Source organism: Amphibalanus amphitrite, unplaced genomic scaffold (assembly GCF_019059575.1).
Source record: "Amphibalanus amphitrite isolate SeventyFive unplaced genomic scaffold, NRLGWU_Aamphi_draft 001911F_arrow, whole genome shotgun sequence".
NCBI lineage: Eukaryota > Metazoa > Arthropoda > Thecostraca > Balanomorpha > Balanidae > Amphibalanus > Amphibalanus amphitrite.
In genome coordinates, this window is record NW_024883404.1 from 1 (window position 1) to 71,525 (window position 71,525).

The following is a 71,525-nucleotide window of genomic DNA, read 5'->3' on the forward strand; positions in this document are numbered from 1 at the left end:
ATACGTCATATGACATTAGGCTCCGCCCACGACTGCGGCATTGACCCGTGCCCATCAGCGACCTCTGTACAAACGACACCCCTGCCATCTGTAAAGGACTATGAATTTCGCTGACGTTTCACGTGCTATGAATCAATTGCAGCAGACCGTCAAGTAAATGTTAGGCTCTTGTTGACTCTTGTAGGTATATGGGACCAAGAGGACCATCCCTCCTCAATCTACTACTCACACATGCTTCGGAAAAACGTTAACGATTCCTAACAAATACGATTTTCGATGTAGGATATCTGTTTGGTGAAATACGAGCGAGCCTTATGATGTGAAGAGAAGGCAATTAGCTAATTATTGCGCTGGTCGATGGGTGCATAGCGATGTACAAATCAGGAGCTACTTCATGACATCCGACATCCCATTATCGCATTATCTGCAACGCCATAGGCTTTAAATACAGGTGAATATTTTCTAACCTTATGTCAGTTATCCTGCCAGGTGGTGGGGGGCATTTTTTTTGCCCCCCTTGGGCATTTTTTCAATATATCTCGAGACCCGCTGCGCCGATCGTCACCAAACTTTCAGTACCCTCCCGGGAGCAGCTAGCGCACATGGTGACTAAAAAATGTTTCCAAAGGCTATGATAGGTTGGCCGCTAATGACGAGTGGCGTCATTTTTGCCATTTTCGACCCAAAACAAGGTTTCGCGGGAAGAGCTGTTAGGCCTACAGCTTTAGAGATACAGAAAAATGTTTCAGACATAAAAGGTGTGGAATCAAAAGGGCTACAAAACTGCTTTTTCGGTTTTTAGAATTTTATGGATTTTGACCCCCAAAAATAAAAAGATAGATTTTTTGAATATAATAGCCGAAAAATCCAAAAAGTTTTTTGAATTTCGAAAAACCGGAATATATGTGATAGTCCCCACCGCCTTCTATCTACATACCAAATTTGAGGTCGATACCTCTTTTTTGGCCAAGTTATAGCGAAAAAAAAACTGTTCAAAATTGATGACGTCAAATTTTCAAACTCAATTTTTTTTTGCAATTCTAGACCTCGTAGCGCAAAACAAAGACCACCATTAGACTCCCCGTGACGAGCTGCATCGAATCGATACCAATTTTATGCAAAAATATCAACTTTGAAATTTGACCTTTTTGACCTGACCTTGACCTGACCTCCACCAGAAAGTGACCTAAACCGTACCTGATGGTCTAATAACCAACACCATTGAGTTGGAAATGAAAAAAAAAAACTGGCCATAAAACATGCATCGCATAACCTTAGTAAAGTTGGGCTCATGTGGTGACCCTTGATGACATTTGGTGACCTGACCTGTGACCTGACCTGGTATGACCAGTGACCTCTAATAGCAACATATGTACTAGACAACTGACGCCTTATCGCTGATTTTCGACAAAATGCGTTTTACTCGGTGTTATAGCGCTTTCCCTAGAAGCCCCGTGAACGGTGAAACATTTTATCTTTGACCTGACCTGTGACGTCATTGGTGGCCCCGAGGTCAATGAAATTTGGTTTCCTTCGACAAATTTGACAGGGCTATCGAACGCCGTTTGAATTTTCCGGATCCGTCCAGTAGTTTCGGAGATACGGGGGGGGGCAAAAAAATGCCCCCCCCCCCACCGCGCGGAAGGTGGCTGGTAGGCCCACCGCCTGCCGGGTTATATGCCATCTGCCCGTCATTTGCAGCTTATAAAAAATAAAACAAATATCAGCGAACATATCAGCATTGTACAAGCAATGCGCATTGAGCATTGAGCTCCTCAGTCATCATGTCGCTCTTTGGGCACTGTCAGACAAGACGTTACGCACAACTCCGCCGGCTTTCGGCACCGCTCGACCGTCCCCGCTCCCCGCCACAGCGCGAGTGACCGCGCGCCGGCCCGAAACCGCCGCAGGCCAAGACCACAGAGGCGGGGCTTCGCTCTGACGTCATAACGTATCACAGACTGACTGGTGATAGCCTCTACACGCCGGGTGAAAATCTTGCTCGAAATTTAACATTACGAGTCAATGAGAAGTGCCTGAAATATTGAAATGGCGACAAAATATCTAAATTGTAAAAGTTTCGGCAGGTCTTGAAACGGCCATGTCCTGAGCTTGGTTGAAATTATTCTATGCATTTAAAAATAATCGCAAAAAAATTAGGGTCTCAAGAGGTCTGGCGTTGACAGTAGCATCTTTCAATGCTGAGTTAATGACGGCGCAATAGGGTTGGGACCTATCTGCATGCTCTGTATGTTTTGGTAAAATAAAAAAGCTCAGAATTTTTAATGATTTAATTTAAAATCACTTTGTTAAAAAAATGCCTAGTTAGTTCAGAAATTAATTATTTGTGGCTGAAAACAACTTGCTTCTGATTGGTCGGGCTAATCATGACGTCACATGTAGGTATATAACTGTCTGTATATTTGGCGCAGTTGAGACATACATTTTCTATGTATTTTCCTATGGTAAATCGGAGTGATTGGTCGTGTTTCCAGTGTCTCTTTATTTTGCGCTGGTATTGCGTGGCTAAGAAGTTTTATCAAGAATGGCATATACTAAAATATTCCTTTAATAATGGAGCTTCAATATCTGTGAGTTTTATTGGCAAGCGAAAACTGATTTCGCTGTTATTTTATCTGGAAATTACTCATTTTTGTAGGTCAATATTCAAAATATTTTACGGGAACAAGTTGGCACTTTTCTTGATTTTTGCACTCAAATCGCGTGCGATTCAACTGTATTGGAACTTACAAAGAATCTTGGTGATTAATTAACTGCGTTGTTATGGCACTGTTTGCAAAGCATGGATAATGAAACTCTGCCAAAGACTTAGCTACATAGCAATGCCTCAAGTAATACGCAGGAGGGACAGAATTCAGAGTCCGATCGAGAAGAATCGGTGCAAATGCTACGAAGACCAGGCAGCTCTGATACAATAGCTAGTCGTCTCACTACTCTCACTCCATTAGACCAGCTGATTCCTGACAGCGCCGACTCGGATGCAAAGATGGAGCTCATCTTCCAAGCCAGAAACCAGTTCTTTGATGGAAGATGTGATGCTGCCTCTGTCTCTGCTTTGTTGGCCACTTTGGACGGGGCGGAGCTCCGCTCCTTGCGTGAGCGGTTATTCGCCTGTCATCCAGAAATAGTTCCTTCGTTTGCTGGCCGTTCCCTGATTAGGTGCAATACGGGGAGCTGTAATCAGGGAAGTAACTTTCCATATGAAAGGGGTGCAGGTGCACCCCCGTCCCCCATCCACTAGAAGTGCACCCACATAGGCTAAGCGGCGCCCCACACGCCGCCCCACACGATTAGCTCGAGCAGATGGCGAGGGTGATTTCTCGGCTACATTCCATCTCGGCGTCGTGATGCTTGTGGGCTTGGAAAGCGTCCAGTCGTATTTAGGGTAGTGTAGGGGTAGGGTTGAGTTCAATAAGGTCCTTACATTTGAAAGTTAGTTGAACAACCCGCAATCAGCACAACATACCACAAGTTAAAACTACCAAACTCCGCCCAACTAATATTAATAAACATTACAGCCAAACTAATGGCCTAAATAAAAATATATCTCAAATCCTAACAGTTATCGCGGGTGATGGCGCCATGAGTTGCTATTATCCAAAACAGGTGCAAATAAACATGTTTGTATGTCCTATGTATGTTTGTTTTAAAAACGTTGCAGCGGCGCTGGGAACTGCAGTCTTAGATCTGGGTATGTTTGGCATCTGCAACTCTTCATATACACATTAACCCTATTTCGGACGGGGAGACCTTTCAGGATTTTCTTGTACCTACAATTGCCAAACGCCGCGAGACATTCAGCTCATATTTGGTGACTTTTCCTAAATGCTCATTGCGCACATCTCAGCAAAAAAAAAAATTGCTGGGTCAGGTCAGGTCAGGTAACCAGAGCGGGTTTGTTGACCCCACCTCAGAAAAGTTTGCAAACACGTCAGAGCTTGAGTTTTTTCACGAAGTTATTTCCTCTCATCAAGTCTTCAAAACAGTACCTGCAGTATGTGTCGTTTGTATATCTCAGAATGTTTGATCTGTGACCTGAGGTTACGTCAGAGTCGTGACCTTTACATTGCAAGCCTATGGAAAAGTATTGAAATGCGACCTGCACCTCGAGTAAACGAGTCAAAACCACCCAATTCTTTAAGAATTATGACAAATTATCTTATCTGTAATGGTCCAGGTGCCATTTACTGACAGGGACACCGGAGAGGGTTATCTGAGCCGAGATCATGTGAGGTGATATCTACCATACATCAATGCTCACAATACTTACAATATTGACAATGCTTTTGCTTACAACACGTACAATACTTACGATGAGACCAGCAAGCACTCTGCCGTTACAGTTCTAACTTCTGTTTCGAAAAACGACGTTACACACATTCGCTGCCAGCATAACATGTATTGTTTGACAGTAACAAAATACAATTGACATCTGAACCCCAAACGGACCGCCATCCACTCAAATTTTATAATCCTGACCGGTCAGGGGGCGAATGGAGGTCATTTCCTGGGCATTACACTCAGCCCTTGCACAAAATATCTCACCTCACAGTGATCATTACAACAATAGCACCGACTTGATAGTGGATTTCAAAGTACTTGCATCAGCTCTTCCTGCTACGCCTCACAGGGTAATGTTGTTCGGGACATGAACGAAGATCGTTTTCGGAGTTTCATAAGTGCTACTGCAACAGCCTGGCACAAAACAGGACTTGTACGCTGTTCTCTGCACTTTGCCCTTCAGTATATCACAAAAGAATTGTTTAGAATCCATCTTAAGCTTCTTTCACAGTCTCCCTTGCCACCGTAGGGCGTAGATAGATTGCTGTTGCTGGTAAGTTAAGGCACGGTAGATAGAAATTACCTCGGTTCTCAACGCCTTAAGTTATTTTCATAAAAAAAGAACAAATAAATGATCAATTAGATGACAGGAATGGAAACATTTTAATCGTAAAGTAGTTCAAATATTGGAATGAGCTTTTGCTTTTCAGCATCCTCCGATTCATCATCTTTATCATTTGAAAATTCGAGGTACATAAAATGTTTATCACGCGCTCATGTTAAGTGGGAATATAGTACACGGCAGACACATCAATTTTTGACACTGAACATTTCATCCGTAAATGTTTTAGCATAATTTAAAGTTAAAAACAGCGCGAATGGCAGAGTGAAGCAAACAACATCTTTCACCCATTGATATAACATGTAATCTGTGGTGCGCCAGATGCGCCATTATTTGTCAACCGCAGAAGGTGACATGTGACGTAACAGCATCAAGAGCATCTTTTTTCAAGAACTTTTCAAAACAAGTTTCCTATCTTTCTTCCCCCATTTCTCTCAGCTTATTGATTTTATGAGGCAATGGTATGCACCATAAATTCTGTGAAAATAGTTTGATCATTTTCATGCATTCTTAAAAAATCGAGTTCCCAACCCCATTCTTCGAGATAATCGATGTAATCATATGCAAGGCCTGGAGTGCATGATTTTTGTGTTACCTGCTACGGTGTCATTCCACTCGACCTCTATCCATCCTTTAATTTCTTTTTACCTCTTTTCCATCAGCCCGTGCCAGTGTCGGCGCCACTGGTTGAGCCGCCGCCCGCCGCCAGCACCCAGCCGGCTAAACCACCGCAGCAGTAAGTTCAGTTGTGGGGGCACACTGAGTAGCCTCGTAATTGCCCGATGGCACAGTTGACATCCGTTATCTTCGCGAGCTGATTCTGACGTTAGATTGGATGGCATATGTTAAATGAAAGTACAAACATTGATCGCTGTTTTCGTAGTTTGTCTTGTCACAGTAATGTTTTTAATCACCAACAGCTATCTAAATTCACATCCTCCGGACGCGAATATTCAACAGGTGCTAGTGACCACCGCTGTCTTTTTATTCGTGATCAATTCCACGATGCACTTAGTTGCATTCCACCTTTTGCTCAGTTGAATCACATGTTTGTTCGCAGTCTGGGTGGAGCGGACAGATTGGGTAGAATCCAGCTAACCCTGAAATACAACCAGGCCCGCTGCGCACTGGCCGTCGTCGTGCATAAAGTCACGTAAGTCGTGGGGGTGAGGTCTGAACTTTTTTTTTCAGAACGTCGTATGCTTTATCGTCATATGCTATAGACAACGGCACTGTTAGCACTAGTGTTTAACGCTTGAATACCTGTTAACCTGAAAGTTCGAAAATTTGTCGATGGACGTATGTATCAGGCTAAAGGTTCATTGCGATCGTAAATTGCTTCTTTCACTCTGCCGCCATCGCGAGCTACATCAAGTTACGACGATTGATAAGTTTCGCGTCTAAGGACTTCCAAACATTACCGAAACATGATTCGTCCTTTCTCAATTCTGCAGGAACCTGCCTATGCAGGGTGACGACATCCCTGACCCGTACGTCAAAACGTACTTGCTGCCAGATAGATCGGAGAAGAACAAACGCAAAACTCAGGTGAGTAATTCATGAAATGTGTCACCTGGGCATTTCAGGGTGCGGCTTTCGACTCTATCGTCAAGACCCTGATGGTTTCCAAACTGTGGCATAGCGAGCTTCCATCGCTTCCACAGAAGCATTCAAGTTTCAGCACATTAAAGATTAAAAAGAAATTTATCAGGTTGTAATTGGGATGACAACAGGAACATATCCCATCGATTGCTGCTGATCAAATGGAAATAGGGTCTTTCTCCAGTTTGTCGTGGCATAACTTGCCTTCTCGTGCTTACTGAAATTTATCGATTTGATTCATGTCTGAATATGATTCGGTCTTTTTTCGTGACCTCGCCTGTTTCAGAAATTCAAGGACAACTGCAATCCCGTGTATGAGGAGACCCTGGAGTATGAGGGAAAACTGCACGAGCTCCTGCGCACCCTGGAGGTGCAGGTTGTCAGCAAGAAGACGTTCGCCCCCAACCAGATCCTTGGCATGGTGAGATTAAACGACCGCCGACTTTTACAACACGATGTGCGTCACAAGACGAGAAATCGTAACAGTAAATCGGGTTCCATGAGATCACTGCCGTTTTATCCGCATTTGTATGCGCATAGTACGTGAGATTAAAACGGTGGATGAATGTTCACTGCCGACGCGAATATTCGCCCTTATCTTCTTGTCGGCCGTCTTTTGGATAATGCGTTTGGATTTTTTGCATGCCTCACTGACGCTTTCTAAATCCATGTGCGTACTCTGATGACAGCATTCTTGTCGCGGAACTTGTAACCAATTGATAAAATCGTTTATCTGCAAAATCTGCGGCCTTTTATCGCATTGATCAACTGAATTTTCAGAAACATATTGACCTGAAGTCCTTCGACCTGGAAAACGGGATGACTCTCTGGTTTGACCTGGAGCCTGAAGACAGGTTCGACGAGTAAGTTTACCGATTATATGTAACAGCATCGGGCATGAGTTTCATTTAGATGGGGATGTTGTGTGCTAGCATAAATATATGCTTGACTGTCATGTATGCTGCAGTACATATGTCGCAAGTACCTGATTTCGCGCGTTTGTATCCACTTTTCTATTATCGTTACTTTCCTTCTAAGTTCATGTTCAGTTGAACGATAAGCGAACCATTTCAAGCCTCGTGTCTCCGTGCTCCCCAGATCGGAGGCCAAGCCGTCCACCCCTGCCTACGACCCGTACAGTCGTCCCCCGGCGGCCGCCGCTCCGCCAACGGTCGCGGAGCAGCCCCAACAGAAACCACTGACGCCCCAGGTGAGACGAACAGAGCGGCCCCAACAGGAACCACTGACGCCCCAGGTGAGACGAACAGAGCGGCCCCAATAGGAACCACTGACGTCCCAGGTGAGACGAGCCACTCTTAATAGATGACTTATGGATGTCATGGAGGGTCATGTCCTGCCACCACGCAGTCATTATCTCTGATGTTAGTAATGTTAGGACGGAGTTTGTTATATCGTTTAGAGCTGTGTCATGGGCTGGGTTCAGACATTAAACAAACGCACCCCATAACACTGCTAACGCAGCTCAGCTCCATAGGTTAACGCCACCTCTCCCTCTATGAATGTCTCTGACACCGTTCTGCCCACATGCCGTCCCTCAGGAGAGTGCGGTGCAGAGCCTGATCCAGGACCTGCTGCCGGAGGATGTTCCCGTGCGTGAGGATCCCCCGGGACAGGCTGCTGCGCCGAGCCAGCCACCGCCGCAGTAAGTGACACAGCGTGTCTGGGGCTACACCTGAGCTCTGTTCGCACCCCGTTTATTTATCAGCAGGCTGCGACCGTGCTGCTGCTTCTTGGCTCCTCATTGGTCGAATTCAAGTGGTCTATTTGTTAGACCAATGAGAGGCCAAGCCACGCAGGAATAACTTCCTTATATGGGGAAAGCCGACAGCACGCTGATATAAAAACAGCGACCGAACAGGGCCCTGGTTACTGGTTACTCACGGCCACCTCTGTTCGATCTTATTGCCTTTCTGTGCGAGATAATGAGTTTTTTCTTCTCAGATGTCCAGTTGTTTAGTAAATAAATAATTATTGGCTTCTACACGACGATCAGAATATTTTGATACATCATACGTAAATAATGATGCTGCTGACCCCATATTGTTACCTGATATGTCCATCACTATGTCCATCTTTTTAGTCTGTGTGACGTGCTCATCTGAGTATGTTGCATCTACTGTCTATCATGTGTCATCCATCTACAGTGACGTTTCCATCACCTATCACATGTGTCTCGTCCTCAGCCCGGCCGGCGCGGACCGTCTGGGCAGAATTGAGCTCACCCTCCGCTACAGTCACATGAAGGACGCACTAGAGGTCACCGTGCACAGAGTCGCGTGAGTGCCTATATATGATGGAAGCAGACACGAGTATTGCCTCTGTGTGTGTGTGCTACAACTATACCTTAAAGTGTCGGATTTCAGAAAATCTAACATACTTTAGACCGTACAGGCGACCTATGTGTGATTTGTTAACGGTGACTGAATAGACGGCCGGGGGACGACGTGGTGAAGTGTTCGGAAATGCGCCCGTGATCAGTGGCCAGTTTGTGTTTCTAACATATACCCATTTACCCACTTCTCCAGGAATCTGCCCGTGCAGGGTGACGACATCCCTGATCCTTACGTCAAGACCTATCTGTTACCGGATAAATCGGAGAGCAACAAACGAAAAACGGAGGTAAAGTTTAACCATGGACATTGGACAATGGAAATTGAATACGAAGCACAATAAATTGCATCCAATGAGTGTTGTTCAATTGTTCCAAATTTAGCCTTTAGTCATGGACATTGAGGCATTATTTTTTAATTAATATGCTTAATTGATAGCATGTGTAACGATTTGTCGCTTTCGTTTAGCATCACAGTCGAATGGCACAGTGATTTTGTTCTCAGTGGTCAGAAACTGATAGAGCTGAACTGACCCAGTGAATATATTCATTGACGTTTTTTTCCACTTCACAGAAATTCAAGGACGAGTGTAATCCCGTTTACGAAGAGACGTTCGAATACAAGGGGAAACAGAGTGATGTCGGCAGTCGCACTCTCGAGGTTCAGGTGGTCAGCAAGAAAACATTCGGCTGGAACCCAGTCCTCGGCATGGTAAGGCGACTTTTGTGCACGAAGTCATCATTAATATTCACTTGTTCAGTGTATTGCACATTAATTTCGCAGTTCGTTTGCTGGCGAGCAATATTATGCATCCAGCAGTTATAGCAGGACGTTGTTATTAATTGATAAATCGTGCAAAGCTAGACGGTAGACAATGGTGCAGAAGTGGGGCGTTAAATGACATTTGCATAACAGCTCTTCGACATGCCGCTCGGCGCTCATTCGAAATAGTGAATGCATGAGTATCATTATGAGTAGCTAGCAACCGGTCGTTTGCGACATCAAATGATTTATTATTCAAGTCACGATAAATGAGTTGAATTATATGTTGTTACAGTCCCTTATTCGGGAACCGTAACAGTAATAGGAGCGAAGCCGCGTTTACTGCCACACTGCTAACCAGGCGGTGGCAGCAGTTAATACCCAAGAAGATGCAGCAACTACTTTTGTATGCTTATTATTGTAGGATTTTAATACTCTCTGCTGTAATTGTCCTCCTTTCTCCCCCAGAAACACATTGACCTGCGCGGAGTGAACCTGGAGGCGGGAACCACCGATTGGTTCGACCTGGAGCCAGAGGAGCGGTTCGACTCGTAAGCGACACGCTCCTCTCCGAGCTGCAGTTCTTTAACCACCGACTGAATTCCCTTATTCACCGCCGTCGGCAGGCGGGGAGAACCGCGCCCTGTTCGGCTGATTAGTGCTTTATCTGTCCGTCACAAGCGTGTAGGCTGTGCTGTGGACTGAGGAGTCTGGTCCCTCACTATCTTGGTTGGACGTTGGTTTTTTAACTCTGCTGCTTTTCTCCTGGTTGGCTTGTGTGCGCGCGATGTGACTTTTGTTGGTTCTGTTGTCAGAGTAATGTCAAAGGTCGCAGAAACAGAGGTCGATCTGTTTTGCTCCCTTTGCTTTGAAGGCAGGGGTCAGCTGAGCAGCAGCCCAGATATCCCTTCTTGGGTCCCTAACGGTCCTGTTTCTCTCATGGTGGCAGTTTTCTGGATACGACTGATACACATCAGGGTGATAATTCTGGCTGTCCGTACCGAGTCACTGGTTGTTAGTTGTTACTGAATAATGCTGTCTGTGATCCTGGTTGTTGCAAACGATGTTACGAAGCAATATCATGTGCTTGGACAGTAATTTAACCGATGCATCATATACATGCAATGCATTCTGTTGGCTATTGCTATTGCTGTTGCCCTGGGATGTTTGCTCCTCTTACGATGATGGAGTTTGTCTCACTTCTCTTGAATCTACTTACCTTATCAGTGACATAATGGCATTCGCGTTGCCATAGTTATGGTCTATACTAGTCTGAGATGGAGCGGCACGTCGTTGCTACCGCTCTGCTATGTGGTGTGTTCGGACTGAATGGTGGACAGATCTGTATGGAAGAGGCCAACCAGACTCTCTGCTTGGGTTTGCTGTCAACTAATAGACTTGTAATGTTCCTTGCTTTGTCATAATATATTTAGCCTTGTCAATATTTGTTTAGCTCGATTCATTTGAGGGGGTCTTAGCAGCATTAAAAGGTAGTGTTTGTTCACCATAGTTTCCTTGAGTCTGCCTGACTACATCGGGCATGAGGCTAGCATGCATCACGTCTGTGTATATTGAGCTGGTCATATATCAGCCGTGTGCCCTCCACCGCACCTGTGAGGGTTCCATAGACGGACTGTGGTGACCGTGATACAATCAGCAGTGACGACTGACGCGATATGACAGGCGCTGACAGGGATCTGATAATACACAGACGCTGATGCTACTCCGTACAGGCACCATGGGCCGCCCGTCGTGACCCCGCAGTTGTGTTAGAGCAGTGGTGCTTCACAGAGTATCGATATTTCGTACTATCCCCGCTTATGTTTGGTTAATTTGAGCGAGATAAACGGCTTAAAATATTTGATCAGTCATATATTGACATCTGATAACGAACATAACAACCTTCGTAAATGCTGCCTTGCATGGGAGTAGTGAACCAGTTCAATTAAACCTATTTCAAAGAGGCAGCCTGCTTCATCTGAAGAGTCTTTGCTATTACCTTCTCGAATGACGAACGATTTAAATGAAATACAAGCGTGCATCGATAGGATAATATCTCTTCATAATATCTGCCCACTTTAAAAATTGTGACTATAAACTCAGTACCCAAAGACGGCTCTGATCTCTGCGGCGATCAATACTAAAGCGACTTTATAAATAGTTATTTTTTTGCGTTATAGACATGCATATCAGCACAAGAACGAAGTAGGTAGTGTTAGCAACTGTTTTTTTATAGGCAAGGCACAGTTGATGACACACTGAGTATAGAATAATAGAACATGCCTTCCGACTAGTATCCAGGCACTATATATTATAATATTGTCACATATATCTTGAATCTGGATACACACGCCTGTTGCCCAATGCTTCCTTTACAGACGCCCAGACCACGGGCCCAGAATATAAATGGCACCTGTTACAAACTATACGAAATAAAATATACGACTGTAAAGACATAGTGTTCATGCAAGACGCCACTTGCAACGTAAACGTTGAGAGGCAACACATTTTGCCTATGTTAGGGTATTGCCCATACCCTTTTGGGTGAGATGAGCCCTTACACCGAAAAAAAAAACAATAAATTCAACAATGGCACTTTTCCGGTGCCTTGACCTTTTTATACGGAACGAGCTGCCTTAATTAACATCAGATTAAAGAAAGCCGGTTTGGATAATCATTTGTGTCACACCCGGGAACGGTCGTCTTTCCATCTCTGCTGTTCTCGCGGTCCAGTAGACCACTGTTGCTTAGCTGACGGTGGTCCCCGTGGCCAGGGCGTGGCGCTGCTTGTTCTCCAGACTTCTCAGGGCCCTCTGTTTCCTCCGCGCTTCCAGCTTGGCCTGTGTGCAGGACGGTCAGCGGTCAGGTCAAAGGTTTTGTAACAAATACACGCAAAGCTTGTCCTCTATGCATCGCGCGCAGAGGTCGGATCGCGAGTTAGGTCAGAGGTCAGATCAAAGCCAGGAAAGTTGATCACCATGATGTAGGTACTTCTCGGTACTGAGCTTATCTTATAAAACGTGATTAATTTTCAGGAAAAATTTTCGACGGTAAATTCTCACACCCCAATAAGTATGTATAAGGTAATCATGCGGCACAGATATTCAAAAATTATTCATGAGTAGGTGTTCCTGAGTGTGAGCTTTAAATGTGCCTTGCCTATATTTCACATTATTCGGAACCCTGCACCTCTGGCGACTGACCTGAAGATCTCCCCGTGTTCTGGCGGCCTGTCGGTCCTGCTCACGCAGGAACACGCTCATCTCCGTCTCGTGCTTCTCCCTCATGTTGTCAAGCTCCTCTGTGAACAGAACAGCCAGGCATCTGTCTTACGACTCGTAAAGGATGCTTCCTTAATCTTTGCATATGGGGCTTCGCATAAGCGTAGGAACCATAGGTGCAGTGAGTGCAGCTGCATCCACTATCATTTCCCAGTTATAGGTGCAGGCAATGCACCGGCACAATTACCTGGAACAAAAAACCCTTTTCGCATCAACACTAGGTACCTCGAACCTCCCATTAATCCCATGCGCAGTGCGACGAATTCAGGATATTTTGTACTCTACTCCAATACCCATACGAGTAGGTATTTTGAAGCATTTGATACTCTGGTGGTCTTCAATATTTGTATTTGTGCTCAGGTGGAAGAAACCGGAGCGAGCACATGTGATGGAACACTATACCGGTGAACCACTCTTAAGTTTTAACCCGATACCTTCAAAAATGGCCAAGCTGGCTTCTTTTACATCCGGTGCCGCTCCCTAACCCTCCCCCCTCGCTTCCCGCGGCTATGCAGCTGGATTTCTAAACCCATGCACCCACAATAGTCCAGCCGTTCCTACGCGACGCCCATGGGGCGTCGAACAAGTTAATTAGTATGCATTGAAAACGGGTTTCTTATTTTATGCTAACGGATAGTGGTCATCACTCGTAACGGTAATGCCACCAATAAGCGACCTCACAAAGCTGTGTTCTGCGTCGTATTACCAGCGATTTATGCCGTGGTAACTGTTCTCTGTTCCGCGACTTGCGCAGTCATCACAGCTTTTCCGCATCCGTCTCCGACAGACTTGGATAGGACAGGGATGTGAGATCATCTGTATCTTCTTAGATGTAACGCCTAACGGTGCTAACGTCAAAGCGCACCGTTCCGGGTGGGGCGCCTTATCCCACCATCCTCCATCCTGCACACATCGCTTTTTACGAATAGATCCAACGACACTCAGCAAAGAGAAAATCTAATGTGGCATTACTTATGTCGAATCAAGTTCATGCTATTCAAGTATCAGTCCTATCTCAAGACGGAGCGATTCATAAGGCGACAGAATAATGTCCAAGTCGTAATTATCATCGATAGTCGATACCTTCTGTTTGTCTACGTATAATACGAGTATCCAGATCATCAGTACCGTGATTTGTCTTTGGTAAGGCGACAGGAAGATTTTTACTGTTCCTGATATGCACCATAATCGTCCAGACATTTTTGCAGAAAACAGGGTTTGGTTTTTATGAAGCATTGATTCTTGGTCTGGCATTAAAGGAACGGTTACAAACTTGCGTTTCAAAAGTTGAATTGTGCCTTGGTATCATATGCATGCATGTTCGATTCGCCGTTTAGGAATGAACCGTGAAACCTGGTCAAACCAACTGCCTATCGATGCCATCAAAGCTAACGCCTCTTGTTTTGCATTGTTCTGGGTTTTGCTCTATATACGAATTCAGAGGTGTAAATGAGGCGCCGTGTTAGGTTCAATATTTGCGAGGACGCGTCGAATCAAAAACTTAGTTACTGAAATATGTGGTTATTGATTAAAATTTAGTGATTTCTACTGATGAAACACTCACGTTTAAACTCCTCGTAGGACTTGCCGAATATTTCCTCGCTGGTTGGCATTTGACCGATGTCGATGTCGTCCAGGCCCATGTACTCGTCATTCTGCAAACGATAAAAGCAGCAATCGTCAGATTTAGGACACCGAACTAATCATGGAGGTAGTTAATATGAATAGTTTAGGTAGGAAGACATCGTTTTATCCTCTTGTATGGCTGTCACGTTCTCACACCTAAAACACGCACACAAATGATCTGTGCAGGAAATAGGAATCATTTTAGTGCAATGCGTAAAAACTTAGAATGTGCGTATTAGGGGTTAAGAAACGGCAAAAATATATTTGATTTGTTACATCATTATTCTGTTATCTCCACTGTGACGCCAGCAGTAGTATGGAGATCAGCCCAAGAGCCGTCTGGATAGCTGCGCTCTCGATAAATGTCAGCCCGACGCCCACACCCGTGGCTGGCATGCATGGCACGCATGGCTGCCGGCACCGTTTGAGCACAAAGGGTCAGTCGTCAAGGCCTCGTGTACTAAGAGCACGCATGCTTAGAGAGGCTCTTACACGCATGCCACGGTAATCTAAATCCGTTACTATCCTCGTGGAGGTCGCGTCCTCCACTATGCAGACTTTATGCACGAATGATTCTGATTCTGTTAAGTGACATGTTGTCTTTTAGGGGTGACATCATGATTCATTTTCATCGCTGGAGTTTATCTTCTTTTGTGCGTGGAATGGGCGATCACGTTTTATTTTGTTTCATTGGACAAGCACATGTGTTAGATAGATCATCTCGCTTATGACCTTGATCCGCCACGGCGTGCAGCCATATTCATATGTCATGTAGGATACTGAATATACTGTACTAGCTTGTAACGGCAATGCACGTCGCTGGTTTTCTATGATGTATGGCGCTTAACATTCCTCTAACGCTCAGACAGGTAGCATTCAAGCTCAATAAAAATTGCATGACAGCTTAGCTTAGGTATATCACTTTCGATTGTACTCATATGTAGATAATATATCTCTAGCAATCCCATAATCGTTCTTTTTGCCCGTTTGTCAATAAATGCTTGAAAAGGCAACATTTCGCACTATCTTCGCCTCAGTAAATTTATACTGCCAACGATGGGCGAAAAGGCGCCACTTTAAAACATTTCAAATGATATTTGTTGAACAAGAGTATGCATCACCGCCCTATGGGCGAGGCAGGCCGAGGCATGAAGTGCAATGCGGTGACATTCGACGATCGATGCACCATTCACGAAGGGCAATAATGCACTTCAACAACCGGTGGCGCATTCTGAGGCCTACATGACCCAAGAGACTTCGTTTGCAGCGTTTGAAGGCCCTGGGTGTAGTGGTGCTAGCTGTGGCCGTTACTTTTGCGAATTGACGTATGTGACAACCCTAATGGCCGTCTCAATTCCCTCAAGTGGCGCTGTTCAACACGTTCAGTGTATCGCTCAGGACGTTCAGCGTGCTTACCAGCTGCTCGAGGTCCTTGTCGCTGACGTCGGTGATGCTGTTCAGGTCGACGGCAATGTGCTGCTCGTCGGGGGTCTTGTCCTCTTCGATCTCGATCTCGACGTCGTCACCCCAGATCTCGTGCACCTGGGAAGAGGGAGGTGAACGGACGGTCACATCGGTAGGAGTTACAATTCACGGGAGCCGTCGAGACAGCTTCCTGGATTTGCCTAGCGACATGGCTTTGAACGTGAGCTTATTCAGTAAACGTTTCAATCAAAAGCTAATAATGACGTGATTGGTCCCTTTATTGGCTTTATTTTTTAAGCATGTGCGCTCATTGGTGCAACACATTTTTTAATCTTCTTTCTTGACCACAAATTGTTTCCGTCTCTGACTCTGGACACTGCGTCTAATTGATACTTATTTATCCAAACACGTTCAATGTTCCTAGGTGACGTCCGCGGGGAAAAGGAAAATCATTAGTATTGATGCCCGTTTAATAGCGCGCGTGTCTAATTGTCAGCGGGTCCTGCTGCCGGCCGGCTTGTTCATTTGCGACTGCCGACCGGTATTTGTAGCACGGTCGTTCATGTTTGATGGCGTGGCAAAACGATGGCCGTGGGGCGGCAAGGTCGGGTGCGGCGGCGCACTTCACTGTCGGCCTCTTTGTGCACAGCTGTGCACGGCTGCGCACGCGACACGGGCCGCCCTCGTGGTCCATGCATGGCGGTGATTAACGTGCGTACAACGTGTGTCGAATAAAGTTAGCATGAGTTACACTTACACTTTTTAACTCGTCTTAAATTGCTTGGTTTGTAATATCGAAAGAAATTTACTTTTCAAAGTTCGTCCTCCTTGGTTACTTTTGATGAACGCCACTACCCAATAGGTGTAGATGCCCAGTTTGGATTGAATGCTACGAGCATGATGCAGCTGCTTGGCGTAATAACATATTCATCTGAGTAAGATTTAAATTGAGCCATATTTTCTTTCTAGCAGCTTGTATTATGCACTGCTGTATTAGTCGTCCCCTAAATAATGAGTAAAAGCCGTGCTCACAACGGTTTTCTGACACACATTTGGTCAAATTTGATGCGATTTGGTCAAATTAGCTTCAAAGTTGACTTTGAGTAGTTTTCAGCTTGGGATGTACTGGTTGTTTATATACCTTATTTATCAAATTATTAGATATTGTTTTCATTTAAAACATTGAAATAGCTTCGTGGTATGACAATATTTGCTGTAAAAGAGAGTTGGTTAGATTTAGTCAAGTTTGGTGCATTCGCCACACAGCCCGTCGTGAAAACGGCCAATATTGTCTATCCTCAGGCCGTTCTCACGTTGTCGCTGAACGCCTTTATTGTAAATGTCGTGCTGCGTGCTATCGCGCGGAGCATTGTGTCGCAGTTCGATGCTATTTACGCATATTCAATGCATACGCGCCACTACGCAATACATATCCGCCTTCGTCATCGACTGTGTCACATTATGGGCATGCCAAGGGTATATTTTTGGTTACAAAGCTGGGCATAAGCCGCGATAAATGGTAATCCAACTATCACACTGTGGAATTCAACGTGAACTAAACAATAACACTAAGCACCTTTTTCATTCAGAGAATCTCACATAGGTAGGTAATTCTCAGAATATTGAATGACCAACAGCCCTTGACCCAGTTCTACGCGTCATGTTGATGTATGTAGGTATGTGCAAAAGCCACGTGTGAGTGAACATGTTTGATGTGTATCAACACGCTAAAATCACCCTCATCTGAAAAAGGAGAGCAATTAGCGCTCCTCTGAGACATTTATAATTGTCGTGTGTGTGTGAAAGAAAGTGAAAGGAGGAAACAGACCTTATCTGCGTGCAAAATGCGTGCGACGAGAACTTAGTTTGCTCAACTTTGATGCAAGTGACATATGTCACGTTTGCCCGGATACCTACATTCAGACTTAACTACGCACAGAATCGACCACTTTTTGTGCTTTTCATTCACCTGTATCTGCCTCTTCTATTATCAACAGAGCGCGGCGTATCCATGGAATTTCCATGTTTTCCTAATTCGGCCACCCAGCAATAACATCACCGCAATCCATGTGATTTGCTCAGCTTTTCACGGTTTATGCACTGCGACCATCCCAGCACCGCTCGGTGTTTGCAGCGCCGCGTGACGTACCTTCTGCTTGATGAGACGGATGCGCTCCTCCTTCAGAGCCTGGGTGGTCAGGCGCACCCGCCGGTTGATGGCGTTCAGGTCCTGCATGATGGTGGTGTTGAGCACCTGGAGATAAAACACAGATGAAGCTCCTAACCGGAACGGTAGCTAGTCTCCGTCTCTCGCTGAACTTATGGGAAGCGAGCATAACTAGTTCGCCATAAACGACAGAGACGGAACGAGCCTGACGAAACGTCTGATGGTGGTAAGACGATCGGATGGAATCGTTCCGCCGCTCGGCAGGCGGTGGACGGGTGTCATTTGTAGAGGATCAAACTAGCGGCAGTCGAGGTAAGCAGGATGGGGCAATAGCCAGTTACGTGGAAAGCATGAATGGCTGTGCTGCTTGGCAAAGTTTTAAGAACAGGATGAACGAGAAGAATCCTGGTTGGCGCTCAGTGGGTGAGCTGTGAGTCCCAGCTGATCGGCTCTTTTGATGACCATCGCGTCCTAGTCTGTGCCACAGAGCGGATGACGGCCCGCCCCCATCACGGAGCTCCTCGGATCACGGGGAGCTAACCGGGGTGGAGCCGGTGGGTCGTGACGCGCCTTCACGGCTCGCCGAGATAAGGGCCAAACAGTGAGGCAGCCACAGGACTAATTAGGATCTAATTTTATCTGGGAATAATACGGCGTGTTTTCTGTCAGACTGCTAAAGGAAAAACCATGCGAGCAGTGCCGCATGAGCATCCCGGTTTTTATCGTCTTGTGGAGTCAAGCCGGCGAATTTCTTGTGAGTGCACGGCTACACTAAGGCAGGGCGTTGCAGAAGGTGTGCCCCATTATTTATAGTGTTAGCCCGCCGGCACGACATGCGGTAAAACAGTGGACACTGCCACGGTACATTGCGGTCTGCAGCTGCTTTGCATTTTTCAGCGGTTCCATTAATTGTTATCGATTGATGTCCGGAACGGAGCCGTGGAGGTCACCTCATAGAGGATGGACAAGTACGGAAAGGTGTGCTGCCGAATAGTAAAAATGTAGTGCGTATTAAGTTAACCCGCGCACCGACGGGGGGGGGGCGGATATCCGCCCCCCCTGAGGTTTTTCGCGGATAGCGCGCCGCGAAATTTGGTACGACTATTCTCTCATCAATTTTACACATGGTGTGCAAGTTTGAACCTCCTAACTTTTAAGGTCAGCCGTCAGGTCACCAGGTCACTTTGAATGACCCAACCTCAAGTCACTTTTTTGCAACTTTGTCACCGTGCCAGAGCTACAGTAGATGTTGGAGGCCTTTGAAAGTCGCAGGATGTTATTAGGTCATTAGTAGCTACAATTTGTATATCTCGGAATTTTGATGTCGGTGACCTAAGGTCAGGTCAATTTCGCGACCTCCCCATTATAAGTCAATGGGGGAAAAATCAACTCCCTGTTTTTACCACTAAAACGGGTCGGAATGGCCCCATATACCATACATGACTCCATATACGATCAACCTTCACTACCTTGAGGTCTGTTTTGCTGTTGGGCAGCTGTAAGGTCATGTGACGTCATCAAAGGTCACCAGCGGTTTTTTGCCAATAACTCCGTACAGGAACAAGATACAGCCGCGCGGATGGTCTCATTGTGTTCAGCTCGTCAAGACGCATCGAATGATATACATGATGACCTCGAGGTCACGTGACCTGAGGTCAACCTTTGACCTTGACCTTTCGAGGTCAACATATATATCATTCGATGCGGATTGACGAGAGGATCACGATGATCCCCTTAGTTTGTTCCTATCTTGACTAATTCAAAAGTTATTCGAGAAAAACTCTCTCCATATCTAGCGCCGCCATTTTGATTTTTTCGACCCCTGTGACGTCATCTTTGACCTGACCTGAAAATGACCTTAGTAAAAAATTGTAGACCTTGTCCGTGCGTATCCGACGCCGTTTACCGCTTGTCGCTATCTTGCTTCGTTGAGATCCCCCCCCCCCCCGCCGGTGAGAAGTTGGCGCAGACCCCCGCCGGTGCGCGGGTTAAATTACACGCAGTTTGAAAAAAAGAAACAAAGTAATTTTCAGACATCAACATGTCAACAAGTGATTTTCTTTTATTAATTACATATGCCTTAAGTAAAAAAGTGAAGATAATTGAGTGGACTCTACCTGGGTTAAGTGAAAAAAAATGAAGCCATTTTTATTATTTTAAGCCGGCGAAATTTACGTGAATTACCAGAACACCCACATGATTGAAATATAAAAAAAAACAGTCGTACCTGTTCGAACCAGCGCAGCAGTGAGGAGGCCTTGTCGTGGTTCTGCTGCAGCTGTTTTTTGGCCTCCTCCGGGTCGTCGCTCTGGGGCGCCTCGAACACCCGCTCGATCTCCTGTGCACGGGAGTCCATGTGGTCACAGCACCGCGTGGTCACTATACTTAATTAGATCATAAGTAGTACATCATAAGTCACTACATAATTACATAGATAGCCGGTCCCGTAGCTCAGTTGTTAGAGCGTTGGACTCCGCGTAGTGAGAGCACGCGTTCCCGGTTATAACAGTCCTGGTTCGAAGCGCGACAGGCGTTTGACATTTATGGGCCTCCTGACAGGTATGGTTGCGGTTGGTGGCAGGCCGTAGCCAGGCGAAGTCAGTGAGGGGACCGGCCGTGCGCGGCTATGTGCGCACGTTGAACTTTGGACTCTAAATTCTGCCATAGAACTGGAATTGCGCGATCAGAGCTGGTAGAGGGCAGGGTCACCGCAACAAGCTTCGCTTAGCGGTGGCTCTGTCCTTGTGAATCCTTCCTATCAAAAGGTTCGGACTAAATTTATAAAAAAAAGTTGAAGTTAAGGTCACCGATGTCATCGAGGGTGCTGTTGAAATTAATCGTTGCGATACCTGTTTGATGTTTTCGTCAGTCATGATGGAGTTGAAAGCCGATTTATTACTTATCATAACTAATACTGTCGTCAAAATGTCAGGATAACTCCATTCATAACAGCAGGCATTATTTCATTAATATTCATTATCAATCTGCTTTGATGATTATAGTGTCAACTGTCTATATTTCTACAGGTCTAAGCCATTGGCTATCAGTGCACTGTTAACAGATGGCGGTCTCTTTGAAAGGGCTGAGACTATAGAACCAAGCTCTGACGTACTCCTCCTCCCTAAGACTTGGTCCATCTTCTGTCACGTGTCGGATGGAGGGCGGAGCCCCGCTCAGTGTGGCACCCACCCCCATCCTGTTCCCTCACCACTCCACCGTCCTTTGCCACACCCACCCGACATGGGGCATTATCGAGAAACACAGCTGGGCAGTGTTAGTAGGCGGCGAGACGCTTGCAGCCATACCGGCAGAGACGTCCACAGCTGAACTATAGCTCTGACGCCAACACATGGACTTGAGACAGACCCATAAAGCTAAGACACACGTTGACATCTGGATCAGCGTGACGCGTATGAGTTGGACTGAATGAGGTGCCAACAGCTGAACCAGCTGAGACGGACGCCTACTCAGATAGAGACGCCCGCAGCTGAGACACCCACGCCCCACAGTCGCGTTGGCTGGACTTTTTCACACGCTAAAAGCTCGCCAGCCGGGCGGTCTCCACCGCCGTCACCGTTCACAAAGGAGCCATGTCGAACGAAACGGCTCAATACCGAGCGGTCGTGGCGTGCCGTGCCGCCGGCCGTACAATGGCGCTGGAAATGGCGAGGGTTTGGACACAGTGCAAGGGCGGGCGAGACGTCATGGTTTTGGAAGAGGCGGGTGACATTGTAAGACTAAATAAAATGACGACAGTGGATTGGTAAGGTATAGTGGAACATGGAGCGGTCTAAGCGTTTGCTTACCTAACAACCTCTTTCAGGCGCCCATGCATCCTTCTAACATATTATATACATTATGTAAGGTGCTGCTGACATGGCCACTCTACCCAGCCTAACAGCTCAATAATCAGGGAAACAGAGTGGCCAATAAAAAGTCACCTGAGGTAACAGCTGAGCGGTTCTTTGTCAGCAGTATCCAGTATCCACGCCTCAGCCAGTGGGTACCCGGTACTCACCCTGTTGATGTCAGCAGGATCCACGCCTCAGTCAATACTCACCCTGTGGATGTCAGCAGGATCCACGCTTCAGTCGGTACTCACCGTGTTGATGTCAACAAGATCCACGCCTCAGTCGGTGCTCACCCTGTTGATGTCAGCAGGATTCACGCCGTCGGCACGCGTCATGTCAAAGGCCCCGGGGTTGGCTGCCAGCAGACTCTTCCGCGCCGAGGCCGGCATCGTGTAGCGTATCTCGAGCTCGCTGTAAGAACGCATGCGTTTACTTGGTAGGGCTGTGCTTGGAGGCTTGTGGCACGCTAGTTAGTAGTGTTGTTTGCCTGATGATAATCGACTGATAAACGAATCGCTCAGGAATGATTGACATTTTTAATTTCTCTTACACGTATATCTAACCTAGAAAATATTCTAAGCAAGTCTCGATAAAAGCTAGGCACCTTTCAACCATTGATAGATATTGCTATAATGAGGATAACGATAAGCTCGCTCCACCTCTGAAGCCATCTCTGAAGCCTACGAGCATGCTGCGCATCTTCGCAAACATAGTACCGGTGCCCGTCTTTACATTTTAAAGCAAAACACCTCCTCAACGTGACAATGAATGGCTAAAGCTCCGTTTTTAAGGTGTGCCCTCTAGCCCGATTCTGACAGCCTCGAATAAACACACTACGACCGATTAGAAGATACCAGAGCGGTCTGGAGTTTATGCATGTTATAGGGGCTAATCGCCACCACCTGCTGACATTTAACGACTGCAGGGCGTTTAGCGAAAAACGACAGAGTGCCACGGGACCGAGGCGCATAGCACAATGGATTTGTGGCGTTCTCAGGCTTTGCGGGCCACGGTTTGTTTCTTATCTGTCATCTTAGGATTGGCGTAGCGGTGCCTTGCTCTCTTATCATTCGCGAGAGGAACGCAAGCTGATTCGGGTGATACGGGCGCAAAGCCGGCGCCGCACTATCTCGTTCAATTCTATGCGTGCGCAGTTCAGTGTCGGGATGCAATGTCTGAACGGGTCCGGTGTTTTATGCCCGATAGAGACCATTTATCAGGTGCGGTAAATGTGACACTCTGAGGGGAGGGGGCGTCTGTCCGTCCTGCCGTTGGTTAATCCGGTGCACACGCCCCATCTCGACTGGGCCCGGCCGCGGCTTTCCTCTGGCCGGCTTAGCTCTCCCCGGCGCGGCTGTCGGTGCCGGGCAGCGAATGACGAGTCAGGCGCGTCACTCACACTCACACTCACACCACTTACATTGTGGGGATGTCGGGCAGGTCCTGCCACTTCTGAACGGCCACCGCCAGCTGACGGCAGGCGTACTCCATCATCATCTGGGCCTGGCGCCACTGAAATCGAACAGACCCGTCAGCGCCCGTATTTCAGCCTGACACTACTGAAATCGAACAGACCCGTCAGCGCCGTATTTCAGCCTGACACTACTGAAATAGAACAGACCCGTCAGCGCCGTATTTCAGCCTGACACTACTGAAATCGAACAGAGCCGTCAGCGTCGTATTTCAGCCTGACACTACTGAAATAGAACAGACCCGTCAGCGCCGTATTTCAGCCTGACACTACTGAAATAGAGCAGACCCCGTCAGCACCCGTATTTCAGCCTGACGCCACTGAAATCGAACAGACCCGTCAGCGTCCGTATCTGCGTCTGACATTACTGAAATCGAACAGACCCGTCAGCGCCGAGCTGGAACAACTACAGAGGCGGTAGCGATGTCTCTGGTATGGTGTGTGGTGGACTGTCAACCTTGACCACAAGCCCAAAGAAAAGGACGAGGAACATTTTTTTTTTTTGACAGATGGGCTATTATGCATTCATACCGTGTGCATTCATAGACCATGAGAGCCTTTTGCTCATATACTTAAATACGCCCTTATATATACGCCCCTAAGTAAATAAAACTCATTAGTGCAGCAGCGTCGGCTTGAACATATTCTCAGCAGATTTGATGCATGGCAGGCTAAAGTAAGTACTAATTCCACCACCCACCACCCATTATCGGATAAGCGTACGTCACACCTCCCTTCTCAGCCCACATAAACTGCCCAAATTTGGCACCGAAGTCACCCGCAACACGACGGAGCCTCTAATGAATGACAGACAGAGCGGTGTCGCTCGCAGATGTGTCCCCTCCCCCCGCAGTGAGGTGTTGGCGACGAGTACCTCAGAGCAGGCGGCTGGCGGAGCGCGGCGCTCAGTATATCTCCCCATCTGGAGCCCGTCGTGCGAGGCGCTGACGTCTCGCCGCTCGGGCATGTCGCGGAATTTGGCTCTGAAATCCCCACAGTCATCTGCTCTTTGGCTGCCCGCATCGTGTGCTCTGGGGCGGAAAGTCTGGGGTTGGCGCGGGAGGAACATGCAGAGAAAGTGGGCGCAGTGGCTGACCTTGAAGTTGGCCTCCATGATGCGCGCCCGCTGAGCCTCCAGCATGTCCAGCTCCTGCTCCAGTTCACTCTCGCGCCGGCTGCCGTAGCCGCCGCCGAAGATCTTGGCTGAAAATGAGCCGGGTCGACACTGAAACAGCTGCCTTGGCCAGGATTTGGGCTGTTGACAGGCACAAGGTCCTGGATTTCCATGGCGATAAGATGATAGCAACCGTACTTAAGTGCTACACTCCCCAACAGTTACATAACACAGTCACATAGTGTAGGTATGTATCAGACGTCTGCGCAAAAACATACGTGGTGCACTCCAGAAGTTTTGAGACTTTTTCAGTAGAGACAGTTGTCTGTTTCAGAGAAGCATGAAACTTGTATGACTCTCAAAATGGAACCTCCCGAGTCCAATGCACCTGCTTTAGCGCTCCTGTCACTGCCTGAAGGCCTGCTGATAGACCTTCAAAGTGAAGGTGCCCAGGGCCTCTGTCACAGCCTCACTCATCTCCTCCACATCCTACGAAAGACGGCCCCTGAGCTTCCCTCTCAGTCTGGGGAACATCCAGAAGCCACGGGGGCCAGATCAGGACTGTGGGAAGGGTTACGGACGGTTTTGACGCACATCTGTGTCAGATAGTTCGTCTCCATGGTGGACTTGTGGGTGTGTGCGCTGCCCTGGTGCAGGAGCCCCTGGTCACAGTTGAAGAGTTCCGACCTCTTGCAGCGAAATATCTTTCTCAACTCCCTCAGAACCTTCACGAATCATTCCTTGTTGACCATCTGGCCATAGGGGACCCAGGTTATGAAGTTTTTGCCTTTTTGCTCTAAGTAAGGGATTAATTTGAGCTTCCCAGTGGACCTGCGCTGTCTGTCTTCATTGGGTCTGAAGGAGTCAGTGTGTTTTCATTGGACCTTCTGTCTCTTGGTCTCCTGATGTTAAAAATACATCCAGCTTTCGTCTCAAGTCACTTGAGAGTCAATTTGCTATGTTTCTCGGACATTTTTGCCAAGCTAATCTCCAAATTTTATTGCACAGCGACCCTCCAAGTTGTCTTCACATGAACAACCTGACTGTGCTCTACACTGGCCACTGTGACAAGCCGCATGCGACTTGCCATGTTCAGGGTGACACCGTTGCCGTCTTTTGCAACGTAGAAAAACAAAATTACGCAAGTACGTTTATAACAACTGTGGTAAGGACTTGTGAGAACAACAAGTATCTAGCACTGTTCATGTGGATTTTACGAGGCCAGTCTCAAAACTTCTGGAGTGGACAGGATTCTCACCAACCTATTATGTGTTTCATCAGCCAGGGAACATGCCTGGTGAAAGAGCTATTTACGGCTCAAAGGGAAATAAGAAACCATCTTCTTTGCATGGCCTCATCTAAAAAAGGACCGCCAGTGACCGGTTTTGTTAGCCTGCTTCCTGACTCTCAGATAGACTAGTCGTGACATACTTATGCCGTGCTTTGCTTCGTTTTGTTGGGGGATAAATTGATAAATCCTAGAACAGGTCATTGGCAATATCTGATTTGTGATCTGGCCGTGGTCCGACCTTGTTTTGACCACAGAGCTTTGGTCGCCCAGTTCACATCCTGGCAGCCTCATACCCCACGTTCCTTTGCATTGACAGGAACAGGAAACGTTACAGTTTTAGCATAGCGGTGTCTCGGAGCGTGACTGCCGGACACCTTCGGGCCTGATCATGGATTAACAGTGGATTTTCCGCCGTCGTTCGCGCCGAGATGGACCGTATAAGACCACATGATAGCCGTATTAGGCTGCATACGTGACCATCTCTGTCGCAGGTCTGTGTCACTTGCAGTTAGACGACAGTTTTTAAAATGTTTATAAATGATCATCTCCAGGAGGGACGCTAAAATTTCCTTCATTTGATACTGTCTCGTTGTCTGCGCAACGAGACAGACAATACGAGTCAGTTTGTAGGTAATTCGCCTATGGATGATCCGCTCGAGATAAGATGATCAGAACGATGCAATGATTGATATTTCTCGCTGATCTCTGCCGGTTTACTGCATGGGCTCTCACCTCCGCGACCGTCCGTTTAGCACGGTGTAAGGCGCGCTCGGCGTGCTACCCTCGTGCTACCCTCGTGTTCGCCATTACAGTCTCCCAGCATGTGTGGATGTATGCCGGCACAGTATCACTGACTGCGACTTTGTGCACTGCGACCGGCATGGGCTGTATCACCGTGCAGTTCTTATTAGGCAGACAGATGAGTTTTAGTGTTTCCAATACTGCCACTGAAGTGAGATACTGACAATATATTGTAGTCTGATATGAAAATTAAAAAGTTTAGCGCAATATTTGCAATGAAACCGATAACCATCGAAATATTTTCATGTAGTTCGTCATGCCCTAGTTTCTAAGTCAGCACATCAGTAGCTTCTCCCTCCAAGCAAAACTGCTCTTTTGCCACTTATGTTATAGACGAATGTCATATTCTTTACTTGTGTATTCCACTTTGACTGGTAACGCTTCACCATGGAATCTATGCTACCTCGCGACGATAAAATACGCTCGTGACATTTATGCCGAAGTTGAGGCTTTGATGACACTCAACTAGTTTGAAGCCTGGATATTGAACTCTAAAGGAAATCTGCAATGCTTGCGGACCAGCCTTTAGTAGGGGAGAGTGGGGTAAGATGCCCAGGGTTTTACAATCTCATATATTATTCGAAAATGACGATCGGAGAGCAAAAACTTGGAGTTTCAACGGAAGCCGACATCATTTTTCTCCAAAAAATAACACACTTTCGTGCCTGAAATATGATAGCTTTTATGCTATTAAGCATTTTCCTGAAGAAGTGAAAGGGGGCATCTTACCCCACAGGGTGGGAAAGACGCCCCCTGGCGTTGGGGAAGATGCCCCCCTGCACTATAAGTGACATAAATGGGCACGTGAATCGCCTGAACGAATCAGTAGTCCCTTCGAGCCTGCAATAGACACTAAACGTCATCGTAAGGGCCCTCAAAAGTAGTCGTAAGGGGCTTCAAAGGTCATCGCCAGGGCCATCATAGTTCAGCGCGGCCACACAAGCCTCCGTGGTGGCGTTCGGAGACCGCTGTGGGGCTCTTACAGGTCTCAATGATGCTTGAGGGCCCTCGAGCCTGCATCGTGGGGACCTCAGATGCCAGCGCGGCCCGTGGAGCCAACATGGGAGCCCTCAAAGGATGTCGTGAGGGGCCTTGGAGCCAATAATGGGGCCCACAGAGGCCGTCGTGAGGGCTCTCAGAGTCAGATGCCGCCCAAAAAGTCGCTGTGTGTGCCGAGAGACCGGCATGGGGAGCACCCGACCGTACTGGACTCTCAATAGTCCCAGATCGGCTTTTGTCTCTCATAACAAGTATGTAATAAATGATTTGACGGGTTCCTTGAAGGCCAGCCTACGGATTTAGGGGGGCTTCTTTCCCCATCAGGGCAGGGGGCATCTTACCCCAAGGTACCGAATTAACATTAAATCAGTACAATTTGTTAGCCATAAAACTATACCCTGAAGCAAACTGTTTGGGACACAGTACACGCATGTTAATGTATCACGACCATAGCAAGAGACATAAAAATTATTTACCTTCTTTGATATTTACAATGTTTTGACACCAAAATATTTTTCGAAAGAAGCAAATAAAAAACATGCAATCACCAGCCAGCCGTTGCCCAACTGAGCTTCGCAAATTTTTGTGCAGTTACCAAGGCAGTCTTCCACTTCACGCTAAGAACATTAATTTCCAGGTTCGATTCTTTGTTTTGCCGCTAGAGGGGGTGGGGCGTCTTTCCCACCCTGGGCATCTTACCCCACTCTCCCCTACCTGAAGTGCAAACCGTGCACCGTCCGTATCCTTTGGTTGGTACGGAATTATCGTTAGATCAGGGTGCGCCAAATTTAACGAAGCATTAAAGGTTTTGAAAGACATACAGTTAACTAAGCTTTTACACGTACCGTATGGTACCAATTAAACAGCTGTTACACAAACTTGCTAAAAATTGCTGCCTTCATGAATATTAACTACACGAAAATTATTTTGCTGATAATAGTTTCATAGCGGCCAGATTGATAGATGAACTTATCGTCGAATGAGTAAAAGTAAATATAAAATATGGCTGGTGCTGTATAAGTTTGCTTTGTTCATTTAGACATAACGTTACACTGAGACTATTACAGGGCTGCGAAGCACTCTAGGAGATGGGAAAGGGGATTGGTCTTTGCTGCCACCCTGATGCGCCGCCGCGGCTGAGCCCGTCCCGAGGGACAGGTCAACCAGCACCGCAAACGGTCACTCCTGACTCCACCGCACAGCAGTCTGCTCCCGAGGAGCTACTCACGTCACAGGAAGGTGACCATTCAGTTACAAACAGGAGGCATAGGGTCGTGAGGAAAAGACGTTGACTGTTCAAGATTCATAAAAGAGATCGGTGGACGATTTAGATATTATGGCAATGTTGCGCGGTTTATCCGTCCCCAATAACTATTTGTACTTATGAGTCCCCGCGTGTTTTGAACTGACATCTTCTTGATTTTATTTGTTCTCATTAGACACGAGCATTACGCAAGGTTGCATATTTCGCCGGCAAGCTGATGAGATTTCGAGTCGAAAAACAGGATGTATGACGACGAATCGTGCGGGTCTGAGTGGGTCAAGGTGAAGATTGAACGTGTCCCCTTCCTATTGTTGATCCAGCTGTGTGCCATGTCGTCACACCTGATGTAACTATCTCATCGGCCGGGACGAGCGGGGACTCCCTGCTCATTTTGACCTGATTTCTCGCTAAAGAGGATGCTGCCGAGTTGGGCAATACTCGATAGTGGTGGAGGAGGGTGTTTCACCTAGTGATGCCGAGGAGACTGGCAGTAAAAAGTGGCTGCTATCGTTATCAGTTTACGCCTGTTCTGGGATGACTCACATGCTTATTGCTCGTCTGTAGTTCTTTCTTCGGCCGAGTTCCGGCAGAAAACGCCACTGTACTGATATCATTTTGCTCGACAGTGTTTCACCGGAACATACCGCTTCACCGGAATAGTGAAAGTCGGCTCCGCCGCTCTCCAGAGAGCAGTTGTGACTTACCTAGCAGCTCGTCCTGTCTCATGTGCAGCTCCTCGAGGTTGTCGACCTTGTAGCGCAGCTGGCTCAGATCGCTTGTCAGCTCTGACTGATGCTTCCGGGCCTGGTCCCGCTCATTGCTGGCCGCCTGGCAAACACAAACACAGCTCTGATGGTCACACTAGTTGGCCGTGGGTGAAAGGGAACTACTGTTTCGATGACAGTGGTCGAGTTAAGTTGACGATTGTGAGTGGTTTACCGTTAGTTACATAATATTGTCTTGTTTTTAACTTATAGTTATTGGTTATACGAATGGAAAGTTTACTTGTTAATCGATGCTTTCAAGGTTGTTGTTATGATTATATATTTTGTAACGAAAGCTCATTATATTTCGCTCAAAGACCCCATGAACACGAGCATTGAGCACAGTGGTAACTAGCATATTTCAGATTAATTTGCGAATGATGACCAATTATGCCCTTTGGCCATTTCCTGGCTCATTTAACCCCGGCTACTTATAGTTTTCAAGCTGAAACTGTTTGAACAGTTGTATTGATAGATACCCGGTCTGTTTTACACTGGCTTTGCTATTGATCTTTATCTACTGCGACTTCCATGTTGAGTTTCTTGGAGCGAATGTTTGCCCATTCCGCAGCATCGGGCTGGAATTCTATAGCTTGGTGCATTGCGTCGAAAGGTGCATCGCCTATTGCTCAAAATGGCGCGTTAGTCCTGTGTGTGATGACCCATTGCAGAGGGAATGCTTGTTCGATCGACCGTGGCACAAAACATCCGTCCATCAAAGCAATACAGCGAAAAAGGCCGCCAAAAAATTTCAGCTCACTGCTCAATGACCCATGATCACAACAGATCACGAAATACGTCAAGCTGCTGTCATTTGTGTTCAGTCATTAGGTCGGTCGGGCATTCGACCCACTCTCACCAAGTACCACGAGGTGAATATTGATGATGTAATAGCAAATGACGTCATTGATTGCGCGACAAATGGACAGACATCACCAGTGGGCGATCCACATCTACGCAAATTACCCCAATTTCTGTTCCAGGATCTAACATTTGGATAAAACATGGCGCCGCTGTTTGTCTTTCGGTACCGTTCCTCCTCGATCGACCTGCCTTTCGTACGTCAGTGGAGTTTGTTCGCGCCTACTGGACCGATCAGTAAACAGCCCTCGGCCTCGCCTCAGTGGCGGTGTTTGCCCACCATGACCTCAGTACGCGACGCCAATGCTCCAGGCGGAAATTGGAGCATAACACGTGGGCATCACGATCAATACGCTTACCGCGACCCATAGGAGCCAGACCGTACACCGAGGTATATAGCAGACTTGAGGATAATTATCGATTAGAAATTATATGCGAATGTGATTGATAAGAAACTACCGGTTCCCATGTGCCTATCGATGCTTAGGCCTATAGGCGTCTATTGGTGCTTAGCAACCTTTTATCTAGTGGAACCATCAGCGTGCAGGGAGCGAGCGTGCTTATGAATAACAGCACCGATCGCTGAATAACGAGACAGGTGGGCTGACGACGATATACCTGTTTACTAAAGATGACCCTGGGTCATACTGCTGCCTAGCTTATCGTGCTGCAAAATGTGCATAGCGGCTAATGTGCTACAACAACCATTGCCCTTCGTAATGGCAAAGCTGTTTTGTCGCCAAGGGTACAAATAGGTTTCGAAGTCTTTCCTTTAGGCCTCGAGTTTTCCATAATGGCCTTTAACCCTCGCCCATGTAGGGGGGGGGGGGGGTTGGTGCAACCCCCCCTGAGGTTTTTCTTAGCTACACGCCGAACCGTTTCAGATAGCCTGCTCAAATTTTCAGTACCCTATGGGGCATCCTTTGCGCAACTTTTGGTATTTTTTTGTCAAGGTCATGTCAGGTCACGGAGTTATGACGTCATAAAGGGAACAACCTTCGGCCAGATTTACGCTAAATTGGAGATTGCTTCACATTAGTATAAATGCCGACTGACCTGACACACTGATGGATTGTTTTAGAATCATAACTGGCTGATTTGACATTGGCACAATGTCCGTTGACCTTTTCAAGGTTACTAAAGGTCAAGGTCAGGTCAGTGACTTCGGTTGACCTGTAATGACTTCTTGCACTTGTATGCCTTTTCGGGGTATTTTGATGCCCTGAATTCGAATTTGCTATCCATTTCAGGCATCGTCGGTTGTTTCTTGTAGTTCATTTTGGGTCAGGGTGAGGTCAGTGACGTCACACGCCTGACGTGACCCAATGCACAAATGACCTTGCAGACTTCCGATGCTCCCAACGCATCATTTTTAGAGTTATGACATCGAAATACACACCAAACGATAGAGAATTGATCAAGGATCACGATAGTGAAGGTTTCAAGTCGATATCTTTTACCGTTTTGCCGCAATCGGCGCGGAAATCTGAAAAAGTTAGATTTTTCCGAAATTTTGACCTTTGACCGGTCATAAGTAGGTCAAATGTTGACCTAGGACCAAAAAATATACCACCAATCGCGAGATCTCGTTGAGAGCAATCCGTTGGTCTTTTCCGCTAAGCTCTACGACGCTCCGTTTTCAAACGCCAGGGGGGTCGCACCAACCCCCCCCCCCCCCCTGCATGGGCGAAGGTGGCAAAATACCGTTTACGGGCGAGGGTTAATTCATTGGACTGGTTCGTACTTATCTCTACAGTACACAAGGACTTTCTGCCTTTGCAAAAGTCCACAGTTCTTTTGTTAGGACGCATGGCTCAGTCTTACAGAATAAAAGTCATGACGTCGTATATGACGCATGTTTTCCAAAGACGGCAGAAGTTAAGAACAGTGATCTATTGGGAACGCATTTCTGCAGTTCAACAAGTCTAGTTTTGGTAAATATTATATAGTTTTTGTTGAGAAACGACTCAGTTGTACCTATCTGGCGGCTTTTAGCCCAATGGTATGACTTCTTATAAAAACCTAGCTCTGTGATCAATTTCAAATAATTTTTTCAGCGACTTTTCAAATATGCATTTACGTTGAATCAGAATGGCTTTTTCCTCCCGAACAGTCCACAAAATGCCTAAGTGCATGCAACCAGAGCAGGCGCGGCGCCACGGATTTTGTCCAGGGGGGGCAGAGCTTCCGGGGGGCCTCACACCAAGGGGGCCTCCCAGCAGTGGGGCCTTTTTGTTGTACCTATCACCAACAAATCATGCATCCTTTTATCCCGGTTACTTTTCTTTCCAAAAAGTTCACATGCTTTGCGGTATGGACGACAGTATAAGTTACCTAACAAAAAGTACCTACGTCTTGGGGTAAGTTTGGGAAAAAGGGATTTGTGTGGTAGTAGGTAGGTACTAGCCTAGGTAGGCATACTGAATACCTAATTGAATTTTTATTTCAGAGGGTTAAAATGCAAAAGTTAAAAAATGACGGTAAAGCGTTTTTTTTCAACTTCAAGACTATGGCCGTGACAGCGCCTCCCATTAAGCCTTTTTCGATCGAAATGGCAGAACATACACTGGCGGATCCAGACTTGCGTTTTGGGGGGGGCCAACTCCTGCAAGTAACCAAACCTAGGGTACCCCCAAATCCTGTTTTCTCATCGGATTTAGGCCACTTATTTTTTCGTCACAGCCCTGAAACGATATTTTTTTTTTAAACTAAAAATAAAAAAATATAGAAATGGTAGCCCACCCAACCCGAGCCTAAATATTACTTTGAAAACACTTCAAATTGCTTTTGTCGACCAATTAGCCCGCTCCGGGTCGGTGCGTGGCGCAGCCTTCGCGGACTGGGATGTGTCGGTTGGACCCCCTGCCGTTCGGCCCCTGATTAAGCTAGAGCTCGCGGAAAAAAACAGGCGTGTTGCCCGTGAGTGACGAGACGAAGCCGATGATACCCGATTTTAAGGTCCTTGGTCATTGGTTGACCTTCCAGGGCGGTGTTTCACGGTCGTGCTGACAGCCGCTGACAGCGCATTCCGCGAGCTAAGGTCAGCCTTCGGTAGTGTTGTGGGTATAGGCTTGTTGATGTCTCCATTGAAACCAAAAGTGCCATCAGCGCTGGCAGCGGCTGGCAGCGTGCCGTGAAACACCGCCCAGGTCAGGTCACAGACCCAAAAGACGGAAAAATCAGGACCTGTCAGAACCTCCTAAAGTAAGGCTGTAATACGTTTTTTTTGTGCTGATCACAAATTTCATGTTAGTTTGGATCATAGATAATGTCTTCATGCGTTTAGACCATGTCGGGGCAGGTCAGGTCAGATCAACCAGTAGGGGTACTTATGGGCGTCCGTATAGCAGGTGTCCACTACCACTGGCAGCTACGTAACATGATACGAAGGCATCAAAACTACTTCGTAAATGTTCAAATGGCTGCAAAATGCTAAATTCAAAATCAGCTAAACGAAACTATCCTAGAAACATGTTAAACTCGGAAAAGTGCACCGAGGTCATCAAAGGTCAATGACCTGACTTGACCGTAAGGTGACATTGGCATCCGCCCTAATGCGTGGGAGCAACATCATATCACATGTTTGAGCGTTTTAAACCACGAAAAGACTATGAAAGCGCGGATAATGTGAGCCGACATACGCCGAATCGCTATTCCGGCCAAACATGGCCTCCAACATGGCCAAACATATGGTGCGTTCGGAGAGGCACATTCCATGTGGAATCCGTTGAATATTCCATGCGCGCGGAATATTTCCGGAGATTAGCCGTTCAGAGAGATACGCCTCCGAACGCGGCACGGGGAATATTCCCGGGGACGGTGAATATTCCATGCTCTCCGAACGCACGGATAGTCTCGAGAAATAGGCCACAAGTCAAAGTTCACTTGGGTCAGGGTCATGAAATTTTCAGACTTTGTCACCATGAGGGTACTAAAGTTTCGTCGCGATCGGCTTCATGATACCTTACACGATAACTTCACACGTCGATCGAGAGTTAAAGCATGGATGAAGGAGAACCAGGGGATGAAGGTTCTTTCATCCATGGTTAAAGTGTGCAATAAGAACTTCTTGGGTGAAGACAAGACCAACACTTTTATCAAGCTCACAGATTTTTAATGATACGGTATTTTCTCTCTACCTACTACGCCCTTCTCACATTCATTTTTCTTAAGTGTTTTTGGGGACAAAAAATATATGTTGTTCCCCTTTCAGGCTTGGGGGCATGACCCCGTGGCCCCCCTGGATCCGCTAGGCCGAAACTAACTAGGTCGTTTTCAAACGGTCTGATATTTCAGGTCATAGTTTGCAAACGGCCGGTGTTTTCAGGTAGTTTCATATGGCCTGACTGGGCCAGGCCGTTTGCAAACGGACCGAATTTTCATACGGCCTGTAACATATATTCAGATTTCGACATCTGTCGTAGCATCAAATGCTGATGTGGCGCACTCAAAAGCCGGAATTGGTCCTTGGATGCCGTAAGGACCCTTTTAAGAAATAAGTGACCCGACTGACCCTTAGAGATTGGCCTGAGCTGTGACCGAAATAAGTCTTTTACCGTTTCGCAGGAAGGGACAAAAAGGTCCCTCATATGCTTCTTGTACAATTACGAAACAAAACAAGTTTTTTTCAACGAAAACTCAGGGAGTTTTCCTAAAAAATTTATTGCGCATATTCCGTGAATGAAAAGTTACCGGGTCATGTCAGGTGAGGCTGCCACAGCAAGTTTGTTAACTTGACAGCTCAATCGATATTTATGCAATAAGACCTTCTCGGGTGACGATAAGACATGACGACACTTTATGAAGGAAGCTAGTAAACCCGGTAGTTTCTCCATAGGCGCGGGAACCGGGGGGAGGGGGCAGTGGTGGCAGCTTGCCCCCCCCCCCCCAACTCTGGGGCCGTGCGGGCGGTGCCCCCACAACTTTCAGACAGAATACCGCTCCTTTTTGCAAATGTTTTCTTTTTTTGTTGAAAAAGCCAAGGGATGAAAAATAAGTGGCCTAAAACCGGCGACAAAACTATATTTGGGGGATCCTAGGTTGATCTCTATCATGGTGTGACCTCCCCCCCCCCCCGTCTAAAAGTAGTTCCCGCGCCCCTGGGTTTCTCTACGCTATTGAATCACGCTGCTGATTCTAGTAAGTATCTACTACACAACCTTCTCACATTAATTTTTCTTCGAGCGTTTTGGGGGGCCAAAAGATTGTTGGCCCCCTCTTTCAGGCTTTTTGGGCCCATGGCCCCGGTGGCCCCCTTGAATCCGCCAGTGGGGGCGGTGCCCCCACAACTTTCAAACGGAATACCGTCCTTTTTTGCAATTGTTTTCTTTTTTTGTTGTTGAAAAAGCCAAGGGATGAAAAATAAGTGGCCTAAAACCGGTGAGAAAACTAGATTTGGGGGGACCCTAGGTTGATCTCTATTATGGTGTGCTCCCCCAGTCTGAAAGTAGTTCCCGCGCCCCTGACTTTCTCTACGCTATTGAATCACGCTGCTGATTATGGTATCTACTACGCAACCTTCTCACATTAATTTTTCTTCAAGCGTTTTGGGGGGCCAAAAGATATGTTGGCCCCCTCTTTCAGGCTTTTGGGGGGCCATGGCCCCGGTGGCCCCCCTGGATCCGCCAGTGGGGGCGGTGCCCCCACAACTTTCAGACGGAATAACGTCCTTTTTTGCAACTGTTTCTTTTTTTTGTTGAAAAAGCCAAGGGATGAAAAATAAGTGGCCTAAAACCGGTGAGAAAACTAGATTTGGGGGGACCCTAGGTTGATCTCTATTATGGTGTGCTCCCCCAGTCTGAAAGTAGTTCCCGCGCCCCGACTTTCTCTACGCTATTGAATCACGCTGCTGATTCTAGTAGGTATCTACTACGCAACCTTCTCACATTAATTTTTCTCCAAGCGTTTTGGGGGGGGGGGGCCAAAAGATATGTTGGCCCCCCCTTTCAGGCTTTTGGGGGGGCCATGGCCCCGGTGGCCCCCCCCTGGATCCGCCAGTGAGAACATACCTAAGGTCATTCTGACCTAATTTTCGGACGACCTATCAGAGGCCAGATCCTCTCGAATTTTCTTTTTACCACAGTGCGTTAAATTGGTATACTAGACCTCCAGAAAGTTTGATGACGATATCTAAATACACTGCATAAATAAAATGTAATTGTACTATAAATACAATGTACTTTCAGAGACATCAAGAGAAGAGGACAGAGGGAGACATTTTGACCCTCGCCCTAAAGGGACGTCCGTTGAGGGGCTTCTTCTGAAAAAGTGTCAATCGTGGCCGTAACCCTTCTGGGTAGATATGGTACAAGACTTTCTATAGTCCAACAAATTTATCGATGCTCTCTTTTCATAAGTGTGGCCTTTCCTAAACTATGCAGGCTTCAGATTGCTCTAATACCAGAAACTTTCGCCTCAGCGATCAGGAATCTTTAAGGCCTATAGCATGTAAGTGGCTTTCTCTGATTATGAACTCTCATTGAGCCACACAGGGCGGTCACACCCGCCGCCGGCGAGGAGTGAGGACGGTTGTAATTGACCTGGGTTGACCTTTTAAAAGTCAAGAACCATTTTGAAGGCGTTTAGGTTAAAATTGAACCACAGATTCGGATTCAGGACCTCAAGAAACCTCTCCAAGCATATCACGGAGGTCAGCATGTCAACATGCAAGGTCATTGACCTTGGCTGACCATAGATAGGTCAATATACATGTACAGTTTCATACAGTTGTCAACATAACAATGTACAGCTTCATGTCCTATCAAAATCTGACACACAATCACACGGAATAGTTTCGTTATTGCCAATGAGATCACGTCCAAGTAGGTACGGTACCTACATCTATGTACGATTTTATCAAAAACGATCGGAGGTTTTACCTTTTATGACGTCATAGCTCGATGACCTGACATGACCCAGAACTTTTTTTTACTAAAATTTGCGCAAAGGATGCCCCAGTGGCCATTGAAAATTTCAGCACGATCCTACTAATAGCTCGGCGCACATCGCAAAAAAAAACTCATGGGTCGCATCGAACCCCTCCCCCACTCCCCTGTCAGGGCGAGGGAGGCGCTGTTGTAGGCCCTCAGAGTTGCGTGTATGGGTCATATGACCCTCATAGACGTCGGTGTGGGCCCTTAGAGACGCAGGTGAGGGTCCTCACAGTCACCGCTATGGGACCCTAAAAGAAAACTGATTTGAGAAACTGATCAGAGAAACTGATCATTGGCAGGTGTGGGTCCTTTGAACTGCTGGCTCCTAATTGGCTGGCAAGGGTTCTCAGAGTCCGGTAACTGGTAAGAGGCCCTCAGAAGCCGGAGTTGGCCCTTCTGGAGATAAGCTGGCTACTTAGGAGCCTAAAGATGCTCTTGCGGGCTCTGTGAGGCCTTTCTGAGGTGAAATATGCCCAGCGTGGACCCTCAGCGGCCAATTAGCGTCGCAGGGCACCTTGAGCCCTGGGACTCCGAACTTGATGGGGGAATGTTCTTCCTGGCCCCCTGGCTACGCCACTGCCTGCTTTCACATGAAAGTAGGCACCCTCTTCTGCACCCTCTTTTGCGCCTTAAAGGCGATGGCGCCCTCTCGAAGGATGGCTTCCCCCATGACTTTGTCCGCACCATTTTTTTTTCCAGCGTGGTTACGCCCCTGGCTAAGCCTTCCTTCTACAAGAAGCCTCGACCTCCTATTTGCACATAGAGACTTTTACTGGTACAGAGAGCCTCTGAATTGCCCATAGGCCTCCTGTTGGTACAGGGGGCCTCCAATTTGAACAGAGAGCCTGATACTGGTACAGAGGACCTCGGATTTATCCAGGGGCCTCCTGGCTCCTGTTGGCACCGGGGGCCTCCTATTTGTACAGGGGCCCTCTGTTTGCACAGGGGGACTCCTATATGTAAAAAGGACCTCTTGTAAGTACAGAGGGCCTCTTATTTGTCCAGGGGGTCTCCAATTTCTACAGAGGACCTATTGTTGGTGCAAGGGGCCTCCTATATCAATATGCGTACATAGAGGATGCCTCCTCTTTGAACAGAGAACCTGTGTACAGGGTGCCTCCTCTTTGCACAGAGAGCCTGTGTACAGGGTGCCTTCTCTTTGCACAGAGAGCTTCCAGTTTGTTTAGGGGGTCTCCTATTTGTCTAGGGGGCCTCCTACTTATCCCAGGGGCTTCCTATTTCTCCATGGGGCCTCCTATTTGCCAAGGGGGTATCCTATTTCTACAGAGAGCCTCTATTTGTCCAGGAGGCCTTCTATTTGCCAAGGGTGCCTTCTATTTGTCCAGAGAGCTTCCAATTTGTCTAGGGGCCTCCTCTTTGTCCAGGGGGCTCCTGTTTGTCGAGAGGGCCTCCTATTTGTCTAGGGGGCCTCCTTTTTGTACAGAGGACCTCCTCAATGTCCAGGGTGCCTCCTATGTGTACAGAGGGCCTCCAATTTGTCCAAGGGGCTTGCTGTTCGTCTGGGGGGCCTGCTGTGTTTCCAGGAGGCCTCCTTTTTCTTCAAGGGCCTTGTAATTGTCTAGGGACTTCCTTATTGTACAGGGCAGCTCCTATCTTCACAGGGGGCCTCCTATTTACCCAGGGTGCCTCCAAATTGTACAGGAGGCCTCCTTATTGTCCAGGGCCCTACTATTTGTCTAGGGGACCTCCCATTTGTCTAGGGGCCTCCCTTTTGTACAGGGGACCTACTATTGGTACAGAGGGCCACCTTTTTCTACCGAGGTCCTCCTATTTCTGCAGGGGCCCAGGGGCCTCCTATGTGTGCACTGTGCAGGCACCTTTTATTGGTCTAGGGGCCTCCTATTTGTCTAGGGGCCTCCTATTTGTCTAGGGGCCTCCTATTTGTCTAGGGGCCTCCTATTTGTCTAGGGGCCTCCTATTTGTCTAGGGGCCTCCTATTTGTCTAGGGGCCTCCACTTTATCCAGGAGGCTCCTTTTTGTCGAGAGAGGGTCTTTTTGTCCTAGAGGACTCCTATTTGTCTAAAGGGCCTCCTTTTTCTGCAGAATCCTCCTATTTTTCCAGGGGCCTCCTAGTCGCTAAGGGGGTCTCCTGTTTGTCCAAAGGGGCTCTTATTTGTACATGGGGCCTCCTATTTATCCAGAGGACCTCCTAATCGTCCAGGGGCCTCCTATTTGTACAGGGGGCCTTCTATTTGTCCAGGGGGCTTTCTATATCTCCAAGGGGCCTCCTAATTATCCAGGGGCCTGCTATTAGCCCAGTGGCCTCCAATTGTACAGGGGCCTCCTAATCGTCCAAGGGGTCTCCTATTTGTACAGAGGGCCTCCTATTTGTCGAGGGGCCTTTTATTTGTCTAGGGGCCCTCCTGTTTGTACAGGGCACCTCCAATTCATACAAAGAACCTTCTATATTATCAGCGGCCCTCCATTTGTAAAGTAGCTGGTGCGCCTCGAGGCTATGTCTGGGGTGGAAAAGTCACAGATAAGAATAGGGGCCTGTGATTTTGAGCAAAAGGGCCTTCAGTATTACAGGGGTGGCAAAAAGATATGTTTGCCCCCCTGGCTGGCGCCAGGGGGGGCAGCTGCCCCCCCCCCTGCCCCCCGGTGGCGCCGCCCCTGAACCAAAGGTGGAGATCTCGGGGAGGGGGGGTCGGGGGGTCAGGACCCCCCCTGAAAACGAATTACTGCTATGTAAGTCAATGACCATTGACTAGTACTGCATCCAGCCCGCCTCCACCTGCCCGGCCTGGACCCCCCCCCCCTGACATTTTGACAGATCTCCACCCCTGCATGCAACATTGAACCGAAGTGTGACAGGGTAACCGAGCCATCTGAGAATGACCCCGAATGGTCTTCCCGCGCCCTGATGGGGGGGCATTTTGGCCCCCCTGTGGTTTTCTTAAATAGCGAGAAAACGGCGGCGCGCAGCGCCGCCAAATTTTGGATACCTTACCGGGCATCAATTTGACACCTTCACACAAAATTTCAAGTCACAGGTCACCTCAGGTCAGGAATTATTCAGGTCAAACTGAGGTCATGTTCGAGTAAAAATGAGCAAAAAACATGACATCTTGAAACGCTCACCAATTCTACAGTTAACAAGCAATTTTAATTTTTTTTTATGTGGTTGTGTAGAGAAAAGACGGCGCTACAAAACTGCTATCTCGGATTTTCGAAATTTTGGGATTTTGACCCCAAAAAATAAAAAAAAATTGATATTTGTTAGAAAAACTCAAAAAATTTCCAATTTTTTTTTTGAATTTCGAAAAAAACCGGAATATGTGTGATAGTCCCTGCGCTCTTTGATATACATACCAAATTTTAGATCGATACCTCCTTTTTTGGCCAAGTTATAGCGAAAAAAACTGTTAAAAATTGTTGACGTCAAATTTTTGAACTCAATTTTTAGCAATTCTAGACCACGTAGCGCAAAACGGAGACCACCATTGAACTTCCCGTGACGAGCTGCATCGAATCGATACCCATTTTATGCAAAAATATCAACTTTGAAATTTGACCTAATTTGACCTGACCTTGACCTGACCTTGACCTGACCTTGACCTGACCTTGACCTGACCTTGACCAAAACGTGACCTAAGCTGGCCCTAAAGTCTGTCTGACCCACATAATCGCATTTGTCATGTAAAATGGACCATAAAACATGTATCACACGACACTTTCATATTGTGACCCCCCAGTGACCTGACCTCTGTGACCTGACCTGGTGTCAGTGACCTCAAATAGCAAAATATCTGTTTGAAGAACATTTCCCCATCGACGATTTTCAATGAAATGCATTTTACTCGATTTTACAACGCATTTCTTGAAATGCCTGTAAACGGTGAAAATTCGACCTTTGACCTGACCTGTGACGTCATCGGTTTGACCGAGGTCAATAAAATTGGGTCACAAGGTAGTTCCCCGTTGGGGCTATCCAACACCGTTTACCGCTTGTCGCTATGTTGCGTGGTTCTCGAGATCTGAGGGGGGGGGCCAAAATGCCCCCCCCCCATCAGACCGCGTTGCTCGGCAGACCCCATCTGGGCGCGGGTTAAGCTGAGACTGGCCTTTTCTGAGTGATGAACGCGGCTTGGTAGCCATCGGTACTTAATTTTATATTTCCAAGCAGCTTCATACGATCTGGAAAAATAACGATGGATCGAGAGTCTTGCAATAAGGGGTCACTCTTTGAACTAAATTATACGTCATCGGCTCCCTCTTGCAGGACAACGCACCGAATGTAATGATCATACATGCATACATATGGAGCCCGATGGAAGAGAGACATGAAGGCAATCGTTCAGCATCTCCTCCAGCTGTGCCGTCGGGAAGTGCAAAGAAACGATGGCGACAGCTTCACACACTCCACCTTTTGAGTGTGGAACAACACCCACCCGTCTGCTGCAGGAGAAGCAGTAACTCACCGTGTTCGGGACTTGGTTCAGCTGTTCGTCCAGCTGCTCCAGGCGCTGGTTGACCTCCTCCAGCTGGGTCATCTTGTTCTTGAACTGGGGCAGCACGTCCGGATCGGATCTTTGGGCTTCGGCGATCTCCCGCTCGATCTGGAGGTACTCCTCCAGAGTCTTCTTATCGAGGATCGGCTATACGACATCAGATAAATAATTAATAAGGCAAAACGTATTTCTTGAATGGCACAGGCCTTATCACACTAAGCCATTGCTTGCTTTGCCTGCAAAATGTTTCTAATGCGACAACATAGCAATTAACTTTCACCGAGTCCTTTCTTCATTTTTAAGTGGCAATTCGGTTAATTTAAAAAGCTAGGCTTCTGTACCGTTTGTTACGATGCAGAGTCCCTTTTTATGGCCTCTGACACATTTCATTAAGGAGAAGAGTGATGTTTATAAATTGGCACTAACAAGCCTCAGTGAGGACAAGCCTGTCAATGATTACTCATCAATGGTTTGTCAGTACATCGGCACCCATTACAACGGTGCTGCACCTCCCTAGAAGTGCTCATCTGATTACCGTAACACTTTTCGCTGAGCGGTGTTAAGGATGTCGTGATGGGATTGAACCGTACTATACCACAAAGCAATACCGATGACATCATTTACAAGACTCAGATCGAAACATGTCCCTCTGAAAAGCTTGTCGAGATTATCAAGATCATTTGTGAGTAGCATGCTGTGAGGTGGCTTTAAGATTTCTGATGGAGATATTACGATATTTTCCCAAGGTATTGGTCGCAGTTAGATCTATAGTTAAGAGTTACACGAATACACTTAATCAGAAAGGAAGTATAAATGCTTACCAAACCCCATATCAAATTTCTTGAGGTTCGGCCTCATGTGTCCCGAAATGACTGCTTATTCATTACGGAGCGAGCGAAGCGAGCGTAGTCTTTCCCTAGATTAACGGAAATTTCTGAGTATGAGCGGCCGGCCGGCCGGCCGGCCGGCCGGCCGGCCGTGGTCACGCTTTTGCGAGGCTTATATCTCAGCAACCACTTGACCGATTTACACGCGGTAATTTTTGTAGGGTAGCTTCATTCCTTCTACCAAGTATTGGACTGTTCCCGATGCATGTGGGTGACCCCTTATGCACGTGCCACGTGCAAAACGAAGAGGTGTCACTTTTGTAATTGTTGCAATATCTCGGTAACTACTTGGCCGATTGCGCTGAAAGTTGGCATGTAGGTAGGCACCCACTAGGCACTGCATATCCATGTGCCAGAGTTGGGGTGCTGCTGCACGTGCGCACGTGCAGGGGTCGATTCCAGATCTCGAGAACGGCTGGACCGATGGCGCTCAAATTTGGCACATGGTTAGGGACCGGTTAGTAGGGTGCCGTGCAAAAGTCAGTTGGGACCCATTTTGCACGTGCGCACGTGCAGGGTGCCGCTTCCAGATCTCGAGAACGACTGGGCCGATTGTGCTCAAATTTGGCACATCGCTAGAGACCGATTAGTAGGGTGCCGTGCACAAGTCAGCTGGAGGTACCCCCTCGTAATTTCGCACGTGCAAGGCTCACCCTCTCGCTCGCTCCGTTAGTCGCCCCAAAAGGCGTTATACTGGTTTTATTTTAACGGTGTAACCAGAAAAGAAAAGGAAACAAATACCACAATAAGAGTATGTTAAAATGATCGGTGTCATTACCTCGGAATTCGGATAGCTCCTCATGTTGTTAGTCTTCACTGACTGGGCCCACGAGTCAGGTGCCTGTCAACAACACACAACAGCGTAATGATATTACAGCAAGTGTCCCTATCCTAGTCGTAAACAATCAGAGCAGCTTTAAACTTTACATGTAAATTCAGCATACAAAGGTCAGCATTCAGCAATCCTTATCGCCGAGAGGCAGATTAGTGTTTGTCCGACTACTGATAATGCCTTATCAAAGTTTGCAAACGGTTGGACTTCTTGGAGCCTTGCTGTAATTAGGCAATTTTTTCGCCATAGTTATAGCTTGGGAGCTTTATCAGCGATAAAACGTTTAGCTCAGAGCCCAGAGGTATTCCTTATGCCTGAGTATTATTCTGCCTTTACAATGAATATACATAAATGGATTGGTGATATATGGCCGCAGGCACGTACCCAGGATTTCGCCCAGGAGGGGGCCACCTGCTTTCGAAGGGGCCCCCCACAGTGTATAGGGCCCCCCAGGTTCCCCGCGGGGGCCCCCGGGAGTCATGAAGAACCTTTCGATGGTGGGGGGGGGGGGCATAGTGGGTCCGGTCTCTCCTGCAGACGTAGGTGAGAAAACGCCACGTGTGTGTGAAAACGCAATGCAGTTCTTTACAACCTAATGTAGCATTTGGTTGTGATTTCTCGCGTTCAACTTCATCAAAGTCAATAAAAACGGTCTCTGAAACGGTCTAAGCCTTGAGAAAATGTGGAAAATTGGAAAGTAAAAATATTTTTGCTTGAGGAGTGTGCATGAAACGCACGACATTTTATGAGCGAGCGCCTCAATTACTGAACATCCTCCAATGCCGGATATGTAGGTATATAATATAATAGTGGGGAATAAATGTCTCGTTATCGGAATTCCACTATCTGGCAACTAGCCCTATGTAAACGCGGCTATTATATGTTTCACTAGGAATCGAGCGCAATTGTACTTTTAGCCAGAAAATAAATGCTTGGGTAATTCTGGGACACTGTATTAATTGGAGGAATAGGAATTAGGAGGAAATGCGATTGCAAATCGACCCACATCCCTGTGTTAGCCAATGACGCCTTTGGGGCCAAGGTTGGGGGTATTCAGTTTAGCCTTTTTGTTTTTCTGTGATATCTCCGGCACCGTGAAAGATATTGGCTCCTTCAGATGAGTGCCTACTCCAGTCACTACTTATATCCAGTAGCCAGTAGCCACTCAGATGATTTGGGATCAATCAGGTGATAAGTGTACTTTCAGACGACCAGGGGCCCCCAGTCGACCAGGGGTTCCCAGGCGACCAGGTCCTCCAGATGACTAGGGGCCCCACTGCCCCAGGCGACCAGGGCCCTCCAGGCGACCAAGAGCCAATGCGATCAGGTCCCCAAAGCGATCAGGGGCCCCCAGGCGACCAGGGGGCCCCCATGCGACCAGGGGGCCCCATGCGACCAGGCCCCCGGCTACCAGGGGCCCCCAGGCGACCAGGGGCCCTCTAGGTGACCAGCGGCCCTCAGGCGATCAGGGGCCCCCAGGCGACCAGGGGATCCCAGGCTTCCAGGGGCCCAAGGCGACCAGGGTCCCCCAGGCGACTAGGGGCGACCGGGGGCCCCAGGCAACCAGGGGCCCCCATGCGACCAGGCCCCCCGGCTACCAGGGGCCCCCTGGGCGACTAGGTACCCCCAGGCGATCAGGGGCCTCAATATCATGCAACCAGAGGCCCCCCATGCGACTAGGGCCCCCTAGGCGACTAGGGGCCACAGACTATCAGGGGCCCATACGACCAGGCCCCCGGCTATCAGGGCCCCCTAGGCAACTAGGGGCCCCCAGTCGATCAGGGGACTCATGCGACCAGAGGCCCCCCCCCCATGCGACCAGGGCCCCCTAGGCGACTAAGGGCCACAGGCTATCAGGGGCCCCCATGAAACCAGGCCTCCGGCTACCAGAGGCCCCCTAGGCGACCAGGGGCCCAGGAAACTGGGGGGCCCTTGGATGACTGCAGGGGCCCCTCGGGTACCCAGGGCACATAAATGAAACTTTAATATCAATTTTTCTTCCGAGTAAAAGACGTGTTATCCAGTGTTTAAAAAATATCCTGGGGCCTGAGGGGCCCCCTGAGCGCCTTCGGCGCTCAGGGGGGGGGCCTTGGCCCCCGTGGCCCCCCTTGGGTACGTCACTGTATATGGGTCAATTAGCGTCAAACGTGTCACTCACACTCCACTCACCACTCCCTGGAGAGTGTCCCTCTCACCGCACTCACCGTGAGTGTCACTCACACTCGCACTCACCACTCCCTGGGGAGTGTCCCTCTCACCCCACTCACCGTGAGTGTCACTCACACTCCACTCACCACTCCCTGGGGAGTGTCCCTCTCACCGCACTCACCACTCGAGCCGTGCCGCGCCGGGAGCCGTATGCCGAGTCACAGCTCTGCCCCGAGCCCATACCGGCAGCCTGCCCTCGGTCACAGCAGCACCGCTCACTGGATGTGCCGCCTCATGCCCCGCGGCCGGCCGCCGACCTGACCTGTAGCCGAGCGCCCGCGGCGGCCCGGCGCGACGCAGGTCGCCGGCCGTCATCGCCATAGCAATGCAGTAAACAGAGGGACACTGTGCCGGCCCAGGCCTTGGTGCGGCGATATCGAACTGTTGGCCTTGTCCTCGGCTGGCCGAGCACACAGAGCACAGGTGGATATGGTGTCGGCACTGCGTAGCCCCGCGCGAACTTTCGCGTCGGGGGTCATGACCTTGTAAAAGGATGTGGTGTGATAGCACACATCCGTGCTCGTTAGGGTATAGTTATACATATGAATTTTTATATAAATGGTCACGAAGTAGGAACGTGGATGCACTGCACATCCTGCTTTAAAATGTGGGGTCTGTGCATGGGTAATATGCGTGTGTGTGTGATGCAAAAAGCGCTCTGCTGGAAGCATTCAGTCCCCTTTTGTTTACTTACAGAGGTTATCATTGGCCTGTAGATTTAAGGAGTGGCCACTGGCCGTGAATTATCTGACTGATAAAAAGCAATGAGTAAGGGGGGTTGATGCACCCCCTAAGGTTTTTCGCGAATAACTCGCGTAAAAAGCGGCCGATCGCGACGAAACTTTCAGTACCCTTCGCATTGATCAATTTTACACCTACCCTGAAAATTTTATGACCCTGGCCCAAATGATCTTTGACCTGTGACCTCTTTTCCGAGACCATGTTTGGCCGGAGTCGCGATTCGGCGTATATGTCGGCTCGCATTAGCCGCGCGTTTGCAAGCTTTTCGTGGTTTCAAACGTTCAAACATGTGATTTGATGTTGCTCCCATACATTAGGGTGGGTGTCAAGGTCACCTGAAGGTCAGGTCAGGTCATTGACCTTTGGTGACCTCGGTTCACTTTTTCCAGTTTTACATGTTTCTAGGCTAGTTTTTGGAGCTGAATTCGAATTATTTAGCAACCATTTGAACATTTTCGAAGTAGTTTTGGTGCCTTCGCAACATGTTACGAAGCTGTCAGAGGCGGTTGACACGTATTACGAATACCCGTCACGACCCCTATACCGGTTGACCTGACCTGACCCGACCCGACCTGATCTTAATGCTTAAAGACATCATCCCTGATCAAAACTTACACGATATTCGTGATCAGCACCCCGGAAAACCACATAGCAGCCACACTTTACGACTTTCTAACAGGTCCCGATTTTCCCGATTTTCGGGTCATTGACCTGACCTGGAAGGTCATCCGATGACCTAGGACCTTAAAATTGGGTATCATCGGCTTCCTCTCGTGACGGGCAACACGCTCGTTTTTTTCCGCGAAGCTCTAGCTCGATCAGGGGCCAAACGCGGGGGGGGGGGTTCGTACCACCCCCCCCCCCCCTTTGCCGTCGAAGGACGCAAAATGGCCTGTGCCGGCGAGGGTTAACAAAAAATATGAACAGCGGGGGCATTCCACGATAGATCGCACCAGGCCCGTCATCCTCACCTCTCAGATTTGAATAACAATCGGTCTTAGGGGTAATCATAGGCCCCAAAGACGCCTGTCAACATATCAGACTTCTCAGATGGGAACTTTTTGAGTTATATTGCAAAACATTTAATTTGGGATTATAAGGATGAGTTTGATGGGCTATAAATCAAGAATGAGTTAAGCAAGCGACAAACAGCAAACAGCACCCAACTTGTGATGAATCAAAGATTAATGTAACGTTGGAAATTTCACAGAAAAAGTTTTGTTTTTGAAAATTATCGTTATCTTTTTTCACTTGCCTTTAGCGACCCTTGGGACCATTTTGTTGTTGTTGTTTTTTCAAAATAAATTTTAGGTCATTGCGAATCGACATGCAAAAAAACTAGAAAGGTGTTCTTTCTATAAATTTCCCATTTTCACGCAATCGAAATGGGTTTCAGGGGGTTGGTAAGCTCGCCGTTGTGCCCCTAATGGAGCTAGAGCCTCGCGGGAAAAACGAGTGTGTGTGCCCTTACAAGACGCAGCGATTTGTACATATGTACCTACCCGATTTTAAGGTCTCAGGTCAACCGGTGATATCGGAGGCCAGGTCATGTGACCCGAGTTACGGGTTCCGTTTTTGATAAATGATTTATAAAAAAAATGCCAGAGCCGCGATTTTGGCACCATCGTGTTCGCCTAACTCAGGCGCTTCGAATGGTTACTTTTTGTTTGGTGAGGTCAACTTAACCCGCGCGGGGCTGGGGGGGTAAATTTTACCCCCTCGCGAATTGTTGCAATATCTCAAAAACGGCGGCGCGCAGCGCCGCCGTTTTTGAGCGCAGCGCCGCCAAACGGCTAATAGCCGTTTTCACGACGGGCTATCCGGCGAATGCACCTAATTTGACCAAATCTGCACCTAATTTCTTTTACAGCAAATATCTTCATTTTATGAATTCATTTCAAGTGTTTTAATCGATGATGCTCTCTGATAATATGACAAAGCAGGCATATAAGCAATTAGTGCAACCCTAGCTGATAGCCGCTATAGAAGACACACTGAACCTGATTTGACCAAATCTGCACCTAATCTGTACCAGATGTGCACCAAATGTGTACCAGATGGCCGTCGTGAAAACGGCTAATATTTACCACCCCCCCCCCCCGTCTAAATATTTACTCCCGTCTAACTCCGTAAATAGGTATAGAAGCTACGGAAACAAAAATGGTACCAAACGAAAGGCCTTTACGAGGCCATTCTAAAGCACCCATACTTTTTACCTCAGGCTAGTTTTCAAGGTCAGAGGTCAAGATCAAAGGCAAAAACAGGCATTAAATTGGTGAAAACGGGTGAAAGCGACAGAAGAAATTCTGTGGAATCCAAAGATGTGCTTAGACTTTGAGGTAAAGATCAACGTCATGCTTAAAAAATTGACGTCAAACTTTGCACTTTTTCGTATATTTTGCACACTATTATCCAAATTAGTTTTGAAATATTTTAGTGAAGGTTATTGGGCACCTACATACTTGTGGCTCATGTTACGACACAAGTCTGCCACAAGGTCAAGATCGGGCAAGAATATCCTTGCTAGAGACTAATTCGCCGATTCAAGTCTGACATAATGATTCAGCCATTTTTGCTTCCTGACGCACTAAATGAATGCTTAGAGCGAACTGGATGCCAGATTCGTTATCAGCGGCTACGAATTCATCTTATTACACTTTCATGTGTCAAGGTCAACCATCCGAGGTCACATGAGGTCGACATAGGACTTGAACTTTTCTAAACAAAATATATGCCATTCGACGCGCCTTGAGGAGACAGATGCGTTGGTACCACTGTCTTTGCTCTAGGCCCATTTTTGTTAAAGTTATTTGCGAAAACTGAAATCCCAGCAGCTCGGGGTCGTTAACCTGACTCTTGACCTCAGGTCAACAAAATTATTTCGTATTTTTACCTATGTCATATGCTACACCCGTGCTCGGAATTTGTATTTATCTCTAAAAGTTTATCTTTGGCAGCTGTTTGAAGTGCACCTCTGTGACGTCGAAATTTGTCGTGCAAGGGTCTAGGAAAATCGACCCTGTGAGGTCATCAAGGCGGTTGAGTCCAAGTTTTTTATTTCACGAGATGTGAAATTGATGGGGGAAAAGATAGGTACTGAAAGTTTGGCGCTCCTATTATCCCTAAGCGCTCGAGAGATATCGTGAATATTAGTGGGGGGGGGGGGGGAAACATTGTCCCCCAGTCCCGGCCCTCTGCCTTCCACGCTAACGGTCAACTAAGCGGGCACAGCGGATTGCCGTTTTGTCGTCTTTCTCATGCTACGAACTATAGCAGACTTCACGTGAAATATAACCTGTTCCATATCTTGACATCGGTCCCACACGCTGGTCTCAACGTGTGCACTTTTATTTAAAACGCGGATGTAGATTCGATTGCATAACTTTGATACATATATAGCGTGAGATGAATGTGATCTGAATCGAAACCAGTGGGGCAGAGTCACGTCTGATCTGTGCTCCGTGCATATCGCTAATCTCAGCACATTCCAACGTGCTCATTGAGTGAGATACGTGGCCAAATCGCTGACCAGAGTGTTTAACGTTAGATAAATAGCTGCGATACCACTTGCCGAGTGGGAAATATTTATTTTTACGTTCTTCCCTGTGTTTGGAGGTATATTTAAACACTATGTTGAAATTGTTTTGGATAGTGAGGAACTACTTATGCTCTAATAATAATCATTGTATAATATTAATGTTTTGTGTAACATTGCATTGATAGCGTGTCTACTATCTTCAAATCTGTGTGAAATTTCAGATGATGCTGAGCACTCCAAAAGAGACAGTGACATTGGCGGTGCTGTGGGTTTGAATAGTGTTAGGCTCATGAAAACCTGGCTTGTAAACACTGGCACAAAACACCATTATATTACATGGAGGCATATCATACAAAGGAATCATAACCGTACACATATGAATATGGCACACAAGTAGGATAATAGCACAATATGCCAGCGCACTTCATCTTCACAGACCACCCCGCTCCGATATTTTCTCTCCAGACGTGTTGTCGATTGTTGCATTGTCCGTAGCTTTTATCTCCTTCATTTGCCCAGGTCATCTCCGCCTCCTGAGCATTTTCCGTTCACCATCGAACCTCCCTGAAACAAGGATGAGGCGTGTGTAAAATGTTTTGTTTAAGACGATACTTATTTATTGTGTCAAGTTCAACTCACGGCAGCAAGCAAAATCAAACAGCTACCTCGAACTTTTTCTTCATTCGGTAGGAATGCGGAAAACCTACATTTTTTTTCTTCAAATGAGACAGGGGAAGCCAACTATTCCAAGGACTCTACGACCAAGCACATTTCTGACCATGAAACTCATACTGACAATCACAGCGATTAATCCCTGATACAAATCTAGCCACCGCAGCTTATCCGCCGGTCAGTCACTGACTCCATTGTGTAGCCCATCCCAGCAGTGTATCGCTGGCCACCCACGGGTAGCCCTGAACATGTTACTCAGTAACTTACCCTCGGGCAGGTGGGAGCGTTCGTCGACGTGGCCCGACGGCTCCTGGCGGGCACAGCCCTGGAACAAACCGAACTGCACTCAATGCATGTCGCCAGTCACAGGTGAAAGTCGGCAGTCGACAGCGCCCCACCCGATAGGTGACGATCCACAGTGAACAGCTCTAGTCACCCCATAGCAGTCGGATCATGGGTGCGAGTCAACACTCCACAGTCTACAGCGTCTCAGTCAGCAGGGTTTGATGGGTGAGGGTCCACACTTTACACAGCACCCTACCAGACAGGAGGGCTAGGTTCGGGATAAATAGTCAACAGCAATTTACACTGTAGCCGAGTGATGAGCCAGGACTCTGAATTGATTATCAGACGACTGGTTCGGGTTTTCACGTATAACAAGAACGTCAGTTGCACTGCGAGCTTCCGAAATTTCGTCCGACCTCCGACTCGCACGTACAGCCTATTATGAATGGAACAGTCCGGCTCATTATGGATGGAATACTTTGCAAATGGCGCCTGCGTCTCGTTGAGTTCAAAGGGTCCGTGAAACAAGATTTGTCGTTATGATTGTCCTGATGATATGAGTTGCATGGTAGCGTGAGTCACTCAACTGATCCAAGTTGACATTTCTATTGAGATTACATGCAAACAAAAATATTAATTCTAAAATAGACTTCACGGACGGCTAAATGTCAAACGGTATAGCTGGGCGCATTGATTAACACCATACGTTCAATCAATACGCCCCCGGAAACGGCAAACCAGCGTATCAGACACACCACATGCGAGAGCCCCAATCAAGCATTTAGAATGCCTTGTTAGTGGCTGGTGCCATCATCAGGGAGCGGTGTGATTCGTTTTCGGTCTTAAAATAGACAGGTTTACATGTGACTCAGTAGGTAATTGATCTAAGACCATCGCACGGAACGATATTCCAAATCCATTCAATCCGTCATAATACTATTGTTAAAACCAGTATAACGCCTTTTGGGGCGACTAACGGAGCGAGCGAGAGGGTGAGCCTTGCACGTGCGAAATTTCGAGGGGGTACCTCCAGCTGACTTGTGCACGGCACCCTACTAACCGGTCTCTAGCGATGTGCCAAATTTGAGCACAATCGGCTCAGCCGTTCTCGAGATCTGGAAGCGGCACCCTGCACGTGCGCACGTGCAAAACGGGTCCCAACTGACTTTTGCACAGCACCCTACTAACCGGTCCCTAGCCATGTACCAAATTTGAGCGCCATCGGTCCAGCTGTTCTCAAGATCTGGAATCGACCCCTGCACGTGCGCACGTGCAGCAGCACCCCAACTCTGGCACATGGATATGCATTGCCTAGTAGATGCCTACCTACATGCCAACCTTCAGCGCAATCGGCCAAGTAGTTACCGAGATATTGCAACAATTAAAAAAATGACACCTTTTCGTTTTGCACGTGGCACGTGCATAAGGGGTCACCCACATGCATCGGGAATAGTCCAATACTTGGTAGAAGGAATGAAGCTACCCTACAAAAATTACCGCGTGTAAATCGGTCAAGTGGTTGCTGAGATATAAGCGTCGCAAAATCGTGACCACGGCCGGCCGGTCGGCCGGCCGCTCATACTCAGAAATTTCCGTTAATCTAAGGAAAGACTCCGCTCGCTTCGCTCGCTCCGTAACTATCCTCTCTTTGATCTCCCTTCCCCCGTTCCCCTCCCATGAGGCTCACGCGCTGCGGCAGGCGGCGTTGAAGTCGGAGCGCGCTCCTGGCTGACAACTGTTGACGGGCGCCCCTCCGCCAAACACAGCCCGTCGAAAGCGGGCGCCGCTGTGACCCGGGGTCGTGTCGGGCTCGAACACCTCCGTGACATCACGCCGGCGACGCGACACGGTCGCCTCGTCAGAGATGCAGGCGACCGTCAGCGAGTCGGTGAGGAAACCCCAGACGCCCGGCACGGTGACGTTGTTCTCGGTACGCTCGCAGAACTGTCGGAGGAAGACAACGGCGGTGAGTTATCTTGGCTGAGACTATAAACACTGATGGACCTTAGTGTCTAAAGTCTTAGTTTTTTTTTAGGACTAATGCCGGCTTCCGTTTGGGCTTGACGTCTTCCGTGGTTAAGAGGCGGCACCAAGCACAATGTGAGTAATCATTACATATCATCTAGCTTAAATCCAGATACTATATGAGGCCCGGCAATCTTTCTCACAACATCGACCACTGCGTAACGAACGGAGAAAAGCAGAGAAGGATTTAACGGGACAGAACAGAACAGAAAAAAATCGATAAAAACAAGGATGTAAAAAAGAACAGAAACAAAAAAGAGAAAATAGAACAGTGGAGATGTGACGCACCCCTCCGAAGAAGGAGCATCCCTTCCCTCCAGGCAGCTGGACGGGCCGGGTCCTCGGGCACGGTGTGGGCAGACAGCGGAACTCGAAGCGCGTGTTGAACTGGTGCGCCAGCCCGGACGGACAGCCGTCGTGGCTGAAGATGAGCTGGCAGACGCCGCAGCGGTCCGGGTACCAGCCGTCGTCGCAGCCGCACACAGACTCGCCGGAGGCGGTCACCTGAATCAGCCGGTCACCTGGTGGAGAGGGTGGCAGAGGGGTCAGAGGGAGGTCACCTTTTGGGGAGGGGTGGCAGAGGGGTCAGAGGAGGTCACCTGGTGGAGAGGGGTGGCAGAGGGGTCAGAGGAGGTCACCTGGTGGAGAGGGGTGGCAGTGAGGTCAGAGGAGGTCACCTGGTGGAGAGGGTGGCGGAATGGTCAATGAGCTCATGAACAGAAGTGAACAAAAGTACAAGCGTACTGATGCATAAGTGCGCGTCATTAAGTCGTCTTTCGGCGGCGGGCGGGGTTTGGCGAACGTTGTTGTTGACTAGCGTACAGTTTAAGTGTAGTGGACTGCAGATACGATGCAGTTCTTACGGTTCATTTCCAGTATGTCATAACTTTTGCACAATAGGAAGAGCACGCAATCGTCACACAACGTAGCCTTAGAACATTCCCACTCAGTAAAGTTGCGATTGGGACTCTGGATAAATTCTGAGGCACTCCCTAGAATAGTACCTAAAACATGGCACGTAGTAACACAATCATGAACAATGAACACCGAAGCGATATGCCAAATTCGTACCTGTCTTGCAGGACCTATTTGGTACGCACCTGGACAAAAGTCGACCTCGAACTGGTCGTGACATAGCCCATCCGCCTCCACGAAGGCCGTTCCGACAGGGCAGAGCCGCTCCTGACACGTCCCCTGGAGCGTGCACATACGTCAGTTGTAACAGGCCTGGCTTACATTGCTGGTATGCATGCATGACGTTTCATTGTAAATGAATCTTTTCGGGGTCTGTTATGGGGCTTGGGTCGCTTTGTGAGGTAAATGGCTCCATGGTAACGCATAAGGCACCTGTGTGCGCGCAGAGCCTGACATAAATGAACCAGGTGAAGCTGGTAGGTTTAAGCTGAGTGGAACGCATTTTCATCAGTACAGGGTGTCTCAAAAAAGTGTCACGGTTTTGAACATCTCCCATTTCCTAACTACATGACCTACATCGTTCAAATTTTCCTGAATTAGTGGCAATAGTATGACATTTTGTGTGGCAGAATTTCAAGCTCTTAGGCAAAATGGTTTTTGCACCGGAACAAAAATAAAAAAATCTCAATTTTGGGTGCTATAGGAGATGGTATACGTCACTGTCTGCCGACGATTTCGGTAAGACTTCGGCTTTTGCTTGTTGCACCCAGCAACGTGCTCGTCAGTAATTATCTACAACTATAAGAAACCAAAAAACGCCATGCAAAACAGACAATGGAATCGCAATCACCCATTAGTCTCAGGACAGCGCGGTTGCCATGCCTGACTCTTCCGTCAAAAGCTGCAGTCGCTGACACCGTGCAAAGGACTTGACACACTGCACATTGCGCACACCCAGAAGTTCTGCATGTTTGAGTAGGAACTTTAAAACTGTCCATCAGCTATCCTTTCTTCTCTTTATGTGTTTCGGAACAAAACCGATTAGAGGATTTTGCCATCAAAGATGCCGTCGACTGTCGAAGCATGGAAACTCGCGTCGTCTGAAAATCAGTGTTGATCGTTGTCCATGTTTGTGGCTGTGTTTCAGCTTGCTGCTGTGCTTCAGATGGCAGCTGTAGGTACACGGAGTTCTTACATATATAGGTTTCAAAAATGTATTGATGAGCTTGTTTCTGGATTCATCAGGCGAAAGGGGCCCAGACTCTTCAGGTTCGACGGCAGGCCGTGACGTACCATATCCTACAGCACGAAAATTGAGCTTTTTTATTTTTTCTTCTAGTATTAAAACCATTCTGCCTAGGAACTCGTAATTTTACCACGCAAAGTGTCAAAACATTGCTACTAAATCTGGAAAATTTGAATGATGTAGGCCTTATGGTTACGAAACGGGAGATGTTCAAAACCGTGACCCTTTTTTGAGACACCCTGTACTGACTGAGGTTGTCGAACCCAATACCCATTTTCATTTAGTGAGAAATGCTGATTACCATTTCCGCCTCGTTTACTTACCACATTGGTGACGTTGTCGAACAGGATCCACTGGTTTTCGCTGCAGGATCCTCGCTCCAGGGCGCGGATACAGGGTCCGTCCAGACTGCCGAACCGGATCTGGTCCCGGGGACAGCCGGTACTCGGCACCTCCGGGCCTGAAACGGTACGAGAAGTTAGAGTCGGCTCCTCCGGGCCTGAAACGGTACACGGCAGTTACAGTCGGCTCCTCCGGGCCTGAAACGGTACAAGCTCAGCTGAAAACGGCGCACACATTCGGAGTCCACAGTCGCCATGTGTCAACTGAAAACTGAATGCAGTATAAAAAATATGGTAGCAGAACATAGGCTCCCCTAAAGCATTATGCTTTGTTTGAATGAATACTGAAATGCCCATGCCATGCATCTTCGTTTGCAGTGACCAACAGCGAAAACTATAGTTCTTGTTAACTGCATTCATTCATCCGGCAATGTTAATCCAGCCTGGTCTTGACCCAACGCTGGCTTTTGTATCGTGTCATGTGACCATGACATGAGCGGACGGATACGGGTCGATGTCGTGACATTTGGACGTAACGTGCGGCCGCCGATGAATTATAGCGGTCATGATCGCGCTTGTTGATGGATAAGGACGCCGCCTGTATCAAAGAAGAAATATTTCAGTAAACGAAGCATGCAACAAACTTTTTCAAAGAATTTTGAATCAACATGTCAGCTATAATTTATGCTTGATGCTACAACATACGCAGAGAAGTTGTGTACGGAATGACCTAATCACTATTGAACCAGAAAGTGCCGCTTCCATCCATGTAATATGAGCCTCCCACAGGGCGCACATAATAACCCCCCTCCCTTCCCTGTTCATAGTTTCGACTCACCGATGACTGGGATGTTGTACGGGATGAGCCTCAGGTCGAACTCAGCCTCCAGGTCCACGATCTTCTTGCACAACTTTCTGCGCGAGTGACCGGGCAGCTTGCCGAAGTTGGGGCCGAACACGGTGCTTTTCGGCACCTTAGACGAGGTATCCTGTGGGCTGCTCACTCCCACACTGCGACTTGTACCCGTGGTTGTGATGCTCGTGTGCGGTAGGAAACTGGTTCCACCGGTGCTCCCACGCTGGCTGTCGAAGCTGGTTGCAGGGATGGTGTCGAAGCTGTGGGATAGACTGGTGAAGGCGGGTGTCTTGGAGATGGTGGTTGTGAAGCTAGAGTCGGGTCCGCTAACGAAGTTTGTGATCTTCCTAGGCTCTGAGATTGTGGAATGACTAAAGCCGATGTCAGAGTTTTGATGAAATCCTGTGTTGAAATTAGGGGTAGGTGTGCCTATGAAGCCAGAGTTAACGTCAGTGCTAGTCAGAAACTGGGAGTTGGAATTCGTTCCATCGATAAAACCAGAGGTTGACTGTGTTCCAGAATCAAACCCGCTGTAGGTGGTCAACTCAGGGCCGAAGACAAATTCATTCTGAGGAGGATTAGGACTAGAGTCGCCGAGAGAGCTTGAGATGAATGTGCCACCGCCGGTGGTGCCGTCGTAGGTAGAGCTCGTCACGATGCCGCCTCCCGTGCTCAGCTGAGACCCGAAGTCAGATCCCGAGTCGGAGACATACGCGGGGCTGGAGTTGGTGTCAGAATGGATAGAGGTTGTGCCTGTGCTGGTGCCGGTGCTGGTGACCGGTCCCGGAGAGATGGTGATGGTGCCGCCGAACCCGGATATTGTGATGACCGGACCCCGGCTGAGCCCGGGCCGGTCGCTGTAGCTGGACGTTGAGCCCGCGCCGAGCGGGCTGATGACCACGGAGCCGTCGCTGTCGCCGCCGGAGCTGAACCCGTTGAAGCCGTTGCTGCGCTGATCTGGAACATGTACGATGTGCTGCACCTGGCTGGGTCCTTGGTATCGACCCTGCGCGCTGCGACCCAACGGTGGCAGGAAGGCCGACTGTCTGTAGGCCGGTTCAGACTGCACCACAGGCACCAGCGGCGTCACCAACACCAACACCAGCACCAGCGCGACTGGTGCCACACGGCACGACGCGCCTTTAGGTGTTGCAGGTGGCATCGCGGCTGCAGTGAGACGAACAGGACGGCAGAGTCAGCTATTCGCGCGTGGCTGGCCAGTGACAGTTCTTCCAGTCAGCTCCTGTGTTCCTCCCTGATCACAGTTGCCGAAAAGCCGTTGTTCCTAGTTGGGTAGCCTGCAAACAAGAACACTGGCGGTCGCAGCCGCTGGCAAAAGGGGGGGCCAAAGTCACACTCGCGGGACATAACATTTATCCGTTACCGGAGGGGGGGGGGGGTGATCGGCTAATTTTTTACGCCCACGAGGCGCCGAAAAAGTTGGCATTACTTATGCTTCATCCACCTCATTCTTGCGTGAAATCTTTAAGCTCAATTTAAGGCAAAATCACCAGTTCCATTTCCCGTCCCACGGTGTTTCCACCGGTCGGGCCACTGCACCATGGCGACGGATCGGTGTAGCATATACTGGAAGGTCGGGCACGCGGATTCATGACCTTACCACTATAAAACAATTCGGAAAAGCACAGATACCTCTTGCTTTGAACAAGCATGTGAAACCCAGAGAGCATTTTCAAACCATGACATTTACCCATATACATATATATGTAGATGTGTAGCGGCGGGAGAAAGTAGGTACACCGACCTCTGGAGACCCCCGGCCCCACAGGTTCCTGGTTTTCAAAATTGGCATCAGAGGGCCGCGCGCGACTCCTGCGGGGCTTCGCAACGGCTCTATTGGGGCTCGGCTCACTCAACCTGTCTTATAGTCCTACTGCTAAAAAGACTGGCCCTGAGCCCTAAGGACTTCATCAGTCTCTGCCAGCCCCACACATCGGCTCATGGGGTCCTGACGTCGAAATATGAGTGAATCTGCGCGGGACCATCAGGACGTAAAGTAATCTCGATCAGGACCAACTTAAGGCTGTGCAGGAGTCTGTGTGAGCCCTGTGATCTTCAGAAGCCCACCCATGTATGTTTTCACTTAGAGGCCAGTTTAGGGCCCTCAGAGACCAGTACAGGGCCTGCAGACTGCACAGGCCAGTAGTTTGAGACCATCAGAGACCGAGTTGAGCTCTCAGAGGCTAATGTGGGTCCTTACTCATTACAGGCCAACATGGGGCCCTCAGAGGTCAGCGTGGGGCCCTAAGAGACCGGCATGAGCCGTCGTTGAACCCCAGAGGCCAACAGAGGGCCCTCAAAAGCCAAGATGGGCCCTCCTCAGATGCTAATGCAGGCCCTTAGAGGCCGGCATCGGGTCTTCAGCAGCCAGTGCGGGGCCCTCATTGGCACCTAAATGTTCGTCTTGGGACACCAGAGACAGCAACAAGGCCATTAGAGACCGGTGTGAGACCCTCAGACGCCGGTTGGGGCCCCTGAGGCCGGTTAGGGGCCCTCATATGCCAGATGTGGGGCCTCAGAGGTCGATGTGAGCTCTTAGCGGTCAACGTGGGCGCTTGACCGCCACTGAAGTTCCATCAGAGGTCAGTGTAGGACGCTCAAAGACCGGTGTGGGAGCTATATTAATAGCTGGACGTGGTTTCTTTTTTAGCCTCGTGACGATCGAATCAGGGCCAGGGCCCCATACATCTATGGGGGCCCATCGGTTGCTTGAGGGGGGGGGGGGCAAATGATATGACGGCCCCCTTTATGTGCCTTGGGGGGGGGGCATGGCCCTGATGCCCCCCCCCCCCCCAGCGACCGCCACTGTGTACACATTACATACAGGCCTCTGAGATTACATACTAGCTCATGCAAACTCTATGCAGGCCCCGGAGGTCCCACGCTAATCCTTAAGAAACCAAGCCGGCATACGGTCACCACCGGGCTTCTGAGGTGCACAGCACCAACCCATGAGGTCTTATGTGTCGTAGAGCCACGCTCATTTGGCAGGGCCCACCCGCCACTGGCGAGGAGGGTCTCATGCAAGCCATTGCTGGGCCTACGAGAGCCTCAAGTAAACCCACGCTGATATTTCATATAAGATCCGGCCATACTCGTGAACCGGTGCCAGCGACGCTGACCGCCAAATTGACAGAATGCGAAACTGAGCCCACTCATGAGTGAAATTTACGTCCTTTGATGGTGCAAGAGAGAAAATGAAACATACAAAAAGCTTTTCTAGGACTTTTGTTCGATCTGAAAGGTGGGGCCAAAAGATAGTATGGCCCCACCTTTCAGCACCAAAGGGGGGGCCATGGCCCCCGTGCCCCCCCCCCTGGGACCGCCTATGAACAAGAACAACATCAGTCAATCAATCCATTCGACAAGAAGCAGTAAGTATGTACATACTGTGCATTGAAAACGATAATAATGACTCGTTTTTAACTGACTATTTTTCACTTTTCTGGTTAACAAATTAGAGAAAACTATATTAATCGCATAACGTTTTTAAAAATGCATTCTCTTTTTGCACGTAATGCGTAACTTTATATTCTGTTCCTATTTATTAATTATAATTTCGCTTCCATTTCCTCACGCTGCAGTATTTAAACATCGAATTAAAGTGCCTCGCTAAAAGTTGACTGATATTTGATAGTAATGGCATTAGGTGCGATAATCAATATGGATAGGGCTCAGATGTAGGGATAAGGGATACAGCAGTCAGCCAGCACACTCAAACGGGGCAGCGGCGATTTCAGTCCCCCGAACAGTGCCGCGAATCGTTATCGTCGGAGGTGGGTGGTTCGTTCGGAGCAGCCTGTAGGGTAGGCTGCACCGCCGCGCACGAATTCAGCCAACGGAGGCGCTGGGTAGACTGTGCCGCCGGGCACGCGGACTGTGGGAAAACGAGTGACGATTGTCGTGGTCTCTCCGGGCCCACGCAGAAGTAATTTGAGTTAGTCTGCTAAGCCAATAATTCTGAGCCTATGAGATCCGTGAATGTATAAATAGGTCCCTATACTAAAGGTCTGATGCTCTAATATTTTATTACCTACTTTCAGGCTACCAAAAAAAGCTTTTGCTGCTTGCTTACACATCCAAATAGTTAATCTGCTTACTGCCTAGCTCTTAGCTCCTATGATCAAACAAGATTAATAAAAACCGGCAACACATTTAGGAACTTTGCTCTCAAATGACTAGTTTTATCTTATCTATTGCAATGAGGAGACAGTCCTGGCCATGCATTTTGTCACGACCCCTGGAATGTTGCTTGTTATAAGCTTGGTATTAGTTTTCAAGATTTCTAGGTTTCAGGTATTTTTTGTCAGCTCCACCTCCTTCAAGGTTGTCTCTGACTTGTACTGATGAACAATTTGAGAACGGCAGCGTCTTATGAAGAGTAGCGATATGTTTGAGCTAGATTTGTTACACTATGATGGTAACAGCACGGGCCACGGATGGTTTAAATGTGGCATCTTTTTATAAAGATTATCGGTTTATTTCAGCATTGATAAATTACCTGATAGATATTTTAATCTGATAACGATAATTTTTTCATGCTAGGCCTCAGTTCTTACTGCATAAGCAAAGAATAGCAACGCACTAGGTTTGCAAAGCATGTGAAGTACGACGTACACCTGAATAAACAACGACGATATATCCTTTTCATGGCTTTGGTGCACTAGCAAAAAGATAACGTGAATAGCATACAGAAACAACTTAACGGCTGTATCTAGTTGCATCACTTCTTGTTCACTGCAAAAAAGTCAATCTCTAAGCTTCGATTTAGATGGGAATGAAACATGGGTACGTTAACAGAATTACATGCCGACACTAGCATAATGTATGTATTTTAGAACAGAATGATCCGTTACCCAGTTCACATCCTGTTTCGTCAGCCATTCATTGAGATTATGCTAAATGGAAATGTACCTACCAGAAAAAAATATGGATGCAAGCGTTATCAGAATTACGGTTCCCTATAAAGTAAAGTTTTATTATGTAAAGACGATTAATGTAAGCAGAATTTCACCATGTTCAGACTACCTACATATCTTTAAATTAGCCAAAATAGTGCAGATGGGGCACCTGCAGCTGCAATTTAGAATTCGATATGATTCTTAAGCAGGTATATAGCTCATTAATGATCTTGATAGAGAGCAGGCTGAGTGGAAACTGATATAACGTATAGTTAAAAAACCCATCCAACTTTAAAACCGTTCTACAGCGCAGAATGTCTACATACAGTTACAGCACTATGACGGTTATTTACATAAATGTCGCGTGTGCGCTACGGTAGCTGCCCAGACGGTGGGTGGCACCATGTTGCATGTCTGCCAAGGACCGCTCGCTCGACTTTTGGGCTTGCGTGCCAACGACTGAAGGACTGTCGGTCTCCGCTCTGCAGTTTGGCAGTATCTGCGTCATTGTTGAGCTACGCTTATGGTGACGAGCCTGCATTCTTACGGCGTGATTGGGTGAGGCCATGGGCCACGGAGCTAGTCACAAGCAACTGAGTGAAATGTTTATACAGAAGAGACTTCCACTTTCGAATTCACCTATCTACTTATGCGTCAAAAAACGCGCATTTCATATAGTTGGAAGAGCTGTCATTGAATGCATAACTATCAAATTTATGTAATTTAACATGATTTATGTAATTTAACATGATACATCCCGCAGGGAAAACAGCACGAATACAAACTTTGAACATCCATACAAAATAATTTTGTCTGTGCATAGAATCGTAGCTGGTTAGCATTGCCATTGGGCATTGGGCAACAGACTTTTCATGAACCATGATGCTTGCGTTATCTGCCGTTGTGGGAGCTTGATTGGCATTATCTTATTTGCAGTTTTGTAATGAATTCTGAGATGTTATTAGTACGGCGGGGCTGTCAACATTTTTATGATGCAACATAAAGCCGATAAAAGAGTTTTAGCGCTCCTAGAACTGCTAACGATTTAATATCTACTGCTTATGAGTAATGGAAGCATGGCTGACTTTGACCTTCATTCACACGACCTAAATCCAAGGGTTGCTAATCGTCAAAAACTCATCTCTAGAGGTTAGGTATTTGGATTGGTATTTGATATTTGGTATTTGGTATTTGCACTAAAAACATAGCTGACTGAGGTTGGAGGTAGATCGCCGCAGGCTTACCTGGCAGAAGGCGACGTCCTGAGGATCCGCCCTCTCCACTGCTATCCACAGGTCGCGACTTATCAACGAGAGGTGGCGAGCCTCGTCAACACTCGTCAGACGAACAGACCACCGACGGACAGACGGACAGACGACCGGCGGACAGCCGGACGGACGCGGCGACAGCGGACCGTCCTCGAGAGCGCGGCCGTGCTGCCCGGCGGCGGGTCCTGCTCTGACTGCCAGATCGCGGGCGCCGCTGGCGGCCCCTCAGCCTCCCGGAGGTCGCTCACAGCCCGCCGGACCGGTCCGCCGTGCTCTGGGGAGGCGCTCCCAGCACACCGCCAGGATAGCCATCACACGAGCCAGCTCGCCACGACGGCTGCACTACATAAGCACACTTCAAAGGATCGGGTGCTCAATCTCGGTGTCATGTCGACAGGAATAAAAGTTGTGAAAAAGGATTAGGTTTGAGCGGTGGTAGCTGGATGTTATTGCTAAATAAGGTAGTTATGTTCGAGATATTGCACAACAAAGAGGCAGCTTATGCTAAGAAGTGGTTACTAGTTCCCTTTTAGAGTCAATAGTTTGAAGGTGTCAAGTCCGAAAAACGCTATGCGTTCCAATCATGCGGCAGATATTTGGCGTGACGGTTGTCGTAATCCATGGATTTTGTGGCATTGCATTGCCACGAATGAGTGTTTTTGAAAGTTCTCCTTGACTGTTTATTTTCTACATTTATTTTTCAAACTCCTACGACTTTCTGCTCACTTCATACCCGTCATCATGAACGATCAACACAAGCCTCTCGTTGGAGAAGGCAATAACATTTACTCGCTCTCCAGTAACTAGTTATGATTGGTTTTCAGACTTGGGTTCCCTGTCTCCCTTCAAGGACAAACAAACAAGGTTTCTCTGGTTCCTTCAGGTGCAGGGAGCACGGCCGCTGACCAAAATTGTTGGTGAAGGCGTATCCCAGCGACTCTTCTTAGGTGCCGCCCTATTTACATCAACCCTTTCTGACAAGTGACCATCACTGCAATAAAATTAAACTACGTTTTTTGCTATGTGGGTGCTGATGATCAGATGAAAGCATGATCTCGGGGCATTCCTCGTGCTTGAAGCAAAGACACCGAGAGTGTTCGTTCACGGGTGATGAATTCGGACTGGATATCCATTTTCAATGAGTATTAAGCTTCCGAAAACAAGTTACTTTCGACATTAGGCGGCCATCGAAATAAACATCTCTTGACTCTTTCAAATATGCAAGCAAGGTTCTGTGGTACTTTATTAGCTGGTCGTCAACAAAAGTGAGAAATATTCTCTCCCGTTCGCCTGTGATCTTGAAAATGTCATTCTTCCTCTTCTTCCCCTTCTTTCCGTATTTACTTTTTGTGTTTTACTCGTATCATTATGCTTGATGATGACAGTAGTATAGTCAAATGATTACCAGCGCTCAGCAATAATCATGAACTTCACCTTATGCCGACCTTCCGAGTATCTTAAATCGGACACCACATCTGAATGTCGCTCGGCGTCCGTTATCAGCCTGTGATATCCAATGGGAAAATCCCACGATCCGCGCCCAAATCTGCGCCCAGTGCCGTTAGTTTAGGCATCTAGTACGGTCGGTGCGGATCCTGCTCTTTTGCGCGACCGAGACTTGTGGCCAACCGACACGGGATGATCTGGATGTTAATGTCAATGTCAATGACACTAGCAAAGATCAGAATCGTGCATTAGAATCTGGGGCATTCCACGTCAAATCAAACACCGAAATCCGTCATCCCCTTCGATTTTTCTGAAAATTTGTAGGCAGACTAGGGGCATGGTTCAAAACTGAGTTACGTATAATATTTTCGAAATTTGATAAAGTATCGCTGAGATATAGGTCATCGAATATAGCCAAAAATGCCACACACCAATTTTTCAAATGTCTATAACTCTGGTTCCTTTTCTGGTATCAAAATGATATTAACAGGGTCTTGTAGGCAATTGATAAGGCTTTGATTTTTAATTATAAAATTAAATTGAAGTGACCTTGAAATGCATTTGACCTTGAATTAAAACAGAAAAATTTAAATAGCAAAAAACACGTCACCTTCGATTCGGGTAATTTTTACATATTATGTCCGTCACAATGTTCCTAACCATCTGTGAAAAAGTTGGAGTGGGCCATTCATAACTCTCGCGGCAAACGCCGTTTTCATGCATCAACATCACGCAACCGCGCGTGACCTTGAAAGACAGAGTCAAGACATGCTTGCTTGTGTACACTTTCTGAAAGGAATGATTGCTGATTAGTGATATCCCAAACTCTGCGAGAATGGAAATACATAATAATCGTAGTCAAGCTTTCAAGTTCCATAGTAAAAGTGTCTCAGGCAAACGGTATTTTGCGGTGAATTTTGAGCCGTGTGGAAATGCATCATGAAGCCAAAAATTCAACGAAAACATTATCACGCAACGATATCTTCACGTCTTTTTATCTTCACTATACGAAAGAATATACATTTTTGAGTATGTATGGGGAATTTCTAGTTAATCCAATAATAAATATTGGAGTTAGAGACCTGCTAAGAGTAACATGTCGCCGGCTGAGGCGGGATCGGCCGACGCGGGAAACACAGCAATCACAATTTTGTGTTTACACGTTCATATTTCAATTGTTTACCCACTGATTTTCAAAATTCTTACACCATAAGATTGCCTGTACATTTCTTAGTCTTCTCACAAAATTTGACGCGAATCGAACGTAATCAGCGGTAAGGAGCGCGATGTAAAGACGGAACCGTTCCGTTCCGTCCCGGCACAGTCTACAATTCAGGCGGCGGCTAGCGGTCGGCGCCGGCTGCCGAGTCGCCGCGTCGCCGCGGCGACAGGATGTTCACTTTACACCGCTATTACTAGACCAGTTGTGAACCGATTTTCTTCTTGCTTGCACGATGAGATGTGCAATTCAATTTTGGACAGGTAGCTGTAATTAATTTCGCATTAATACTATGAGATATTGGCGGAAAACAGGAGGAGTGGGGCGAAATTCACTCTTCCCCCTCCACTGCGCGTGCTAACATACGTTTGCATATGTGCCATTTTCTTCAAAACTTATGAATGGCCCACTCTAATTTTTTTCACAGGTTGTTAAGAATATGGTAGGCAATAAAATATATGAAAATTAGCCAAATCGAAGGTGACGTGTTTTTTGCTATTTCAATTTTTGTGCTTAAGAACAGAGTTAAGCAAATTTCAAGGTCATATAATTAAGTAGGTGCAATTCTAAACAAATGCTTAAGAAATTACCTAAACAGTAAGGTTTATTTCATCCAAATCACACAAGTACAACCAAAGTTATGGTCGTTCAAAAATATAAAGATGCAACATTTTTTAAAAATTCGATGCCCTATATTTAGAAGACCTGTGGTCAGAATGTGCAAAAAACATCAATGTAATGTTCGGGGCGACACAGGAACTCGCTCACAAATTTATAATGAAATCGCTGATGGTAAGGTGCAAAACAGCCGATTTTTGTTCGATTTGACGTGGAATGCCCCATCTATCTCACGTAGAACCACGAACTTCATTATATGGGAAACAATACCACGCGCTTAGGATTATATAGAAGCGGCATATCTGCCAGACCGGTCTATATGATTAGCATGAATGTACAGGGTGACACAAAAGAGCGGTCATCACCAAAATTCGAATAACTTCGGAAGTTTTATTCAGATCATCACCAAACTTCGGCCACTTTAGGTCACACCTATGTAGCAGACATCCACCAAGTTTCAAGTCTTCACTACGAATGCTTTTAGTACAGTGTGTGTTTTACGGACGCTCCACAATGTGCTCCAGGTGAGCGCCCCGGCGCTGCAGGGCGTAGGCACACCTGCATCCGGCGGGCAAAGTTGCCGATAACCCGATAAAAATAACGTTTCAGGGGTAGCACACACCCTGAGCACTGTCTCCAGAGGCCATCGCACTCTGTAAAGTGCACAGCCATCGGGTTATCGACAACTTTGCCCGCCGGATGCAAGTGTGCTTACGCCCTGCAGCGCCGTGGCGCTCACCTGGAGCACATTGTGGAGCGTCAGTAAAACACACACTGTACTAAAAGTATTCGTAGTGAAGACTTGAAACTTGGTGGGTGTATGCTACATAGGTGTGACCTTAAGTGGCCGAAGTTTGGTGATGATCTGAATAAAACTTCCGAAGTTATTCGAAATTTGGTGACGACCGTTTTTTTTGTCACCCTGTACAATGTACATATCTGTCAAGGATATCCCAATGAATTAACCCTCGCCCATGTAGGGGGGGTTGGTGCAACCCCCCCTGAGGTTTTTCGGAAATAGTGCAAAAACGGCGGCGCGCAGCGCCGCCAAATTTTGGGTACCTTATGGGGCAAACCTTGCGCATCTTTTGATAAAAAAAAATTTGACCGGGTCATGTCAGGTCACGGAGTTATGACGTCACAAAGGGAACAGCCTCCGGCCGGATTTTCACAAACTGAGTGCCAACGCCCGAGGTTTCCTGCCGGTGGTACGGACATCGGTTGATGGATCGTGATGAAACTTCCCATGCATGTTGGGGCAAGTATTGGCTATCATATGGTATAAGAAACTTGACCGGGTCAGGTCAGGTCACGGAGCTATGACGTCACAAGAGGAACAGCGTCCGGTACTATTTTTGAAAAGCGCCCGAACCACTATTTTGCTAATTCTTGTCACCTCAATGGGAATATGCAGCAATATTAGCTTCTACAGGGAGCAAATGAACATCCCAAATCCAAAAATACAATCAGATTTCAAAAATTTAAATTTTGATTTTTCGAATTTCTGCCGCCGACTGTGACCTTGCCGACTTCCGGCGCTCCCAACGCGCCATTTTTAGAGCTAGGGAAACGAAATACATACCAAACGATAGAGAATTGATCAAGGAACACGATAGTGAAGGTTTCCATGGTGTGTCGTTTCGGGAACTAGCGAATGAAGTTTAGTACCGCCGTTCACCAGTGGATGGCGCTAGCTGGTAGTTTCGGCGAAAACTCCGTCTGAGATGTTTGAAGGCTTCCCTTAATCCCTTGTTCAAACATGGACCCCGTCAGCCCCGGCAGAGGTATTTGTCCAGCGTACACCGCACGCACCGCACCTGAGGACGGGTCAGCTGAGGGAGGGGAGTCACTATTGTGGCCTGTGGAATGCCGCGCCGGTCGGGGGACGGGGTCGGGAGGAGGGGAGGGGGAGGCTGAGCGCCGTTCTTGCGGTGACGGGTTGGCTTGTCGCCTGGCTGCGCTCAGTCAGCGAGGCGCTGCGCATGACCCGCGCAGCTGTGAGTCCATGGACAATTTGCCCGTTCGTAAGCACGAGCGGCTAGAATACTGCTGGTGCAGATTTTCAGCATAGGCACGATGATACGGTACGGGAAAACGATGCATCGTTAACATTGACATTTGAACTTGTAGCGGTTGCCAATAGACGTATGGATAGAAATAATGGGGGAACATTAAACCGTTTAATTGGGTGACGTTCATTTCTCACAGCTTTACCTCTACCTACTCACTAAAACGTGCGCTATAGTCGGATAGGTATAGCTGTCATCATCGTACCTATTTATTCAGCGTCGCTTGTGCGACGCGACAACAAACAAAACACCAATAACACGCGACTAGCCTAAGTAGGCGGCGAGCTGCCCTGCAGTTACCCTGGAGGGCAACTTGCAAACTGTCCAGTGTCCACTTTCCGTGTCCACGATGCCATCCGGCATGCGTGCGACACGCACACGGTCCGATTCCATAGGATACCGGCTGCGAGCTCCATCACTGCACACAAGCTGTTATGATACATATTACATAGTACTAGAGGGACAGCATTACGCGCAGCGTAATAAATCAATTTTCATTCAAATTGGCCCAGTAGCGGCCGAGTTATTGTCAGAATAAATTTGGCGACTTCCCTAGGCCGGCGGTGCCCTGTGCCGGTATTCATTGCCAAAGGTCAGTGACCTCCCGGCTCTGTTTCCGCTCAGTTTTGCAAGCGAAGAAACTGAAACTAAGGCGCGTGCTCTCTGATCGGCGCCGGCCGCGGCCCAAAATCACGCAAAGATGGACCCGCCACGTGCAAACCGCCCAGCGCACCCCCTCGAAAATTTAATACGACAAATGGTTGCACGCGCCCGACTCGGCGCGAGAATTTCAACCCCGCAACCCCCACCATCGCCTCGCAACAGCCCGCCAAAGGGAACTGACGCGTTTCATACATACATACATACATACATACATACAGACATTTTGATTTTTATAAGAGTGAACTAGGTGAAGGTGCCCAGCATTACGCGCAGCGTAATAAACCAAGTTTCATTGCAATCGGCCCAGTAGCGGCCGAGTTATTGCAGGAATAAATTTGGCGACTTCCCTAGGCCGGCGGTGCCCTGTGCCGGTATTCATTGCCAAAGGTCAGTGACCTCCCGGCTCTGTTTCCGCTCAGTTTTACAAGCGAAGCAACTGAGCCTACGGCACGTGCTATCTGCTCGGCGCCGGCCGCGGCCCGAAACCCCGCAAAGATGCGCCCGCCACGTGCAAACCGCCGAACTTACCCCCACCAAAATTTTATACGACAATTGGTTGCACGCGTCCGACTCGGCGTCACCAAAGTTTCAACCCCGCAGCCCGCACCGTCCCGAAGCAACACTGAAAAAAATCGGGGAACCCCATTTCTTACAATCTGACACCACATACTCCAAAATACTCCTAAATTAGGCTCCGTTTTCATGATTTTAGGATGTCATGGGTGTTGTGACACCCGACACGGGAGCCCCATTACCTTTTGACGCCGCAAAAATGTACATGACCCCCTTGGGAGAGGTTCGGCTAGCGAACTCCCCAAAAATTGCAGGCCAAAAAATTGGAGTGTCGCTGAGACACCCCCGTTGAAACCCCTCTGGGGTGTCATTATCCTGGAGTGACACCCCGTGTTTTCTGCTTCAAATTCTACCGATAGATGGCGCAAACTAAAGTTGGTAAAATCGGGACCTGTTTTTCACGAATGGCTGGTGCATGTTTGGAGCTAAGGCAAAAGCGTGCATAGCGTAGAGTGGCCAACTATATCATGATGATATCTAGACTGATTACCGTGTCATACGTTGGTCGTGCACACTACAGGGCGCCGCAAGGCCGCGAACGGAAAGAGTAACTCCTCACCCGCTTATAAATATAGTCTGAGATTCTCGTGCCGAAGGAGACCCCGTAGCCGGGTACAGTGAGTGCCTTGGGGCTGGGTGATCTGTCCTCTGACGGGCTCGGCCCCGGCGTCTCACTGGGGTGCCTGCCCAGATCAATGTCTCCCCCTAATTCCTATCATCCTTCCGGCTCTGCAATGGTCTCGTCGACCGAAAGGGCCTAACCCAACAAAACAAAACAAACAAGTTCCGAGGGACATTTAATCCTCGCCGGGAGTTTTTCGGAAGTATAGGGGAGTGAAATTTCCCTGAGAGATTCCCTGCTGAAGGCGCGCGGTTCCCCGCGTGGGGGTCAGGAACAATATGGGGAGTTATATCAGAAAAATACACTGAGAAAACAGTGTCCCGATTTTCGGGCTCAGAGACCAGTTTTCGGGCTAATGTACCATATTCAAAACAGACAGCACATTTCGAGAATACTTTCTGAGCTAGCGCCACATGGGCTCATACGATCCCTTAAATCGGTATCATTGATCGCAGAAACAGAGCTCAGTCAGTACCCATTATCGGTGTCAAGCTCTAAAACTAGTCTCACTATGATACCAGTTTTCAGCCTGATCCCCATTTTCGAGCTCACCTGATTCCAGTTTGAGGGCTCAAATTGTGTGGTGAAGCCAATATTAGGGCTCACGTCATCGCTTTTCGGGGCTTTGGTAAAAGCTGGATTGCGTCAGCTGGCTGGCCAGCTGGCGACGCACGAAAGGTATTTAATTTTAGATATACCTAAGCGCGGTAGTAGGATGGACATAAATATTTCAAATGGCTTTAAATGAAAAATTGATTGGTAAATATTCATTCTTTTATATCTAGCATTGATATGTAAGAAGCTCTGCTAGCGCCACCATACGGCGCCAGCTGGCAAAAAATCCAGTTAATACCAGAGCCCGCTTTTCGTCCGATGCAGCCCCTCCTCCCCCCTCCCCCGTGTCCAGCAGCTGCGAATAAGACGAAGCCGCGGACACTTTTTTTTTGCTCGGCCAGCCTAGCGCCAGTCTCGAGCGGTGGGACAGTTAACCGGCAATTTTGGCCGGGATGCAAAAGTTACGTTAAACCGGTTTATGTTAACCCGGGAGCAAATAACAACGTGGGAGCCTATCTTATGTAGGTGTGGCAAAGCTAACGGATTACTTACTTGTTGCCGAGGTGCCCAAAGAAGGTACTGGAACCGAAAACACAACATTGGTTCATGTATTTATTAACATTCATACACACAGTCATACTTGTGCAAGGTGTCAGTGTTCGGTTGTGGGGTGTAATAGCCAGGGAAAAAGTTCTATGAACTGAAAAACCCGGCGCCTATTACTTCGCAACATGGTTGTGTATTCAACATGAACTGCAAGGAGTGCAGACGACATTGCCTGTGCTAACTTAACGTCTCACGGGCAGCGCCGCGCTCTGACACCTTGGTCCCAGAAGCGGCGGCGTTTCTGACCGCAAATCGCCGGAGAGCCGGTCGACGCCGTTGAGGGGACTGAGCAGGCCGCTGCCAGCTCCACCTTCACGTCCGCGCGGCGCAGCTCGGTGTGCGGCGGCGGCTCATCGCGCGGGCCGCACCCGTCCGTCCGCTGCACGAGCCGCTTTTCGATCCGACAGCGCAACACCGGCACGCCATTGTGCTGGCTGAGCGGCGGCAGCGGCACGTAGGC

General features: G+C 47.9%; 3 protein-coding genes across 4 annotated transcripts; 1 reads left to right on the plus strand and 2 right to left on the minus strand.

The window, feature by feature from the left end:
• Positions 1 to 5,586: 5,586 nt before the first annotated feature.
• On the plus strand, positions 5,587 to 11,067 carry LOC122375754 (extended synaptotagmin-1-like; the record flags this gene model as incomplete). Its single annotated transcript, XM_043355248.1, has 11 exons — positions 5,587 to 5,660; positions 5,985 to 6,077; positions 6,379 to 6,472; positions 6,813 to 6,947; positions 7,307 to 7,389; positions 7,625 to 7,736; positions 8,086 to 8,189; positions 8,731 to 8,823; positions 9,073 to 9,166; positions 9,451 to 9,588; positions 10,108 to 11,067. Coding segments are annotated over 11 exons (1,107 nt in total), but the record flags the coding sequence as incomplete, so codon positions are not given.
• Positions 11,068 to 11,496: 429 nt separating this feature from the next.
• Positions 11,497 to 46,301, minus strand: LOC122375753. The gene is made up of 13 exons (XM_043355247.1): positions 46,007 to 46,301; positions 43,624 to 43,686; positions 41,929 to 42,105; positions 29,634 to 29,757; positions 24,557 to 24,663; positions 23,410 to 23,501; positions 22,283 to 22,400; positions 20,366 to 20,476; positions 18,121 to 18,225; positions 15,963 to 16,088; positions 14,485 to 14,575; positions 12,843 to 12,940; positions 11,497 to 12,479 (listed from the first exon to the last, which is right to left on the minus strand). The coding sequence occupies exons 1-13, from the start codon at positions 46,064 to 46,066 to the stop codon at positions 12,387 to 12,389; spliced, it is 1,365 nt and encodes a 454-aa protein (XP_043211182.1). The 5' UTR covers positions 46,067 to 46,301; the 3' UTR covers positions 11,497 to 12,386.
• A 4,179-nt stretch (positions 46,302 to 50,480) lies between these two features.
• On the minus strand, positions 50,481 to 70,472 carry LOC122375755 (mucin-1-like). Of its 2 annotated transcripts, none has more exons than XM_043355249.1 (8): positions 70,457 to 70,472; positions 56,487 to 57,802; positions 55,631 to 55,767; positions 54,247 to 54,340; positions 53,435 to 53,667; positions 52,809 to 53,065; positions 51,104 to 51,161; positions 50,481 to 50,728 (listed from the first exon to the last, which is right to left on the minus strand). In XM_043355249.1, exons 2-8 carry the CDS (start codon positions 57,664 to 57,666, stop codon positions 50,672 to 50,674), a joined length of 2,016 nt encoding a protein of 671 aa, XP_043211184.1. In that variant the 5' UTR covers positions 57,667 to 57,802; positions 70,457 to 70,472; the 3' UTR covers positions 50,481 to 50,671. The 2 variants fall into 2 exon arrangements, with proteins under 2 accessions (XP_043211184.1, XP_043211185.1); XM_043355250.1 differs by lacking the exon at positions 70,457 to 70,472 and adding an exon at positions 62,671 to 63,009.
• Between the last annotated feature and the right edge of the window lie 1,053 nt (positions 70,473 to 71,525).

What these genes read in the sequence shown, in the direction of transcription:
- LOC122375755 (XM_043355249.1), bottom strand. Translation starts at nt 57,666, where the DNA reads ATGCCACCTGCAACACCTAAAGGCGCGTCGTGCCGTGTGGCACCAGTC. An exon ending in GTACAACATCCCAGTCATCG is followed by an intron (nt 55,768 to 56,486) that starts GTGAGTCGAAAC and finishes GTACCGTTTCAG; the next exon opens with GCCCGGAGGTGCCGAGTACC. An exon ending in TCGACAACGTCACCAATGTG is followed by an intron (nt 54,341 to 55,630) that starts GTAAGTAAACGA and finishes TGCACGCTCCAG; the next exon opens with GGGACGTGTCAGGAGCGGCT.
- LOC122375753 (XM_043355247.1), bottom strand. Translation starts at nt 46,066, where the DNA reads ATGGGCTCGGGGCAGAGCTGTGACTCGGCATACGGCTCCCGGCGCGGC. An exon ending in CTGCCCGACATCCCCACAAT is followed by an intron (nt 22,401 to 23,409) that starts GTAAGTGGTGTG and finishes GCGTTCTTACAG; the next exon opens with CGAGCTCGAGATACGCTACA. An exon ending in GAACACGGGGAGATCTTCAG is followed by an intron (nt 12,480 to 12,842) that starts GTCAGTCGCCAG and finishes TCCTGCACACAG; the next exon opens with GCCAAGCTGGAAGCGCGGAG.